Source organism: Sander lucioperca, chromosome 2 (genome assembly GCF_008315115.2).
Source record: "Sander lucioperca isolate FBNREF2018 chromosome 2, SLUC_FBN_1.2, whole genome shotgun sequence".
Lineage (NCBI taxonomy): Eukaryota > Metazoa > Chordata > Actinopteri > Perciformes > Percidae > Sander > Sander lucioperca.
In genome coordinates, this window is record NC_050174.1 from 5,262,885 (window position 1) to 5,334,973 (window position 72,089).

General features: G+C 41.4%; 1 protein-coding gene and 1 long non-coding RNA gene across 2 annotated transcripts; one reads left to right on the forward strand and one right to left on the reverse strand.

The window, feature by feature from the left end:
* Positions 1 to 15,938: 15,938 nt before the first annotated feature.
* tars1 (threonyl-tRNA synthetase 1) lies at positions 15,939 to 37,084 on the reverse strand. Its single transcript, XM_031305491.2, has 19 exons — positions 36,899 to 37,084; positions 36,295 to 36,372; positions 34,540 to 34,730; positions 30,005 to 30,128; positions 28,243 to 28,367; positions 27,417 to 27,534; positions 27,271 to 27,335; positions 26,670 to 26,748; positions 26,329 to 26,475; positions 25,641 to 25,739; positions 23,635 to 23,801; positions 22,684 to 22,846; positions 21,208 to 21,345; positions 19,268 to 19,345; positions 19,066 to 19,166; positions 18,509 to 18,613; positions 17,463 to 17,535; positions 16,673 to 16,787; positions 15,939 to 16,541 (listed from the first exon to the last, which is right to left on the reverse strand). Exons 1-19 carry the CDS (start codon positions 36,956 to 36,958, stop codon positions 16,393 to 16,395), a joined length of 2,175 nt encoding a protein of 724 aa, XP_031161351.1. The 5' UTR covers positions 36,959 to 37,084; the 3' UTR covers positions 15,939 to 16,392.
* Positions 35,074 to 35,883, forward strand: LOC116054136. Its single transcript, XR_004106006.2, has 2 exons — positions 35,074 to 35,184; positions 35,794 to 35,883. It is a non-coding gene; the product is annotated as an uncharacterized LOC116054136 (long non-coding RNA).
* Positions 37,085 to 72,089: the final 35,005 nt, after the last annotated feature.

The window sequence follows — 72,089 nt, forward strand, 5'->3', positions numbered from 1 at the left end:
AAGCAGCAGGCTTCAACTTGTGCAGGGGTCTTAAATCTCTGGTCGAACCATAAAAAAGGGCGTTTCTTTAAGACATAAAGTTTCAAACTCTCCACCCCTTATGTTAATCCTTCACTGTGCTCAGCTTATAGTCAAGATAGTATAGGTGGTACATGAGTTTGTTTTTGAAAGTGTTTGTAGCTATAACTACTTTTACAGTAACTGAGCAGTAAGATTGATTACATTCACATACCGTTTCTCAATAGTAGATCCCCTAACTGTCCCTACAAGCAGACAGAGAGAATAGTAAAGAGAGAACAAAGAACAAAAGACAAAAAAGAGAAAGTATATATGTAGGTATTCATTTCCCTTCAACATGTACCTCCCTCTTTCTTGCTCCATCTGTCTCTATCTTTTTCCCTGTCCGCCCAGACAGTTTTCTTCTGTACTTGTACTTACTGCAGGGAAAGTATCGAATGGCGTGGACAGATTTGTCTTTCCTAAAAGACTGCTGACACCTGTCTAGTGCTCATTTAAAATCTTTTACTGGCCCATTTCTCCAGGGCACACACATGCAGACAGGCCTGTCAGGACGTCCAGAGAGGGCTTTCGACTTTACCCTATGATGAAAACAGGGGAGACCGTCTCAGTCTTTCAATTTGTATGATTGCCACTGATCCGATTTGTTAGAAACTAAGAACCTCTTGTCACTGTTTTTATTCTGCCATTTTCAAAACAACCTTTCAGGCTTTATGGTTTTAGATGTTCAGAAATTACACACTTACTGTTATTTATTTTCATTCATATCTATCATATATATAAAAAGATAATACAGTGAAAGTATAAGTGGTTTTAGCAGTAAGAAGGGACAATAAAATGACAACACAAAGGCACATTCATGTATGAAAGCAGCCATGCACAAGTGTTTAAAAAGGATAAAATACAGGAGCAAATCTGGAGAATCAAACCAATAAATACCACAACATGACTTGACAAGTGAGACATAAGGGCAGGAGGCTGTTTTGCCAGAGGATGTTGGAAGCTCACATTCCAAAGTGTGTCAATTAGGTTTTGTCTTCTTGTCAATTTACGTTTGTGTATAAACACAACACTTACAAGTTTACACTCATTATTTACTGGTTTTTCAATAAAATCACATTTGCATTTCCGTTACATCTATAAAACATTTGCTGAAATATGACAACAGTTGTTTTTTTGACAAATCGACTTGTTACGGTATGTAAGTATGCTGCTATGCTGCAGTGAACTGTGTTCATGCAAGTGGTGTGTGTTTTGCATTGGAGCAAACTATAAATGAAGTATTTCGTGTGAGTATGGGGACCTCTGTGGCACATTAATAGCCCCTTCAATCCTTTTTTTGTAATCTAATCAAAGTTCCCAACTCACCAGGGTTCAGGGGGGAAGGGGGGGGGGTCTCTTGTGTTAGGCAGCTTGCTGCAATTAAAATTTATTTAAGGCTTACAAGGAATCCTTTCACTCTTGAATAAATCAGAGTGAATTCCTGTGACTCTGACGAGGTTGACCCTCCCTATAATTATCCTCTGCTCAACAAGCGCTGAGAGAGCAGCTCTCCTTTAACCCCCTGCAATACCTCAGAGTTTTACACTTGTAATTAAATCATAAAATAACAACAACTACAAATTCAGTTTTTCAAAACGAGCACTATAAGACTGTGATTTGAGGAAACGGGTGCATGCCAGATGACTTCATTGATGTCTTTTTGTTTTTGTTTTTTTTTTAACTTGTGCCGTATACCATGTTTATATTGCCGAGTTGTTGGGGCCTGACACTGAGGCACAGACTGACATCCCGAGGAGTGTCACTGTGTAATGTGACACACTTAAGAAGATTACAAGTTCCAACAGGTTACCAGGTACAGACGGATTCACCCAGAGTGCAGCTTGCATCCCACTGACTCAGGCTTCTATTTGATATTTTTGATGTTGTGGCCTGCTTTGTTGTTCTACCTTGTGGTTGTAATTGCACAGTCAGCATTCATACAGCACTGGAAATACATTTGTGTGTATGGCCCAGTGGGCAATAGGAGTAAAGACCTAAATCTAAAATCCTGCCTCATTCTCTTATGTGCTGAGAGAAAAATGTTAAGCCTGAGATCCGTGACAAATTCAGTTCGCCTTCTCCTAATAGCTGTGTTTTTAGTTTGGAGTTTAGACCAGCTTTGGTGGTTGGGGTATTTAGTTCCACTGTTGCACAATATTATCTTTTTCTTATCAAGCTCCAAATATAGTTTCATCATTCAATGTTTTTTTTCTCTCTGTAGTTTGTGTTCAGTATTTCTTCACCTAAGTCATTTCTGTGGGCTCATCTGACACTCTGTCTCTCCTTGTCCTTTTAATACCTTTTTACGATTTCCCTCTGATTACTTTGCCCTTATGACCGAGTGTTGAATTAAATGCCTAATTTAACATGGGCCTTTTTTTGGCCGCCTCTTTGTTGGAAAGCTCTTTCTAATCGTCCAGCGGGGGCTGTGGTGTTGTTGACGGCCGGGAACCACTCAGTCCGCTCTTATTATGCCTCAGTGACAGCGTGTCCTTGGGCAAGGCAGCAGAGCTGTCAGGTCTCTCTGTCACACTTCTCTACAGGCAGGACATGGCCAGCCCATGGCACAGCTAGGGGTCTTAAAGACCTAGGGCAGTGCTGCTAATCTCCAAAGATGCCTACCTTGGTTGTTTAGCAACCGACTCGCAGCCTGACAGCGTTTGTTCGTTTGTGTTTGGCTGCTGTGTGATGGAGCGGTGGATGTGGGGGTTACAGCGAAACTAACCAAACAACACGATGGGCACTTTTGTTGCCTCACTAAAGAGGAGGAGCTATCAGGAGAGCCCACTACGTGTCCTTTCATGCCTCAGAGTCATGGGAAGTGCAAGAACACACACACACACACACACACACACACACACACACACATTTGTCATTAATCACAGGTTTCATTGTTAAATAAAAACAAAAAGCTTCTCTGTCTATTTGAATGTTACGATTAGTTTGTTCACTTTTGTTTATAGCTGTACCTATTATTGTTATTTATAAATTTTATAACTATGTTCTTGATTGGTCAATGAAATGTCAGAAAACAGTAAAAGATTGCCAATCACAATTTCCCCAACCGAAGATGGCATCTTCAAATTGCTTGTTTTGTAGCTACAAGCAATAACTCCGTATTTGCTTATTGTTGGGAACGTGACAGAGAGTGATGAGGAAAAATGCTGCACTAACTGTTTTGCCAAATCCTATTGTGTCCTCGCGGCCCAGTAAGATCTGTCCTGGCTGAGGCCCGGTATTGGTCGAGCCTAATGATTGGGAACCACCTTTATAGATGACTAAGAAAATGAGCAAACATTCAAGAACTCACAAACAATTTGTTTTATTTAAAACAATTGATCGATTTTCAAAATAGTAGCAGATAGATTTCCTGATGTCTATTATAATAATAATATTTTTTTATTTGTAACGCACTTTATATTTAAACAAATCTCAAAGTGCTACATTTTAATGTAATTTTTAATCTTGACGAAGACCAAGCATAACCCTGCCACTCCTACCAAAAAAGGCAAATTGATAACAAACTGATGAACTATCAACAGCAAATTGATGACAAACTGAGTTCTGTACTTATACTATTCTTAACATTGCCTACATAAAAACTACACAAACCGGGGGAAAAAAGAAAGAAAAAAAAACTAAATGTAGTCCTTTGGTTATAAATTGCTGTATGTTTATTGATCTTAGGAAATAAGGCATTTGATTAAATTCAGATTTTGGGGGGTGCCTGGATAGCTCACCTGGTAGAGCGTGCGCCCCACGTACAAACCGCAGTCCTTGTTGCAGCGGCGGCAGGTTCAACTCCAACCTGCAGCCCTTTGCTGTACATCATTCCCCCTCTCTCTCCCCTTTCACATCTTCAGCTGTCCTATTTAATAAAGGCCTAAAATAGCCAAAAAATTATCTTAAAAAAAAAATCAGATTTTGGATTCCTATAAGTTCAGGTTTCAAAACACTCCATTGGATACAGTAGCAAAAAACCACACTCTGCTGGCAACAACTGACTAAACCGGCTTCCTCTTTCTTTCATCTCCCCTCTAATCTTCTGTTTGCACAGCTCTCCATCTTGTCAGCGTAGTTTGTTTAGGTCTTATGCCCGTCAAACCAGCTGTAGTCCTCCATTTCAAGGTACATCTGAAAAGATCATCTGTGATAGTTTTGCAGGCAGAGCATTTCCTCAGACGCAATACCAGGCTTTGTCTGGAAAATGATTAAGGAGTGTTTCATCATAAACAGCAGCACAGAAAATATCTTTCTGCTACTGAAAGTCTGCAAGTTCACTTTCTTTTCAACACAGAATCCAAGAGGAACATCATCTAAAAGGTGACTACAGCAAACATAGATTTTCTTTTTCTTTTTTCCCATTCTCAAAATTCACATGCACCTCATGGTGCAATATGCTAATATCTCACTCTCACTATTCCTTTAGTATGCTGTTCTGTTAATAGGATTTGAACAGATCAGGAACACACACTAGGATTAAAAAAAGGATTCAAATTTATTTTGGCCTGGGTGGTGTAAAAACCACTAATGGTGTGTGGTTCTAGCTGTGCCGGATGAAATAATGGCAAAGAAAAATGCACATATAATATAAAAATGTAGACAGGTGTAACAGATGAGTACTTTAACAGGCACAGGGAGGAATGAATGTTAAGGTGCTCACTGACCAGCCCTGCAGCTCAGCAAAGAGAAAGAGAGTGTTGTTTTCCTTCGGCCTCCGCAGTCAATGACTCATACTGGAAGGTGCTGCCAACAGACAGAGTTTGACAGTTTAATATTTATGCTGTCAATTCCAAAAACTAACCTTGGTAATTAGGTGAGGTGATTCCGGACAGATGTGGACAGAGGGACAAAAGAGCCTTTTGTTTGGCTCTCGTGAATGCAGCCACCTCTGCCAATACAACATTAAAAAACAGGCCCACAGTCATTGGCAGCCTGATAGGCTTGCTGCTCAGCATGCTGGATGAAGTCACATTTCTCCATGGCATGATGTCACTCTTGGGTGGGACGTCATGTCAAACAGCATCAGAGTGAGACGTCCTGTTGACTGCAGAGCAATTAGCAGCATTACATCCATTTAGAAGCTGAAGATGACTCAAACTAAACAGAGTTATTTAAATGCGGCAACTCAATATTTTGCCAACAGTGGAAATGTAAATACAAGCAGGTGTGCGTTATGGATACAGAGAAGAGTTTGTAAGCAAAGAGTTACAGGTGTAATTCTGTCAGCAGCATTATACCTGAGTCCAGACAGGACACTGAACTACTGTAACTGCTGTACTGGCTGACCTCAAATTCCCATTATTACAGTCATAAAACGTTTTAGCTTCAGTGATGCCATCCAATTCATTTTATGCTAAAACAGCAGCTTACATCATAGATCACATTATTTTATAATACTAATAATGAGCCAACCGAAGTGCAAAATATTGCAACGACAACTTTGCAGGCAATTAAACAAGTGGTTTAATCAGACATGCAGGACTCAATCAGAGTGCACCATTTTGCCAACAGTTCTGTGTTTAAAATCCAACTTTGGGGGGTTTCCAGGAAGAGAGTTATATACTTAATCCCTGGAAGTAAACTTTTTAAAACCAACCCTAATTTTGTCACCTTTTCAGTCAGTTTTAGGTTTTTCTTATCTGCACCATACTTAAACCAATAGGTGAACACAGACTAATCTTCCTACAGTATAAGTGATTATTACTTCTGTGTGTCCTAGCTGGATCCATTAGAAAACAAACATTATGAGATGAAGAAATATAAAAATACAAATATAAAAGTCGAGTCAACTTTGTATAACTATGTGCATAACGTATGAATATATAGATCAATAGGCCTACTGGTAGATAGCCCACACTAACCACTTTCCACCATTTACAGTAATCTGTGGTCATTGGTCAGCCTAACGGCCCTGGCACGGCCTCTCCTCTGTAAGAACTGTCTGACCACTGACTGTAACTCTGTTTTCCCTCCTAACAGATCACATACCACAAACTGCTGCGTGTCCACAGTAACACATCAGGTAATTCATATGTCCAACATCAATCATACTTGATCCATGATGACTGCAATTAGGAAATGACAAAGACAAATACCACTGTAAGGCTTTCACATAAATACTAATATAGTCCCTTAAACCTTTAAAAACATCTGCACATTGAGCTACTGTATTAGCTGAAGTTTAAGACCAAGGTTTAAATTTGACCATTACCATTAAAGCTTTTTAAGGTTACATATTTTTTTATAACGAAACAAAGAACCCACTAATGCTTATTCAACCACACATTATTAATAAAATCCGCCCACACTGCCCACAAGTCTCCATAAAAAAGAGAACTTCACACTAATTATTCAAGCAAAGCACCTTTTTTTTTTTACAGCAGCTGGTACTTTGTCAAATTCATCAACTTCTATGCTGACAATAACCAATACCATAAACCACAGACCAGGCTTAACCTCCTGCAATGTTACAAACATCGGAATCATTTATTGACTTTTCCCCAAGTCAGCCCACCTGGGCAGAGAGTGAGAGTGGAGTACAGGTAGTTGCCATAAACACTCTTTACTCTTTATCGTTTGGGGCAAACACAGCCAGGAGTCATTTTGTTGCACACTCTAGTTTAATGAGAGATGACCTCAAGCCATTTATAGGCAGTAAAGGACACCCTGTAGCAGCTTAAGTGCATCAGAGCCAGAGGTTTCAGGCAGAGGTTGAAGTGTACGGTCAGTCAAGATAGAAAACATGTCAACGGGTGGAAGGGGGTGCTTTTCAGACGAAGACTCTGAAGTATGTTGCTGTGGTTCAATGAATTCCAGTTGTGATAAGTGTGTCCTTCCCTTCATTCAAATTCTCACATTTAATTCTGCTGTGTGGTTTGGCAGGCTTGATCTTACTCAAACCTAAATTAACTGAGGAAAATCCCTTAATGAGTTGAATAGAATGTGGGCCAAGTGTGGTGTTAGAGCATGAGGCTGGAATTATTTTCTTTTATCACCAATTCATTGTCGATTATGGCCTCTGCAGGGGATTTGTTAATGGTAATACAAGATAAAAAAAAATGCTAGTACTCTTTTAAACAAAGACAAATCATGTTTCTAGAGCTGTAACTAAAGATAATTATCATTATCGATTAATCTGCCAATTCTTTCCTTGAATAAACGGTTATGTTTGGTCTATAAAGGGTAAGAAAATGCCAGTCACATTGGTAGAGCCCAAGGTGATGTCTTGTCAAAATCAAAATCAAACAAATTAGTTTGCAATGATATAAAACAGAAAATGAGAAAATGCTCACATTAACAGGAGCAGTAACAAGCAAATTATTAATCATTTTGGCATTTTTGCTCGAAAAATTACTCAAACTATAAATTGATTATCAAAATAGTAGCCGATTTATATTCTGCCGATTGACCAACCGATTAATCGACTCTCGTTTCAGCTCTTCATGTATCTGTTGAAGACATGCAACATTTAAAATGTCTTAAAGCTGCTATTTCTATAATAACAATGGATCACATTACTACATTTATGTGAGATGTGTTACTCGTAGTGAGTAACCCACAGTGAATCTCTGACTGAATCTCTCCTCAGCTCTGCGCAGCATTTCACACCTTTCAGCTCATTGGTTTTTGTTTTCCGGCCTGCAACTTTACTGTTTTGGTTCTCTCCCAATGCTTTCATCAGCTTTATTACTCCGCAGCAGCAGCAGTAGTCAGCTGTTTTTTACGAAAAAGCTCTTAACCCTCCTGGTTGTCCTCAGGTCAAATTCGCCTCTTTTTTAAAATCTCTATATCAGAAATGGGTTTCCTTTTAACCAAATTACCCAAAATTAACATGGATGGTTCCCTACAACGCTCTTCGCAAGTACTATTAATGATCACTCTTTTCATTGAATTTTGAGGGTTTTATTCAATTTTATAGCATTTGAAAAAAAAATTAAATAGTTTAAACAGTATCCTCACTAAACTTTGACATACACCGGTCTCTGATTATCCATCAACATACATTCCTCTTATATTAGTCAAAATAATTCATAATTTCAGCTTTTTTAACTCAGAAATTATGTATCATTTTATATAAACGAAGTTTATTGACCATGAATTCCAAAACAAAGTGTTAAAGCTTTAGTGCATAACTTTTTTATATTAATGAACATCCGATACATTTAAGCCATTTCCAAAGCTAATTAAGCCTATCGGCTCCACAAAACTCTCTCTGTATTTCTCAGTATGGCTATGTTCAGAAGATTGTGGCGTCTGGCGACTTTCACGCACAAACATTTGAGTGAAGATAATTACCTCTTCTGAAGAGTCCATCATGTTATTTTAATCCTCCATGTCCTCCTTGGCTACCAGCAACTACACAACTAGTGTGGAGGAGCGGTGGGGGCGCGTGCGCGATTACGCAAGGCTTGTGTCATGGTGGATGCAACAGCAGTGGTGTTGTCATGACTTAGAATTCCTCATTGGGGCGACAGAAACTATGCACTATAGCTTTAAACTATAGTGGTAAGAAGTTGGTGGTAGTGAAAAAATGTTGTCAAATGTTGAAAAAACATTGAAAAAAGTCTCATAAAAAGGGACAAAAACCCGTGTCAAAGTCATCAAAGAAAGCGTCAAAAAGGTGTTAGTTTTCTATTTTGACCCAAGAGGACATGGTCGGCGGGAGGACAACACAAGGGTTTCAAAATAATAAACCCACCGTAGACTACCTACCTAACACCAAAAAGCAGACAGATACAGTTAGCAACTAGCTAGTGGAGCATTTAGCAGCTAGATAGCCAGAATAGTTTAAAGAAAATAAGAAAGATATAGCCTACTAGTTGTATGGATGTGTTTATTATTATACCATTGCACTCCTGGGAAACTTGGAGCACACTTATCATATGTAATAGTAACACACAACAGTAGCTCAGACGTGCTAGAAAACATGGAGAAAAACGTTGGTGGGGGGAGATCTTTATTCAGTCTACACATGCATGGCCAAACCCGATGGCATGGGGCCCTTCACCCAAGGTAGAGTTTTGTTTTGTTGTGCTAGACCCAGGGATCCAAGTCTTGTTATTGAGCAATATGCACAGCTTTGTGCGATAGGGGCCGGCCCCTCATGCCCTGCTTGTGTTTTATCTCCTCTTTTACAAAGGAAGAGGCCCTGAAAACAGCCACCTTCACACCTCTCTTAGCAGCTCTACTGAATGCGCTCAAGCACCTCTCCATTCATACATGGTAATAAACTACACAGAAAAAAAATGAAAATGAGGGTAATGGTGAGTGTGCGGCCCTTTCTCCTCGCTGTGAAGAGGAAAAAGAAAGCATGCATTCTACGACTTATTGAGCTCTTTAAGTGAAAGACGAAAAAGCATAGGCTCCTGTTCGGTTAATGGCATTGAAATGTTTATAGGTTTTTCCGAAAGGGCGATTGAGGAGTGAAACGTTCGACAATTGTCCCAAAAAAACTCCAGCAGCTTGGAACCTTTATGAAAGTGCCTAATATGAACCACTGCATTGCGGTTGCCAGACGGGCCTTTCCTGTGTTGCTAAGAGAGCCCCTTGGACTGGAATAGGCTGGGCGGCCAGAGGGGGGTTAAGTGTTTCGGATGGCTGTACAGTGCTGCGCGGTAGATATGACTTGATGCTCCTATTTCTTCCCCGCAGCATGGGTGGTCTGCACTTGATTTTATACTGCCACCTATTAGCACCATCAGCCATTGATTTATGCAGCTGTCAAATTCAACTTCATCAGCTCCGTCAGCCACTGGTGAATTGTGGGTATGCTGGCAAAGCCTTTCCTCTCTGCACCTCCTACTTTGGGGCTAAAGTAAACCACCCCTGAGAGCAGAAAGCAAGAAAAAAATGCTGTTAAAGAGAAAAATACAATTTAGATAAATAACAACCATGCATACCACTGAGGCCTCTTCTGTGGAGAACTTCCAGTCTAAACATCTAGCTGGCTGCATGTAAGGAAAAGACTGTTTGAGTTAAAGCAAGGTGAGAAAGGAGGAATTCATGGCTGAAACAGCCAACTAACAGTTGAACTGCTTGGGGATCAGTCAGAGGTTGCACAGAATTATTAAGACCAAGTGTTGTTGAAAAAAAGCAGCATAAAAGATGGGGGAAAAAATAGCTGTATTCATGGCAGTAAATTTTCTGAAAGTACATAAGTATCTTGCTTAATGCTAGGGTATTGTGCTTGAGGACAGGATGTGTTAAACTCCTCTTGAAAACGAGTCGATTGAGTGAGCGGTGAGTTATTTTGCATCAGGTCGTACAGTATAAAGTAATGGAAACTGTGGGTAACAGCTCTTATTCGCTGGTTAATGAAGAAAAAGGTGTTATTCCCTGTGGGCAGAGCAGAGTAATGGGCTTAAGCTTGGTTGTAATGAGGCCGCTAGATTCATGCTGGACTAGTGCTGCGGGCCAATCTCAACAAATGCAGGCAGGAAAGAAAAGGAAGGAAAGGAAGGTGGACTGTGCATTGGGGTGATTTGCAGTATGACATTCTTTACCATAAGGATCACATTAGCAACCAAAAAGCAGTTTGGCTGCTACTGTGATGCTGAGGGAGCTGCATTTGAGATTACAATGCTGTGGGAAAGACATTGGGGTTTAAAGTGTCAAGGCTAATTCTTTTTACTGCAGTTGCAACCCAAGAACATTAAACTTTATTAAACACCTGTTAACATAATGCTTGCCACAATGGGTTTGTGGGAAACGTCCTGTTGGATTGATCTGAAAGGAAAATCATAAGCTGTAGTCTCGATTAGTGATTCCCAAACCTGTACCCGAGGGGATACTTCTGTAGCGGATTGAAATTATGATTAGATTTTTTTTTTTAAATATATCCACATGGCACCTTCCACCAACCCGAGTCAGTTATAACACCTTAAAAGCCATGTGTTACCATAGAGATAGCAGGAAATCTAGTTAGCCAGCAGAGAAATCCAAATGTTAACAAAAAAATTATGGATAGATTGTTTAAATACCGTAGGTAGCCCTAAGTAATGGATAAACAGTTAAAATAATAAACATAAACCATTGAAATAATTGGATAAATAGTTAAAGTTACTGAAAATGTGTGGATAAACAGCTGAAAGTAATTTTAAAACCATTTAAATGATAAGCTTAAAGGTATAAATAGTGAAATAGTTAGCTAAAAGTAATATATTAACGTTACATCAAATGAATGGATAAAAAGCTGAAACAATTGAAAGTAATTGATAAATGATAGAAGCATCCAGCTTCTGCAACTCGTACGAATGCAAACTTGACCAAACTGTGCTAACATTTACAATTATGTAAAAAACATTTTACTATCCACTTCAAAGTGAATTCAAACAAACTAATTTGGAAAGCGACAGGTGTTGTCGATGAATAGGTACTTGAACTCATCCGATGGGGATGTCAGGGTATGTCTGATAAAATGGTTGGGAACCGCTGCTCTAAGATGATTTATTATTCATATAGCATGTTATCAGTTCAGACCAGAGTCCTGCTACACAAACTGTGCAGAAGAGAAACCTGCCAACTGCTGCTACAAATCTATTTTCTGTTCTTTTGTTTTTCATCCTCACTCTTTACTGTACTGCTGTAGTGCTGCTCGGTTTGCCTTGACATGCAGATGTCTTGTGCGCAGATGCTTCAGACCTACATCACAGATATTCACAGTGAGCTGTTGGTGTGGGCTACATGCAGGGTGTGACTGGTGGAGTAAGCCTATCCTTGGTGTAAAGTGGTTTACTTCATTTATGCTGGGTCAGAAGCAAAGGTCATACTTTTGAGATAAAAAAAAAATCCTGTTAAAGTCACACGCAATCTTTCCAGATGCCAGAAAGTGTGATCAAACAGTTCCCAATTAGAACCATATCATTTGGTAACATTATGATATTAAAGATGGCAGCTTGGTTTTCCCAAGCAAAACTAACTTCACAAGCGGCTGACCATAATTTGGGGTTGTGTGTTGCATTTATGCAGAGGGGTAATGGTGCAGAAGGCGGTTGTGTGCATGTGTGTGGTAGGGGTGGTAGTTGCTGCAGAGACAGAGAAATATTCTGGTTGGTAAGCATTCAAATATGCATTTCTTTAGTCCAGAAGCAACATGACTCGAGGATGAAAGAGCTGAGAGTATCATGAGTGTGTCACAGGGGAGGCTTTTTAGCTTTTGGCTGTCAGTGCCAGAAAAAAAGTAGTGGGAAAAACCTTTTACATACATCATACACGCTGAATATACAATACAGCAGCAGTGACTGTCGTCAGTCGTCATGGAGACAAAGGAAAATAAACAAAAAAACAACAACTTGTTACTGCTGGGAAAAAAGGCAGATGGGAGGAGAAATCTCAGCATAAGTGATGCATTTTAAAGGTATAGTTCAACATTTTGGGAAGTCCACTTTACTTTAGATTGACTGACCATAAAAAATAATAATAAAAGTCATATAGTATGTAATAGAACATTCTTTAAAAAATATCCTAGTATAGTATGCCATTAAAATAAATTATTTAAAAATGTCATAGTAAAGCATGTCATAAAGTAATCATTAAAAATGTCATAGTAGAGTATGTCATTAAAAACTATATACTGTCATGGTATAATATTGTTTTTATTTTGACATACTATACTGTGACATATTTATGACATTTTATGATATTTTATGACATGCTATACTATGACTTTTTATATTTTTATGACATACTATACTATGACTTTTTTATGTGATTTTCATATTTTTTATTGCATATACCATGACTTTTTATAAAAAAAAAATTGACATACTATACTATGACTTTGACAAAAGTTTCATTAAATTGTCATAGTATAGCATATCACATAAAAATGTCTCAATCCCACAGTGCACCTATGCAATGATTAAATTCACTAAAACTTTAACATACAACCTCTTTGGACAAATATCCATATTGAAAACAAGCTATGAAATGTAATATATTGATGAATAGGGGACTTTTTAATACTTTTTAAGGGCCTTAATTGTCACTAAATTTATCGACTTTTATTTCTTAAAGGAGAATTCCGGTCAATTTCAACACGTAGCTTGCACGTAACATGTGCAGTGATTCCTTCCGAGGGAACACAGCGAATCTGACTGCAGTAGATGTGACAGAAAGGCAAACAAGTTGTGTTAATCCAGCCAGTGCACATACCTCTGTTTATTTCCTGTTTTCCGGTCAAGTCCACACTAGTCGATTGTCAAACTCATACAATCCAATATTCCAGTAAAATTTGCTGTGTTCCCTTGGAAGGAATCACTGCACATGGGTAGGCACTTGTAATGATATTTTGAGCATGTTTAGAGGCTAAAAACACGTTTAAAACTTGCCCTGTTTAAGCCTGTTGGGTGCTAACGCTAGCAGGGGGATAACACGGTGTAGGCAGCACCGATTGTTTTAGTTTTTCTTGCTACTGACGGCACTCCAAATTTACAAACAACAGAGCTACGTGTTGAAATCGACCGGAATTCTCCTTTAAGACCCTGCAGACACCCTGTTAGCGTACAGACACAAGATTGGCATCATTCTTCTCGTTTTACTCTTGGAAAGAAAGCAAATAAGCGTGTTTTCCAAAATGTCAAACTATTCCTTTAAGGTGGATCATACCATGACACTTCCCAGCATCATAACCGCAGCAATGGGACCTTTTTTTTTTAACATGTGAATCGATACCTGCAAATGCATGTGTGATGAGAGAAAGAAAAGTTTGCTCAGTTCACTGAAGCGTTGTGACTCTTCATGGCCAGGTTGTCAGTGAAGCATAAAGGAAGGATCCAACGGTGGAAGAGGGAGTGAGGATTCACAGGGCGGCTGAGAGTCAACAGCCGAGCTGATTCCCCAGAGATTTTTGTCTGTCTCGCTCTGTCTGTTGACACTCTTCTACTCCATTTACTTTTTCATTAACCCCTTATCAAAATGTTTTTTTTCTCTCCCACACTCCACTGACATCCCCCCCCCACACTCACACTCACTCACTCTCTCTCTCACACACACACACACACACCTCCACAGGATCCTGGTTCAGCTGTTCCACCTTGTGGTCAGAATTGATATGAGGGTGTCCTTACACCAACAGAGATACATTAGTTTTTGTCTTCTGATTTTTTTGTTCTGACAGTTTAATTTGCTCTCCTATTTCCTTAGAGAAGTGAACCTAAAGATTGAACATGTATGATTGTTAAGACAGTGTATAAGTAAGAAGTACGAATGCCAGGTTGGTGTTCACATAGCAGTATAAAGACACTTTTTGTTATAGTTTTTTACTTATTGTTTGCATAATAAGTGCATTTGCAACCAGAGACTTTACCTTTAAACATTTTTACAAAACCAAAACCCCGACATCCAATTGAATAATAACAAAAAAACTCTAAAAGTCTCTTTAACTATGTCACAGACGTGTCATAAAAATAAAATATAGAGCGACACAAGAAACCCAACCTGTGAACATATTTTATTTGGTGCTGAAAAGTTCAAATTGGCCAAAATAACTGATGGCCTCTCACTTATTTTAATTACTTGCAATTACTTGTAGAGCAGCCAAAATCAATGTTTTCATTGGCCTGGATTCAGAGTTGGGCCCCCACGACCTCTTCCGCAAGTGTGAGTACATCTCTTCCTCCAAGTTTAACCTTAGTGCTAATGTTCCTACTTAAATTAGGTTTGCATGGTTTAAATAGGTCATATTCAAATAAAACAGTTAGCAGTGTCTCATATAGCCAGTGTCAGGGCAGGAGTTTCCTGTTGCCTGTTAAGTACTTCATGAATGCTGTACCTCAGTAAGCAAAGAGTCACTAAAAAAATGTTAAATGGTTGTTTTTTTTCTCCCTAAAATAAAGTCCTTTGGCATCAATCTGTGCTGAGACATTTTCCAGTTGTTTAACTGCTGAATTACATGGCTTCCCACTATTTGTCTGTTCCAGCTGTGCAGCTTGATTACACAGATATAGCATCCACTAGTGGTGTGAATAATAATCTGAGACTGAGAGTTGGGGTTCGGCAAAGGTTATCATCAAAATTGTAAAGCAAACTAATCAAAGTGGGCTGAGTATGTTTCCACGTTTGGAGCAGAAATTATGAGATCAGATGGAGAGAAAGTGAAAAAAAGGAAGTGAAAGTGCATAACTGGAGCATGTATAATAATGTGCACTTATCTGTGTGATTTCTTCTGCATGCTTTATCCAGCTAGTTAAGTGCAATTGGAAACATTTATTTTTATGAAAGCAGTTTTAATTATATAAAGCAGAGTGACTGAAAAATATTGTATATCTCGTGTAATGGTGCGGACAGCAAAAGTAAATGGTCCCTGAGTTCAGTAAGCATGTAATAATGAGAAGCATCAGGTGTTTACCCTCCAGCACATCACCAATTTCCATCCTAAGTGATGATGCACTAGTGGAGGATATGGTGATAAGGATCCACTTTTACTGTAGCGGAACAACTTTCTGACACTCCAACTCCCATCCAAACCTCCACTCTCTTGTGGAAAATTAGATGTTTACTCTCTCAACAATCTTAATTTCAACTTTGGCCCTACATAGGCAGGATCTTGAACTTGTGAATTGAGTTGTGACTTGAAAAAGACCACATTTCATAAATGGTGTAGACTGTTAGTAGAACCTAGAACCATATATTGTACTTGTTGGTTGTCTAGTCAGGATTTCAGTACATGTTGACTTTGTCAGCTGCACAATTACTTTTATTGCTGTAATTATGTTATGCTTTTAATGCTAATTTCTCTTTTTCTTCACACCCTGACAGAGTTGACTGGCTTGTTTGCAGCTGCTTAATTAAGAAGACAGTTCTGAAGAAAAAAAACTGCTGCTGAAATTTCACCATGGAAAAGTAAAGATAAACTTTATAAAAAAGCACAACACAGATTAAGAATAGATAATTTAATTATCAAAATTGTAACTAATTTACAATTCCCTGAAGAAAGAATGACTGACACAAACCATTTCCCCTCATTTGTTTTCATCAGTTCATCAATCAGCTGTTTAAAGACCTAATCATATTGGAGTCTCACTAGTTGTATTTCCATATAAGCAGAAGGCATAAGGACAAATATACTTCATTCCATGGTGTACAAAAACCATAAGACTTTATAACCAAAAACTAGTGATACAGTAAAGAGGCAATGGAAGACACCAGATGAAAAGACACCTGTTTAATCTGAAAAAAATTGACTTCTAGAGGACAAAAAGCAGAGACTAGGCACCAACGTAAAAGTAGTTTTATCCCTCAAAAACTGATTTCAACTAAATGGCCCTTTAAAGTTTCAAGAACCGAGGTACTGTTGAGAGAAGGACGAGCTGATAGCGAGTTTGAGAAAGCTCAGAAGTCCTCTTCAGCATTTCGACTCCTGCAGGTCTTGAGTTGTTTCAGACGCTCGATGCACTCCTCCACAGTGCGCTCGCCATGGACTTTGTTATCTCGGGTGCGTACATTCACAGTGTTACTCGTCTTCTCCTTCTCTCCCACCACTTTTCCAAGCAGGGAAACATGCAAAGAGGAAAGAAAAAAAAAAATCAATATCTAGATGGACAGTGTGAAAGAGATAAAGATAAAGAGAGGAAACAGAGAGAAGAGTGAAAGAGAGTGTGTTGCCACTGACCCAGGATAAAGTTGTACTGCGCCAGCTGTGCATTTCTGATCTTTTTGTTCAGAGTGCAGCCAGGGTCGAGATCCACATCAGTCATGAAGCCGTTGTTGTGGAAGTCCTGTTTGACCTGCCACATTATCAGAGAGACAACAGTTGAATCCATGCCAGCATGTTATTACATTTCATTCATTTCCTTTTATCATTTTTAATAGACTTCTACAGATTCTGTTTTTCAAATATCACATTTTGGACTGTAATGATAATACTTCCGCGCCCTTTGTGGACCAGCTGTTTTGTTTCAATAACGAAGATATTAATATCTTGACTGTGCAGCTGTTCATTTTATAAATAGGCTTTTTGTGCAAGTAACAATGCGTTTAATACAAAACATTATCAAAAGGTCCAGGTTTCACACATTTGAAAGGTAAACTACTTGGGTTTTATTTTTTTTGTTGCTCTAGCCATCAGTTGTAATAACATTGTACTTGTTAAAAAATTAGGTCCAAAGGGGCAACAAACACAAGCAGTCAGACAATCAGAAAGGTTGTAAACAAGCCAACAGATTAGTCAAATGTGTCTGAAAGATCATTTTAAACTGTATTGCTGTAGTTGTGTGCATAGTTTTATGATTGTCTGACCACCTTAGCACTATACATATGTACATTACTGCTTTTTGTACTTCTGGTTTGATGCTAAGCTGCATTTCGTTGTCTTAGTGACTGTACTCTGTGCAATGACACTAAAGTTAAACCTAATTCTTGGAGTGAGACTATGGACTAGAGTAGCTGTGGTCAGCGGTTACCTTCTGAGCGTAGTCCTCACAGGTCGGTCCGACAGGTACAACCATCACTTGATGAGGAGAGAGCCACAGTGGCCTGAAACACAACACAACACATTACATTTAACTGGTTAGCAGAAAAGCAGGCCCGGTACCTGTGCAATTATTTACACCCCCAAAAGAAGTGATTTTTTTTTTTTCTGTTCAGTAAATCTGAAAGTCATTAACAGTAGAGCTTAGATCGGCCCAAAAAATCAAGCCCGAACCTGCCCGAGCCCGAGCACGTTGCGTCCGAGACCGGCCCGGCCCGACACATTAACTGTAATTATGAGCCCGATTTAAACCCGACAATTTTTGAATACGTGGGCCGTTATAACTGACGTTATCAACTACAATTCAGAGTTGTTTGAACTGCAGAAATCTCTTTAGAATAATACAACAAGGACGAAGCATGTAAACTGCGCTGTTTGTTTAGAATGGAACGGATCGCAAGTGGATCCGAATGAAGAAACGTAAAAAAAAAAAAAAGAAACAATGATGAACAACATATTGTTGTCACTGCCCACGACTTGTTTAAACTGCTTCCATACCTCTGACTTTCCTCCACACTTGCTCAAAGTTAATTCTCCTGTTTTTCTTTTTTTCTTTACATCTTCAAGCTCCCGGTGTGATGCGTGCGAGAGGAGGAGACTCCACGCATGAAGTGCTGCATTTTGTAACTGCAGCCTAACTTTTGTACACATTTGTTACTTTTATATAGCCTATATATATATTTATAATATTTCTGATTATGGCATAGCTATCTCCCCACCCAAATAGGATAATAAGGTAATGGATAAAAAAAAAAAATCAAGGGTCCGGCCCGGGCCCGATCCAGCCCGAGGATGTGGCGGAAAATAACGGCCCGAGCCCGACCCGAGGTCCGCTCGGGCTCGGGTCGGGCAGGGGCCGAGAATCTAAACTCTAATTAACAGTGCTCAGGAGGAAATGCAATGAAACAAAAACGTCTATGTCTGGAGTCGGCGCCTACTTGACAAATCAACCTTTTTTTAAATTGATTCTTTACAAACCATTTGCCTCCGTAGCTTTCAGTCAGAATAGCGATCATCCTCTCTACTGATCCCAGGATAGCTCTGTGGATGATCACTGGTCTCTTCTTGTCTTCGCCATCATGACTACAAAATCATTTAATGGGGGGTTAGGGGGTGGGGAGGTAGGAGGAGAATTAGGAACTCACACAAAAAGAGACATCCAAAAGGAAAACAACAGTGATCATCTGGAGAAATAAGTACATTCTCGGCGTTTGGGATACGGTAAAAACCGTTTAACAGCAAAATTTAAAAAATCTATAGCCTCTGGCGCAGCTACTAAAATCTTGGTACTTCTCCATAAATGCACATTACATAGTTTCATTCAAGCCAACCCTATTTTTTGCTTTCACATCAGCACTGTTATCCCATATGCCATACCATTTACTGATTTCTCCAATATTTGAGAAATGAAATGTATATCTTTGATTTTGTTAACTGTATGTTTAATTCTATGATGCACATGTGCATTTGCAACAACAAAAAAATATTATATGCCATTTTACTTAAAAATGTGTCTAAAGCAGTAGAAGAGTTACCTGACAAAGGTGAGATTGAAGCGGATCGGAAGCTGGAAATCAAGCTGAATTGTGGCACACTGATGGTACCGACCGATGGCATCCTTGATCTGAATGTCAATCTGCAAAGAAATGACGCAAGTGATCAGCAGTTAACCCTCCTGCTGTTTCACAGTTAAAAGTGCATCATTACTGCAGCTCATTACTGCAGCGCAAGGCTCACCTTTGGTCCATAAAAAGCTCCATCACCAGGATTGAGAATCCATTTCTCCCCAAAGTCATTCAAGCTGTTCTCCAGTTGCTGTAAAAACAAACAATTACTGTTTTGTTACAATATCAATGGCTGACCAACACCCAAGTAAACAGGGGTGCAAAGCTGTATGTTTAGACCTTACATTTCCTTCATCTGGAACTAATCACTGAACTGAGAAATGTTAACGTCTCAATAATATTTTATGGTTGCTCGAGGGAGTTAATGAGGTGAGGGAAACATGCAGCAAGTTCTGTTCCAGTCACTATGCCAAGTTTTTCAGTCAGTTTCTTGTGTATACAATTTTCCACCTTTGTGCATGCAAACATTAATCATAAAAAGTCAGTGCTGAATTTAGGAAATGTTTTCCTCAGAGAAAAATGTCCTGATAGGTCAACTAAACAGCTGTAGAACTTAAAGACTATTCTAATTCTCTTCTTTTTTTTCCTTCACAGCTCCAGATATTAAACTGGTCATACTCATAGCATCCCTAATTTGAGAAGTGTGACTTACTGAGAGAGGTATACTATTATTATCACCCACGCAGTGAGAAAGAAACAGCACAATCTCTATGCTGTAGTCTTTAAGTTCTCTGGTCTATTCTGTCCATCAGGAGACTACAGTGTTGAATATTTAAAAAGTTACTGTGGCCACTGGATTGATTATTAATAAAATAACATGTTAAAAATAACTTCCACTATCATGAGTAATGTTCTGCTGCCAGCGGGCAAAAGACACACTTGGAAATTAAGTTAAAATGAAGCACTACGGACACAACGATGACACCACTGACTTAACCAGAGATGGAAATTCAAAAGGAGCTCTTTAACGTTCATAAAGTATCCGTATCTGCATTATATCTGGCTCACATTTTACCATACTTATTGAGTTGTCATCTGTTCAAGTGTGAATGTGGATACAGTCCCCTGTGGGCTTTGATTTGTTGCACCCTAACCCAAGTAAAATCATTCTAATTCTACCAAGAAAAGTCAATCAATATGATAAAAATATAACAATCAATGAAGGGGGAGATGACACATGGTTTGGCATACAAAGCATCATCTTATTCTGTAACAAGTTTCTAACTGTAAAAAACAAAACAATAACCAAAACATCTTTGAGGCAGTGTTGCAATGTGCACTGCAGATGTAATAATTCACTGGTGAAATAAAACGCTCCTCTAAACAATCAGATCAAGAGGAAAACAAATGTCATGTGAAAGAACATCTCACCCTGCTTTAAAATTCAACGCATGGTGTGTCTTTGTCACCAGACACCTTTTCATTCATTCAGAGCCTGCCAGTAAAGGCTTGTCAGACCAATAAACAATATACCTGTGCTACTGATAAAACAACACAGTATACGTGTGGCACCTTTATCCAACAACTGTCATTTAGTGATTTTACAGGTTCATCTGTTTGACTAGAAGTTGCCCCAAGAGAGACACTAACTGGGTTTCATCTGATGCTGAAAGCACCGAGCAATACACTCATTATCACTCAGTTTAACTCACTCACTCTTATTTTGTTCAAGATAGTTTTAAACACTACCTGTTCTCTCCCAGAGAGACTTTGAGCTGAACCCAAGATGTAAAATATAGCTCTGGTCCACAGAGAGTGAATTTGATTTGACAGCAAAGGCAGACAGTGACTGCACTGTACTAGATTCTCGGGAGATGAACGAGCATTTTCTGCTTCGGAACAGATAGCAGCTCTACAGAATAAAACGGATTCATTAAAATATAAATGTTCTCCAGGTCTACAAATTAAACTTCCATTTGCTGTCTTTGAAGTGGTTCCAACATTTCCATCTTGATAATATCACAGATCAGCATCTTAATTCTCCAGTGAGACTTTGTGAGAGTGCGGTTCTCAATTTAACCATACGAGAGAAACAAGAGGCCTTCTGATTACCTTTTCTGCTTGGTCCCAGACGTCCGGGTCCCCCAGGAACTTCTCTGGTCTCGTGGAGAGGTTGAGTTTGAAAGTGAAGCCAAACACCTCATACACAGTCCGAAGGAAATCCAGGCAGCCCTTGATCTCCTCCTCAATCTAGGGTAAAACAAAAAACGTGAGAGAATTAGCATAATCCATTGTGGAAGAGCTGTGTGTTCAATTTCTCATGAACCATCATAAGATGTAATCACAAGAATATGAGGATAAATTGTTCATCTTATTGGATGTACATGATACATGTGACTGTTTCTCAAGCAAGCAGCTTGGATGTCAAAAAACATGTGATCTAAAACACAGAGAAGAAAAATTAAAAACAAGCGCCTCTGTTCAAGAGGGATAACTCTCTCTCCCATGTCCTAACTGTAAGCTACCATCTGCAGACAATGATTATAAACTACATGCCAAGTATAACATAAGAACATATACTCTCCCTTGTAGTTTGCTCTACATTTGAATTTGGTAAGTCACAAAAGACACTAACAGCTGCTGCAGTCAAAGTGAAAAATTAAAAAGGGAAACAATTTGTGTACCAAGTGCAGTCAAATGATTACCCATCCAATCCACTACCATTACTGATAAAAGAGAAAACAAAAGTTGTACGCTGCTGTGTTTCTCCATTAGAACAGACCAATTATGAAATCGCTTCTGTCTTCCAAAATTGTGTTTGTGCGCATTGATATTGGCAGCGCTCCTCTTTGGTGAAATAACAACATGCAAATTGCTACACCAGGCTGCAGCAGCTTGTGGAGTCCTCTCTTAACCTGAGAATGTGACCGACTGTTCGCTGACAACATTACCTGAATTTATTCAATAAACTGTCCCAGCAAGACACTAATTTACTGAGAGCCTTCAAAACTGGGCTTCTTCAAACAAGTATAAATTCTTCTCCACAGAAAGCCACTTCTCAGTAAACTGTGATAGCTTCCCACCGTTTACTGCTGTGCGTTTGCCTTAGCATTAGCATATATTGTATTAGTATTGATCTAAATAGCAAGTGTAAACATTTATCAAAAGGTATTGCCAGGAAAATGCGACATTTTGTGTGTGTGTTACGCCAGTAGTGGCTAATGTAGCCTCGAGCAGAGATGAAGAGCAGGCTACAGACGTCTGGTAAGATCCCTTCTTTCTCCACACCCTCAGATTTATTTTCACTTTGAAACTTGTAGTCTTCAGCTGCAACTGACGCTGTCTGAGTAACGCCACTTTAGATAATGAATCAAGACTTCAAGCAGCTCTCTCTGGAGACGCAAAAAGGCTTTATACAACTCTTTCACATATACAATAGTACTCCACAAGTTTTTTTTTTTTTTTTTAAGTTTTTTAAACCCTTTAAAGCCAAATTTATTGGTGCCATCAGGCAACCTTTTCATCACATTTGAATCCAAAATGCGTGAACTTGGCAGAGTATTGTCAATGCACCAGTCCAAGCCTCACCTGCTCCATGGTGCAGAAGATATGAGCATCATCCTGCTGGAAGCGGCGGACACGGGTGAGGCCTGTCAGGGCTCCTGACAGCTCGTTTCTGTGCAGAACGCCAAAGTCGGCCATGCGAAGGGGCAACTCTCTCCAGGAGCGTGGACGGTGATCAAACATCAGACTGCAGCCAAACAGAGACAGGTATCACATAAAAACGACACAAATTACAACTGCCTACTTCAACCTTAAGTTATCACAAAAACTAAAAATTGCTCTACTGCTTCAAAACTACTATGAAAGACTGCATTCAATGTTTGATTTAACTGACATTTAACACAAATGTGTTTGAAATTTCCATTTCAGTATGATCTCCAGAGGGTTTGCCAATGTGGATAGCACAAAGATTGGAACAGTAAAAACAAGATAAAAGATTTTAATACAAAGAGCTGCAGTCTGGCTCTTCACACTGCAATGCAGCATTCAGCAGTAAATTGAACTGGGTCATTCAACAACCCAATGGTCCATTACGAGTTGAGCGGAACTGGATGACAAATCTATTGTAGCAGTAAAATATAAAGCTATTTCACAATGACTGTGCCAACTCCTGATAACAAAACCACTCTGCAAACTCTTATGAAGCTATTTAAGTGTGGTAAAACATTGCTTAATGGTTGTCCCTGTTTTGCCAACATACTAAATATTGTACCAAGATTAAACAATACTCTGAGCTCATTAAAGGCTACCAACACATTTTGTGCTGGAGAAGAACAAACAACCTTGACTCCAACAAAGTCGTTTCTCTGATTAGAGACAGAAACCAACAAAAAATATCTATTTCACACTGGAGCAACTGGAGCGATTCACAGTGTAGGTGTGTTGTTCTTTACATGTTCATTCTTTTCCAGTTCTTTGCTGAAATTAAAGCCATATTTTCAAACAACTCTGAATGTGAGGAAAAGGAGGCCTCACCAGTGTCCCGGGCAATTCATGGGTTTAAGGGCGAAGGTCTCCTTCTCTGCCTCAAAGGAGAACATGTTGTCGCTGTAGTGCTGCCAATGGCCGGAGGTCTGCCACAGCTTACTATTGTAGATGTTGGGTGTCACCACCTCCTGGAAACCTCTCTTCCTGTACTCACTCTGCCAAAGACAGACATAAGACAGACAGTCTTAATAGTGAAATCATCTTTGTGAGAATTCTGAGTTACCATAATGCTCTGTACACATCACAACTACAAACTGGTAAAAAATGTGTCGACACCTGGGGACTTGCTGATAAATAGTGCTTTTCATCTAAAACATTCATTTCGAAAAAGTAAACTACCTCAGAAAACGTTTAAACAGCTGCATATTCACATCCCAGTTGGTTTACACATGATGAAGGGGATTTGGGCTAAACTGAAAGGAAATGGTAGGCATTTCTATCCCGACAGTCAAATACCCTACAAACAGTTGGATGCGCGAGGTATTTTGTTGCATGTCTGTTAAAGCAGCCATATTATGCTCATTTTCAGGTTCATAATTGTATTTTAAAGGTTGTACCAGAATAGGTTTACATGGTTTAATTTTCAAAAAACACCATATTTTTGTTGTACTGCACCGCTCTCTCTCACTGCTGCAGATCCTCTTTTCAGCTGGTCTCTGTTTTAGCTACAGAGTGAGACCTCTTTTCTTCTTCTTCTTTTGTACTATCTTTGATTGCACTTGCACATGCCCAGTAGCTCAGATGTAGATCATGTCAGCTAGCTAGCTCCATAGACAGTAAAAGAAAGGCTGTTTCTACAACTTCGGTCAGTTACAAGGCAGGATTAGCTGGGAGACTTCTAAATGAGGGTGCACATGCAAGTAGTTCTTTTGTAGATTATGGTGAACTTGTGTGTGTTGTAGCAGTGCTTTGCTATTGAGAACGAGGTAGCATGCAAGCGTTAGCATGCTAGCGTTAGCATGCTAGCGTTAGCATGCTAACGCTACGAGCTAATGTTGTGGTTAGCCTGCTCGTTTCGGCTTGTGACGTCACAAGCCGTGCCGATTTTGAACAGCTCACCTAGAGACTGAAGGCAGGACACATTCAGAAACTGTATCTCACTCTAAACAGCATGGGTGGATTTTTTTCAAAGTTTGTATGAGTGTGGAAGCACCAGAGACACAACATAACACCCCAAATCCCAGAAAAAGTGTTTTTTTTCATAATATGGGCACTTTAAGTAAACACATCCCACTACTCCCCAGTCAGAAATCTATTTTACCACATCAAAGTGAAAAATGTGATGTGTCATTGATGATGATGTGTCTATTTACAGCATTATTGTTAGAGCATTATTGTTCTGTATTGGGCGGTGGTGCAGTGGATATGACACATGCCTTTGGTGTGGGAGACCCGGGTTCAATTCCCACTGCGATACATCAACCAATTTGTCCCTGAGCAAGACACTTAATCCCTAGTTGCTCCAGAGGCATGTTACCTCTGACATATATAGCAATTGGAAGTCGCTTTGGATAAAAGTGTCAGCTAAATGACATATAATGTAATGTTGTGGGAAGAGAGGGTACACATATTAATTAGCATTTTATTGTATGTTTATGCACATGTTTATGTTAAAAAAAATCAATTTGTTTTAGCTGTGAAACATTTGATATGCGCAGCTCCTGGTTTCAAAAAATGTATTCATTAGCCTTTCATTGGTTTCAAGACCATGACAAAGTTGTATTATGAACATATAACTAATCCTTTCCTACCCCCCTCTATAAAAGAATATGACGCTAAAGTGATTTAAAACTGCAGCAATACATCTTGTGAATATATAAAGCCATTATTATTGCACAGGCCAACTAAAGGTCCAAATCTCTTCTCCCCTTCTCCCCAAGCTTCCCTGCCAATTTAAACTTCCTCAATTATACCCTCAGTCTTTTTTATGTCTTAAAAGGTTAGAGTGAGGTCACAGCAATTGTCCACTGTGTGTTAGACAGCTTTTGACTTACTCTGATGAACTCAATCAGGGTGTTGTAGATGAAGGCTCCCTTAGGCATGAAGAAGCAGCTTCCTGGACTCAGGTCATGGAAGAAGAACAGGTCCTGCTCCTTAAAACAAATAAAAGAATATATAAAGGGTTTGTTATTGTGATGGAAAACTGAAAAGAGCCACCACCCAGGCCAAACTGGTTTCACTTTGAAATAATGCAACGGCTCATAACATATTTAAAGTAACTAGGGTTTGTCCGTCTTCTGCTCAGATCGCTTTTTACACACCCGTTATTATACCACACACACACACACACACACACACACACACACACACACACGACTGAAAATAGGTCATGGATACATTTTTATAATGCCTGATTGACATGTATATGAACAATATATGTAAATGACCAACTTTCTAACAATTCACAAAGTAAGTGATACTTTCTGAAGCATTATTCTGACATTTAAAAACATTAAGTAAAGGCTTTTTACTGCTACAAATGCACCCGGAGTATACTATATAACATCAGACACACATCAAACCCAATTCTGGCTCTTATACTTTAGAAGTATACTACCGGTATTTCATAAAATACAGCGAAAAACTTTCGTTTGTAAGAATAAAACCTGTAGGAGACTATTTCAAAATTACTATGGAAACCAACTCCTTCTACTGGCAGTTTCTTCGCATCTCAATTCTTACCCGGCCCAGTTTGCGGTGATCTCTGTTCTTGGCTTCCTCCTGAAACTTCTCCCACTCTTTGAGCATTTTGGGGTCAGGGAAGGAGATTCCGTAGATCCTCTGGAGGGTTTCCATGTCCGCCTTTCCCTCCCAGTATGTAGACGAATTCTAGCACACGACAAAAGGAATGTGTTAACTTTAATCAGTCTTTTGGGTCCATCAAATCCCTTGAGAGGCAACTCTGCTCTGAAATGGGGACATATGTGCTTACTCGACATTCAGGGCACAGAATGCAGTACATGAAATACTACTTGTTTTATTCAACAATATTCCCACAAATACACTAAAAATACATGGCTCACCTTGTGGATCTTAAGTGCCTTGATTTTCCCTGTATGTCTCACATGGGGCCCGCGACACAAGTCAATTAAGGGACCACACCTAAAATGCAGAATGTTTAGTGTTTTTACAAGTGTGTTTACAAGAATAGGATAAGTGTTGTGTTTAGGATAAGGCTAGCAATACTCTATATATACTATATTTCTGTCATTGTTATCAAATCCCATAAAAAGACCAAAACCAAGGATGCGTTAATCTCGCAGTACGCTCCGACATCCCGACCGATCTGTGACACTGCTGAAGACGTAAATATTTTAAAACAAGTCACATTAAAAGCTTTAAAAGGCTAGATGATTTTCTTAGTACAGCTGGGCACCAGTTTTTTTTAGCAAACATTACCCTAATAATACAGTGCCCATATTCATTGTAATAAAGAAAGCATATGACACAGAGGAATATGCTATATCAGGCTTTGGCAACAGAGACAATACTTGTCAGTAGGATCAATGTATTCATGGTTTTGGTATTTTAATGGGTTCTGTTGACGTTACAAAAAATGTAGTTTATCGCCAGAATTCTAATTTAAAAGATAAAAACTTTCACATGCACAGGGCCAGGACTCACCTGTAAACTGTGGTGGTGGGAGTGGTAACCTTCTCATTCAGAATGCGGCACTTAAACTTGTTGTACTGTCAAGGAGCAGAAGTAGTTTTAGAGTTCTGTTACTTATTAAATGTTCCTTTTTTTACTTTTTGTGTGTATTCAAATACCTTAAACATCTCCAACAGAGTTTCCTTCTTTATCTCGAGCCTCTCAAATGGCTGCTTCTCCTTGATAATTTTCTTGCACAAGGTCTCCAGACATGGAAAGTCATTGCTCGATACGCCCCTGTCCAAAACATCAAAAGAGAAACAGCATTACATTCAATGGCAATAACTGTCTTACTCGGTCTGCCACTGTTTCTAGAGGGCATCATGGATGTGACCAATAAACCATGTGGCCAGACCTTTTGTTCACCAATGTAATTCTTTGACATCCAGAAACTGATAATCTCAGCCGAGCATGGGCAAGTACTTAAAAGTCCTTGGCTCTAGGGCTTGAGCAATGTCAAAATATGCTTGCAAACAACATTCTCCAAGAATGCCATTTGCATAAAATGACTTCATTAAGGAGGTTGCAGAATTAATTAGACAGCACTCCTCATGCTCTCCTGCCGCCTGCAGCAGGGAGGAATGCATATCTGTTTCAGGGAAAGGTCAAGTGAAAATGTTGTTCAAATTTCTGAGGGGGTCTCAATACATTTTCAAAGCTTCTCAGAAGCAATCTCTAGTTCTGTGTTTTGAATAGATATGCTTTTAGGCTTCCAATCCTGTGAGCAGTTATAAAAAGATGTCATTTAAAATCCACACCCAGGAAAAATACAGCTTGACAGCATTAGTGTCATTCCAATCAACCTGTTTTGTGTTTGCCACCAGTCTCAAACAGTGAACCAGACTGATAGTTGCCAAGCCTTGAAGTACACACCAAAATAACACAGAGCTGACTAACACAAATAATTATACAGACAAATCTGAATCCAACGCCTGTGTGACTCACTCATTGTTCTCCAGGAACATGTCGTAGTAGAAGCCGTTCTCAATGGGGGGACCGTAGCAGAGGCAGCCTCCATACACCCTCTCCATGGCTTCACCCAAGATATGGGCGCTGGAGTGCCAGTAAACCTAAACAATATACAACAAAAATATTGCTTTATTAGCAGAAATTGCAATGCAATCCATCCTTTTGTGTTTATTAAAAGGAACACGCCGACTTACTGGGACTTATTCACCGTAACCCCCAGAGTTAGACAAGTCGATACATACCCTTCTCATCTCCGTGCGTGCTGTAACGCTGTCTGACACCCCCAGCATTAGCTTAGCCTAGCACAGATCATGCAGGTAACTGGTTCTAACTAGCCGACTGCTCCGAATAAGTGACAAAATAACACAAACATGTTCCTATTTACATGTTGTGATTTGTATAGTCACAGGGTGTACAAATAATGCCATGATCACCAGTCACGTTCGCTACTAACTAGCTATTCACATTGGTTTTGTTGACGGAAGTAACTGTGCTTTTCGGTGTTGCGCTAATCACTCCGCCCAAGTAGCAGTGCTTCCACTTTCTGAGAATATAGTTCCCACTTAGTATACGGTTAGAATATGGCTGTGTCTCATGTGACCTTATTATTTGTACACCCTGTGACTATATGATGTCTATATATCACTATATGACTCAGAACACACCGAAGCGACGCCGACTTGAGAGTACGTTCTGCGCGTACGCGAGACGTAATACGTCTCCATAACAACAGGCAGCCCTAATCTGTATTGTCAACCGGGCAGAATGGCGGCTTCGTTCGGTATACAATCTCATATTTCACTAAAATAGTTCACCGAAACGTGTTTCTGAAAACATTTTAAGCGAGAAATAGGCTGTGCAGTTGCTGAATCTGTCTTCATTTCAGATCGACAAAGGTCAGTTTAAAAGATTTCTGTCAGATTTTGAGAGGCTTAGTCACGCTCATCCCGCTCGTCATTTCCGGGTTAGCACTCCACCAATCAGATTGGTCATTGAGTCCGACTGTCCGCCCTCCGACCCAGCAAGTCAGGTCGGCCAAAATGAAGGCCGACAGCTCCTCCAACGGACGACGGCACGGAACACACCGAACAGACTCGAGTCGCTGACCTCGCCAGACTGTCTGACGCCCGATTATCAGGTTGGTGTGTCAGGGCCATTAGAGACCATTTGCTGCCACTGTTATGACAGTACACGATTGCAGCAGTGTTTTACATTCTCATGTCTCCTCTTAATGTCTCTGTGGCTCAGACAGTTGGTAAATCACAGAGCTTTGGCATTTATTATTGATTGTAAACCTCTCATTCATCAATTTAACCTTGCCTGCCCTGACTACATATCAATAAGGTTGAACGAACTCTGCGAGATGTTGTGTACTCATAAGTAATTACCGGATTTGGTAAAATCACAGTACACTGACAAAATAAAAAAAAAACAAAATACAAAATATAATTTATAACCTTAGCACATCATTTCTCAAATGTATAAAAACAAACTGTATTATTCTGAATACTCAACTGAGATTTAATGGGGGAAAATCTGAAGAATTGTTGAAATTTGTACTTATACTTTTCATAGGCAGGTGAGTATAGTTTTGGTGGTCAAGAAGAAGCTAACTGTGCATCCAAAAAAAAGGTGTTTAAGATGAATTTACTACACTACACTCTTCTCTCCTATATTTAGAGGGGAAAAAATAAAAGCAAGCCTTGTCTGCATCAGACAAGGGATGAGGTTGACTTACAGCTTGGGCCTCCTCATCATCAAACTTGAGCAACTGAAGGCTGCAGTCATCCTCCAGTGGCCTGTCCAGGTCCCAAACACCGTTGTTCACTTTAGCAATCACTGTGTTGTCGGCGAGGCCTTGACTGGACATAAAACAGGAAAATATTCCATGTCAAATGAATGTGCAAATGTACAAAAACATGATATTCTGACAGTATACTGGAACAGATAAGCTTGGTCAAAAGAGGTCAAAATATAACATCTTGTTTTCCATCCCGTATAGCTAAAATATTAAAACACACCATTAAATTGTGTCGCACATTTTAACAAATAAATATCATAATAACCATCCTTCCAATCCAGACCTTGGAATACTGATTATCTAATTGTTGTTTGCCTCTCCTGGAACCATCACCTTATCGTGGTGGAGAGGTTTGTGTGTCCCTATGAACCTGAGGGCTGTGTTGTCTGGAGCTTTGTGCTCCTGGTAGGGTCTCCCAAGGCAAAGTGGTCTCAGGGGAGGGGCCAGACAAAGAATGGTTCAAAAACCCTATGAAAAAACGAGGTAGAGATGGAGTGACCCTGCCCGGAGGAAGCCCGGGGCCCCCGTCTGGAGCCAGGCCCAGATGGAGGGCCCGTCAGCGAGCGCCTGGTGGCCGGGTTTGCCACGGAGCCCGGCCGGGCACAGCCCGAAAAAGCTACGTGGCACCTCTCTCTCCAACCCATGGGCCCACCACCTGTGGGAGGAACCGCTGGGGTCGGGTGTGCTGCCACATGGGTGGCGGTGAAGGTCAGGGGCCTCGACGGACCAGACCCGGGCAGCAGACGCTGGCTCTGGGGACGTGGAACGTCACCTCTCTGTGGGGGAAGGAGCCGGAACTTGTGCGGGAGGTGTAGCGCTACCAGTTGGATCTGGTGGGGCTTACCTCTACGCACAGTCTCGGTTCTGGAACCATACTCCTGGATAGGGGTTGGACTCTTTTCTTCTCCGGAGTTGCCCAGGGTGTGAGGCGCCGGGCGGGTGTGGGGATACTCACAAGCCCCCGGCTGAGCGCCGCTACGTTGGAGTTTACCCCGGTGGACGAGAGGGTCGCCTCCCTACGCCTGCGGATTGTGGGGGGGAAAACTCTGACTGTTGTTTGTGCGTATGCACCAAACAAGAGCTCGGAGTATTCGGCCTTCTTGGAGACCTTGAATGGAGTCCTGTATGGGGCTCCAGTGGGGGACTCCATAGTTCTGCTGGGGGACTTCAACGCGCACGTGGGAAATGATGGAGACACATGGAGAGGCGTGATTGGGAGGAACGGCCTCCCTGATCTAAACCAGAGTGGTTGTTTGTTGTTGGACTTCTGTGCTAGTCATGGATTGTCTATAACGAACACCATGTTCGAACATATGGATGCTCATAAGTGTACTTGGTACCAGAGCACCCTAGGCCAAAGGTCAATGATCGATTTTATAATCGTTTCATCTGATCTGAGGCCGTATGTTTTGGACACTCGGGTGAAGAGAGGGGCAGAGCTGTCAACTGATCACCATCTGGTGGTGAGTTGGGTCAGAGGGTGTGGGAAGACTCAGGACAGACCTGGTAAGCCCAAACGGGTAGTGCGGGTAAATTGGGAACGTCTGGAGGAGGCCCCTGTCCGACAGACTTTCAACTCACACCTCAGGCGGAGCTTTTCGTGCATCCCTGTGGAGGCTGGGGGCATTGAACCCGAGTGGACAATGTTCAAAGTTTCCATTGCTGAAGCTGCGGCGGGGAGCTGTGGTCTTAGGGTCTTAGGTGCCTCAAGGGGCGGTAACCCACGAACACCGTGGTGGACACCGGTGGTCAGGGAAGCCGTCCGACTGAAGAAGGAGTCTTTCCGGGATATGTTATCCCGGAGGACTCCGGAGGCAGTTGCAAGGTACCGGAGGGCCCAAAGGGCTGCAGCCTCTGCCGTGAAAGAGGCAAAGCAGCGGGTGTGGGAGAAGTTCGGAGAAGACATGGAGAAGGACTTTCGGTCGGCACCAAGGTGCTTCTGGAAAACCGTTCGCCACCTCAGGAGGGGGAAGCGGGGAACCATCCAAGCTGAGTACAGTAAGGATGGTCCTCACCCGAGGTGGTAATAGGGCGGTGGAAGGAGCACTTTGAGGAACTCCTAAATCCGACTAATACGCCCTCTATGGTAGAGGCAGAGCTGGAGGATGATGGGGGATTGTCGTCAATTTCCCTGGTGGAAGTTGCTGAGGTAGTTAAACAACTCCACAGTGGCAAAGCCCCAGGGATTGATGAGATCTGTCCAGAAATGCTTAAAGCTCTGGGTGTGGAGGGGTTGTCTTGGTTGACACGCCTCTTCAACATTGCGTGGAAATCGGGGACGGTGCCTAAGGAGTGGCAGACCGGGGTGCTGGTTCCCCTTTTCAAAAAGGGGGACCAGAGGGTGTGTGCCAATTACAGGGGTATAACACTTCTCAGCCTCCCCGGTAAAGTCTACTCCAAGGTGCTGGAAAGGAGGGTTCGGTCGATAGTCGAACCTCAGGTTGAAGAGGAACAATGCGGATTCCGTCCTGGTCGTGGAACAACGGACCAGATCTTTACTCTCGCAAGGATCCTGGAGGGAGCCTGGGAGTATGCCCAACCGGTCTACATGTGCTTTGTGGATCTGGAGAAGGCGTATGGCCGGATCCCCCGGGAGATACTGTGGGAGGTGCTGCGGGAGTATGGGGTGAGGGGGTCCCTTCTCAGGGCCATCCAATCTAGGTACGACCAAAGCGAGAGCTGTGTCCGGGTTCTCGGCAGTAAGTCGGACTCGTTTCAGGTGAGAGTTGGCCTCCGCCAGGGCTGCGCTTTGTCACCAATCCTGTTTGTAGTATTTATGGACAGGATATCGAGGCGTAGTCGGGGTGGAGAGGGGTTGCAGTTTGGTGAGCTGGGGATCTCATCGCTGCTTTTTGCGGATGATGTGGTCCTGATGGCATCGTCGGCCTGTGACCTTCAGCACTCACTGGATCGGTTCGCAGCCGAGTGTGAAGCGGCTGGGATGAGGATCAGCACCTCTAAATCTGAGGCCATGGTTCTCAGCAGGAAACCGATGGAGTGCCTTCTCCAGGTAGGGAATGAGTCTTTACCCCAAGTGAAGGAGTTCAAGTACCTTGGGGTATTGTTCGCGAGTGAGGGGACAATGGAGCGGGAGATTGGTCGGAGAATCGGCGCAGCGGGTGCGGTATTACACTCAATTTATCGCACCGTTATGACGAAAAGAGAGCTGAGCCAGAAGGCAAAGCTCTCAATCTACCGGTCAGTTTTCGTTCCTACCCTCACCTATGGTCATGAAGGCTGGGTCATGACCGAAAGAACGAGATCCAGGGTACAAGCGGCCGAAATGGGTTTCCTCAGGAGGGTGGCTGGCGTCTCCCTTAGAGATAGGGTGAGAAGCTCAGTCATCCGTGAGGAGCTCGGAGTAGAGCCGCTGCTCCTTCACGTCGAAAGGAGCCAGTTGAGGTGGTTCGGGCATCTGGTAAGGATGCCCCCTGGGCGCCTCCCTAGGGAGGTGTTCCAGGCACGTCCAGCTGGGAGGAGGCCTCGGGGAAGACCCAGGACTAGGTGGAGGGATAATATCTCCAACCTGGCCTGGGAACGCCTCGGGATCCCCCAGTCGGAGCTGGTTAATGTGGCTCGGGAAAGGGAAGTTTGGGGTCCCCTGCTGGAGCTGCTACCCCCGCGACCCGTTACCGGATAAGTGGAAGAAGATGGATGGATAATTGTTGTTTTACATGCTTACAAGATGTGTGCATGATTATATGATAATGGCGAGTCAAACTGAATCTTCCAATTTCAATTATTTTCAGAAAAGATCGGGAGGAATCTGAGATGCAGTAGTAATTATTTAAACTTAGTTTAAAGCTTTGAAGCCCCCATGCTTCTGAAATTACAACACACATACAAAACTATCCAATTGCCTTGGTCATGAGAATTGGAGGACCTAAAAACTCATGGGCCACAGAAGGTTAGAATGACACGCCATATGCACCAATGTGCTCATTGCGTCATAAAGAAATAACAGAGGTGAAGCTGAAGTTGGTGCTTTCAAGTCGTGGAGCAATGCAGCATCCACTCATACAACGATGGTCATAGAGATGCTTACATTTCCCTGTGTTTTGTGCAATCTGGTCACGTGAACTTTAGTTATGAACATTAAATCATCATCATCATTATATAAATATCAACAGTCTTGAGCACCTTTTGTATATTGGACCATGCTGGTAGGGAGATCATTCTCAGGCTATGCCACAAGAACGTTTCCACTCCTTTTTTTTTAACACTAATGAGTATTTACTTGTCTTCGCTGGACGGTCTTAGGTTGGCGGGTGTCATTTCCAATTACTGTGTATATAATGTGGGTGTTGTGAAGACTTTTGAAACTGTAACAATGAGTACAGTCTGTACAAATAAACTTGACAGCTAATCTTTGGAAAATAAATTCCTGAAACACCCTTGAGGTTTTCCTTCTTTTTTTGTACTACATGAAAACGAGGTGTCACATTTAAAAGTTACATCATCATCACACTGACCTGATTCCACAGGCCACTTGGTACGGTGTAGTCTTCCAGGACTCGGCATCCACCACCTTTCCATCGGGCAGAGTCACCTTGATGGCACGGCTGTTCTTCGCAGCCCTCTCTGCCATCAGAGCTTCATGCTCAGCTTTCAGCTTAGCGTACAAAGTAAGACGCTCATCAATGTACTGGGGTGCTGGTGTCAGCTAGATGGAAGCAAAGTGTAAGTAAATGGAGGATAGTGAAAAATGCTGTCACTTTAATATAACTTTGATTGGGTTAATCTGCACAAATAGTTTATGTCCCTCTTAAGGAAAAACGCTAATTGCCGAGTCTCAGTCAACTGCACATCGAACCATTATTATCCAGGCATGATAGGAGGTTGAGATGAACATTTTTAAAAATATTGAATTGCAATATTTTCTTTGTCTACCCACTATTTTCTTATCTTCTCAGTTTGCCGAATCTTCTACTTTACAGTATGTACTGTAGATTATTATGGAACAAACAGGACAAAACAGTGAGAGCACGAAGACACACCAGCACTTTACTGTATTAAAGGAATACGCCACCGTTTGTTGAAATAGGGTTATTCACCGTCTCCTCTGTATTTATATAGGTGGGCAAACGCATTTTGTCTCAGTGCATGCATTGTCTTATGTTGCGTTCTATTTACCTCAGAACTCGGAAGCCGCAACTGGGAATGACGTCATACCCGAGTTGAACGCGTTCTATTTAAAAGTCGGATTTTCATTGTTTTCATTAGCTCTAGCCCGGTTAGCTATTGTTAGCAACCAGTTGATGACGCATTACGCCGTTTTTTGCGCGTTCTATTTACCTCGCAACTCGTTTTTTACGAGGTCAAAGTCGTAAACACGCCCCCTGATCTCGTATTTACGAGCTCGGAACTTGTACAACCTCGCAGTAGCGCAAGTTCAAAATCCAACATGGCTGCCCCCTGTATCAACAGTTGTGAAAGCTGCAGTAACATAAAGTTATAAGCACTTATGTCTTATTTGTGTCTCACTAAATCAGTCGTTCACACAGGCATGTCCAACTTCTATCTGTGGACATGTTGTTACGTTGTTTGCATGCACAAAAAAACGGCGTAATGCATTGTTATCAACTGGTTGCTAACAATAGCTAACCGGGCTAGAGCTAATGAATACAATGAAAATCCGACTTTTAAATAGAACGCATTCAACTCGGGTATGACGTCATTCCCAGTTGCGGCTTCCGAGTTCCGAGGTAAATAGAACGCGGCATTAGTCCGGCAGCGCCGCCGCAAGCTTAGCTTAGCGTATTGAATGGAATCCTATGTTGCCGGTTAGCATGTCGTGAGTAAAAGTGACCCAACAACAACAAAACCAAAACCTAATTACTTCTTGTGGCCTGCGTATTCACAACGAGTACAAATAGCAATGCAGATTAAGACTAGACGATTTCCTAGGCAGATATTGAGTTGGGACTATATTGGGTGGAAGTAGGCTATCATCTCTTCATCTCAATGTGATGTCATTGTTGACCTTTTTTTTTTTCCATTGCACTTCAAAATATGTGCAATGTTTTACCAAATTAAAATATTTCTTTTAATCTATATTAGTATCTAATCAAAATGGGTGTGAATGCTTTGAGATGTGTGGGCATGCAATTACAAAGACCTACACAAATATGTACACCATGATTTGAGTTCTTGTCAAACAATACATTATTATGATGTCTAATAATAGCATCTATATAGTTGACACTTTATTTAGCAACTTAGCCTACCTCTGCCCTGCTTCCAGAGTCCCCAGCAGCACTTTTAGCCTTCTTTTTTCCTCCATCTTTACCACTTTCAGTTCCCCCCTGTCCAAAAATCACGCTATGACGTTAGTGAACTTTTATCAAGAAGAAAGCGGATAAAAGACAAGTTTAGTATGAAGCTGGTTCAGACACACCTGGATACGAACTACGCACTATTTGCATACCAGGTGTGTCTGAACCAGCTTCATACTAAACTTGTATACACATTCAGTGACAGTGAAACATTCAAATCACAGAATTTTGAATTGAGTTTGGCGTAAAAGTGTATTCTCTCTCCCGAACACGTTAGCTACGTTAGCCAAACCAAACTCGCTGACTGGTCTCGCTTAATGGCAATGTAACACCATTTTAATGCCTACACAGACTGAAACAAAATGAAACTAACGCTTAAGTTATCTTGAGAGTTACCTTTTGGGTAAAGCAAACCTAACGTTACTCATAAAAGCTAGCTAGCCACAAGGTAGCACCGCATTGCTGGATGACAGCATGAATCTGACTAACGTTACAGGCTAACGTTACACTAGCTGCTAGCTGGCTAATATAACGTAAATGTAGCCGGTTACGTCACCTTTTTTTTCTCGTCCACTTGCAATTCGCTCATTTTCTCCACGACAGTTTGGTCAGCCATAACAAGTGAAAAGCTACCTCACTTTAAGAGATAACTTTTGCAAGTCTGTGCTGTGCTGTACTGTACTGGTGCCGGGTAAGGGCTGATGACGTTGCCCGGATATTGCGATTCTGATGCAACATTGCCGTAGTAGGCGGTGCTTTGCTATGACAAAAAAAACTCAGGGAAAAGTCAAAAAGTCAAAAAGATGTTATGTCATTTCAAATAACATCATCAGGGCAGTAGCCAGCAGGGGAGTTTTGATTATATCTAAATTGTGGTTTATTTCTTGTTTTGTAGTGCTCCTGCACAACATGGTTATCATCTAAAATTGCAGGAACGTCTGTCTGTCTGTGTGTGTGTGTGTGTTATGCACATATCTCTCGAACCGTTGTTAAACGGTTCGAGCATAGACTGTACAGTCTATGGGTTCGAGTCAAACTTGACATGTGTCTTGCTACGGGTACGAGTAAGTGCAGTGCCAAGTTTTACACACATTGGCTTTTGCCTGCTCTAGCCGCTGACCACTCCCCCTCTCACTGAGGACCAGAGACAGAGAGAACAGCAGAGCTTTGGCAGCTAAAATGTGACATACACCTCGTGTATATATCTATGCATACACCTCAGACCCACAAAGATGTGCAAAGTTGCACTACTTTGGCCTGTCTTTGACTTTGAATTCAAATAACAATTCCCGAATTTAAGGACGTTTCAGAATTCCACACATGCAAAGCACAACCAGATACAGACAGCAAGTGCAGACAGAGCGTGATGCCACAGCATGGCAGACTATATCTTATAAAGCAAGACATCTGTGTCCGTGTTTGGGGGGAAGGTAACCTGCACATCACACGCAGACGCCACATGCAGAACGCTTTAGAACAGCGGGGGAACTCTTTTCCTGCTATTGTAGGCCTATTAAATTGCTGTGAGCTGGCAGAACATAACGTAATCTCTGAGATTATTCCTTCAGAGCGCTGTGCAATGCGAGAAAATCTCAGAGTTGAACCGGGCAGACACATCAGTTTTCATCAGACTCAACCTGGGTCGAGTTAATTAAGTCTACTGCTAACTTACAACACTAGCCTAATAACATTACCGTCGCCAAAATACCCCGATAATCAAATCCCCTACTTCACCATTACCTGTCATGCCACTAAACCTGTAGGAAATGAACACTGCTGCTGAAGTGTTAAATTCGTTAACGATCACATGGCACGTCTCTCTCTCTCTCTCTCTCTCTCTCTCTCTCTCTCTCTCTCTCTCTCTGCGTACAAACGGTCAGGTTCTGGTGGTTGATGAACGCAGATATCCTAGGGGATCCTTCTGTAAGTAATTTTGGGGTACAATTTGGTTTTGAAGAATTCTACAAGCAGCAATACCACAGGCCATGCAATCGCCCGTTCCAAACAGGCACATTTTCAACGGGCACTGCACTAGGCCTACTCTGAATTGGTGGAGCCAGTTTTATTAGCCTACAAGTAAACACTTGAGCATCTAATTTCACTGTTTAACACATCCTCAACCAGAGAGCTATCTTAAATCAGTGAAATAACCTGCTGTTATGTTTGGCTTGAACAAAACCTAAAACACAGAGTGCTCAGTCTCACATTTCAGGAGACCACAGTATGTTTGGATAAATAATGTTTTGCATTATATTTTTAAGGTGCTCAGAAAACAAGGTCAGCTTATGTTTATGTATTTTCTGTAGATTATCGGTTTAGCTAATTTTGGATTGGAAATGAAAATGCAGTTAGGGCCTGTTGTTGACAATGTGGCTTGATGGTTCAGAGTCATTTGGTCAAGGTCTAGGCTTCAATTTTGCTTTTCCTCTCATCAAAATATTTTTCTGTATCTTGTTTTGACTGTTATAGATGATAAAAGATTGGGTTTGGGAAATTGTCATGAAGGAATACTAAAATATTATACATACATGTGGTGGAGATTTCAACATGTCTGTTTGACATTTGCCTATATTCCCTTTTTATTTTTTATAGCCTACATCTTTCTCTTTTAGGCAAATGTTACAAAATGTCAGCTCCTTATATATGGATCTTAATTATTTTTTGTTTTAAACTGTAACCTAATTATGAAAACCTTATACTTGTTGTGTTGTTATTTACATGTCCAATATAGAATACTGGTATGTCTTTTAATCTAATCAGATGAACCAACTAATCTACACACATAATTCCTACTCAAAATGTATGCATAATCAATAATAAGAAAGAGCAGATTAGTCCTGTCGCTGATTAGAACCATATTGCTGATTAGAACCATATCGCTGATTGCTCTGCTAACAGAGAAAGTATCTGAGGTTATGTTGTACTACATTTTCTTTCTGCCTTGCTTTAAGGCGTCAGACTTCAGACAACGTGTGCATTTCAATTGAGTCGAACAGTGGTTTTAAACTCCTGTCACTCTCCAAGGGAATAAGGAAGAAGCGGTGCTGTTCTTGGCTTCTTGTGAGAAGAGGGAATTCTTGAATAATTAACCTTTAAGAACTTCAAACTTTATTTTGTTTGGCTCTGTAATGGGCCTGTTAGTGTGGTTGATGTATATATACAACAAAGTAGTTTTCAGTACATGCAATAGAACTACAGAAATATGTTTAATAATATATTTTGAATGTTTCATTATGGGCACAGTAATCAATACATTTTCTAATGCTATTTTAGTATTTCATTTCTTTTAAGATTTTTTTTTGGGGCTTCTCCCTTTATTATAGAGAGATGGGGGATGACACGCAGCAAAGGGCCACAGGTCAGCTTCGAACCCGGGCCGCTGCAGGTCTCAGCCAACATGGGGCACACGTTCTTACTGGGTGAGCTAGAGGCCGCCCCTTAGTGTTTAATTTCACATTCTAAAAGTAGGTTGAGGGTGTAAAACAAATAGATGTTGCTGGGTTACTGATTTAAGAATGTATTATCACGTGGCCAGGTTGCTCGGTGGGTGCAGTGGGCGCACATGTACTGAGATGTTTATGCCTCGACGCAGCGGTCCGGGGTTTGAATCCGACCTGTGACGATTTCCTGCATATCTTCTCCCTCTCTCTCCCCTTTCTTACCTAACTGTCCTATCAATTAAAGGCGGAAAAGCCCAAAAAATAATCTTTAGAATGTATTATGAGAACTAGTCATTGGTGGTAAAATACCCTCTGCTCCATTTTTCTATAAATAACATGGTGCATAAAAGGTGTGTGGGGAAAAAAAGAGGAGAAAAGAGGATGCTCATAATTTATAGCGAGAAAGTGAAAAATAAATGTGGCAGAGGCAAAAATAAAAGTGGATTTATTCAGGGAGCCCCTGGTGTTGTGAGGATAAGATGTATGTATCATTTCAATATTTATTCTCTAATTGTTTTCGAGATTTTTTGAATATTTTATATCACTATAACCATTAGGTGTCAGTACAGAAACCTTGCAAAGGACAAACCTAAGCCAGAAGCCAATACCAGCCAGTCTCAAACACTGTTTTCTGCCTGCAGTTTGCACTCCCCCACAGTTCAGCAGCTGACATTGTCACCTCCCTCACTGAAGTTTTGATATAGCCTACATTTTGTCTACAGGCATCTATGGAAAGAGCACCGCAGAGCTCCTGCCTCTGCCTCTTTTACTCTGCTCCACATTCAAAGGAAATTGCAGAGGCGAATACATGATGGGATTTGTTCCAAATGGATCATAAATATTTTATCCCTCCATGGTAATTTTTTTTCAGTGCAGAGTGTATGAGATCATCATTCAATGCTATTGTCTGTGTCCCATGAAACACTTCTCTAAACAATATTGAGGAATTACCTCTTGATTAGACAATTTATAAATCTTATGGCTTAGTGTGGCCCAAATGAAAACAGCCTCACTAAAGCCTCCCGTAGCCAACACCCACAAAACAAAGTGTTGAAACTGTGAGGCAACAAAGTAAAATCTGGAGTTGTAAAGAATGGATGAAGACAGATGATGAGAGTAGCAAGCATGTTTTTCAAGATCAGAGCTAATAATAGATCTCTAGAGCACTTAATGAGACTCATCAACACCTCACAATCTTCAAGATAATTATTTAGGCCTTTATTTATATAGGACAGCAGAAGACATGAGAGGGGAAATGACATGCAGCAAAGGGCCACAGGGCGGAGTCAAACCTGCAGCCACTGCATCAAGGAGTAAACCTTTATATATGGGCAGCTGCTCTACCAGGTGAGCTACCCAGGCGCCCACAATCCCCCTTTGATGAAACAGGATTGTAAGGGGAAGCATTCTTACATGTCTGAGTAAGCCTGCTGGTTTCCTACTCCAAGCATAAGCTCCAATATGAAAAATCACTGGCCTTCAGCTCCCCTCCGTACTGGAAAAGGATGACACCAGGTCAGAGACAAGGGCAGGAGAATCACCCCGACCAGGCAGACAACCATCTGCTGCAAAATCCTTTATGAGATGGTCCTGAGCATGGGGTGTAAATCCTGCTACTAGTTCTAGTCTTTCATTATTATGTATTATTGCCCAAAGCATTTTCTCATAATGTATACATTATCATAATGAAAATGTAAACTTTTTTTTTCTTTCTAATTAGGACTTTTTTTTGGCTGCACATTATGTCAAAGGTTTTTATTTATTTATTTCCTTTGTCTCATGCAACTTTGCTAATTGTAAGGCACCTGTGTATGTCTCTTTGTCCTAGGGACTTCAGAGTCAGCAATATGTGACTGTGTTTCTTAAATGGAAGTTAACAAAATTTGAATTTTATACAATTTTCCAAACATTTTGAGTGTTATTTCTATTCAGATGCCAATAAGGATAGCACAGAGAAAAATCAATATTTGCATTAGTAGCCTGACAAAACACATATCCTTTATATTATTGGAACATTTTCCAAAGCAAACAATGATATCAGTAAATGTGTTTTTTCTGTGTTTTCAGGTACCAGTTCTCCCATGCTTTCAGTTTATTTCAGTGGACTTAGAACTTGTATGATTATGGTAATCCATGTAAAAAATAATACATGTAAAAAGTTATCATATCATGGTAATACAGTTGTGTAGCCCTCTTTCCTGAGGAATAATCCTCAAAGCTCTTCATACTGCATGAATACAAATAACATACTTGGAGATGGCTTTCCTGATCTACATTAACCCATTGTTACCCACTCCTCTCCACAACACACGCAAACACACGGATGCAGATCTGTTTCTGGGTCGCTTGCCTTCCTCTGCTGATCTCCTGCAGAGTTTCTGGTTCACACAGAGGTGCTCCCTTTGAGTGAAAATTCAAATGCTGATGCACATGAAACAGCTCTGACAGCATCTCAAATGAAGTACAATAAACAGGGAAATAAAAAAAAACTTTTTCAAAGGAGAAACAAGAAATATGTTTTGACTTGGCTTGTTTTTATCTAAGGTGAATCACTAAAATATGTTTCCTTGCTTAACAGTGAAGTGGCATGAAGTTATGAAGTGCACTGCTATATTAAAGTAAAGCTTACCCATTTACATGCATTTAAGAGTAGATGCACCCACAACATATAAGAAATCAGGTATGCCAGTCTGACCCAAAACTTATAAATAAATCATATGCTATAGCATTGAAATTGTAGTCACATTTCTGTTTCTTTAAAGCATTAGCATGGGTCACATCCCAGGCGGATGGTAGGGCATCCAGATTATGCTGCTTAGACTGCCATCTCTGCATTGCCATATGTCGAATACACCAAGGAAGGCTTTAGAAAGATAGCCTTTCCTAACCTTCTGTGCTGCCAAGGGAGAAGGTAGAAGGCAGAAGTAGAATGGGAAAAAATGAAGATAGATGTCCCCCGTGCTTTCATCTTCTTCATCGTTTTTCTTGCAGTAGCCTTTCTACAATAAGCCGTGCTAAAAGTTACTATAATCCGTTCAAGGAGTTGATAAGCAGACAGATTAGCTAGCTAGTTGATAAGTTGTCTACTTCCACTTTATAAACAGATAACCATAGCAGCTAACGTTAACGTAACATAGCTGCTTTAGCGATGTTTAACATAACGCTATGCTCTATGCACATGCTACATAACGTTAGCAATATATCTTGTGTAGAATCCAGGATCGGCAGAGCAGAGGGAAGTGTCAGGGAGCAGAGACATTTATTTAGACAAGTATTTAGATGAAGTGAGCTTGTTTGACCATGGAGATGGGATATGCTCGCTTATAGCTTCACCGCAGTCGTGTGTGTCAGTGGCCGCGGGTAAGAGGTTGAGGGGTGTGGCGATGACATCATCGATACGATAAGTATGCGGCTTCGCCGTCCAAACGAAGCCAAAAGGGAGCCGTTTTCGAATTTTTTCACCCTGGGACCAAGTTTCAAAGAAGTGCGTTTTCTGGCAGTGCGTTTACTGGATTTGTGTGGACGACGGGCCCAAACGATGCTAAACGTGCGTCTCCGTGTGGATGGCCCCTTAGTAAGAAATAAGAATCATTTGATGTGTGGAAGACAATAAAATTTACATCACATCACACTTAGAGGAACATTTATTGGCTTCTTCCCACTGCCAGGGGTGATGGCAGATCAGCTGGATGTGGTTAGTTTGAAAAAGAGAGACATAAAGAAGACATAGAGGAAGGGAGATAGAAGGATTAGGCTTGATTCTGGTCCCTTATCATACAGTTCAGTCTGCTGGCTCAGCAGCAGTAAGAAAAGCTAACTAACAGGATCTGCTGTAGCTAGAACCTCTTCACAGTACTGTGAGCCAAGCCGGGCCTGACTGTCATTAGAGGATTACACTTTATGTCCTCTGCTACTGCCAAAAGAATCCTGGTGTACTTAAAGTGCCTCCACCCTGAAAACAAAAATCACATTAAACATTTGTTAATCTGAGGATGCCTCCTCTGAAAGAAGCCAAGAATCTCGATTGTGATCTTTTTTCAGAAGAAGGGCAATGTTTTTGTTTTGAACTTTAGCAATTATTTATTATAGTAGTGGAGTTTGGAACTTGAAAAGACATCCATTAGGAAATGGGTACTGTACTAATGTCTTTAAAATTCATTTTGACATGCATTCAGTTGATAGCATCACTGTGCACGCATACGTTTAGACTCACTGACCTGTCCATTTTTACAACCATTGCATGTCAAAGGCTGTTTTGTATGTAGTGCCTCTTAATGTAAGAGCTGATAGAATCAGGGGCACTTCACCCTTATTCTACTAAATACTTTGTCACCTTTGCAGCACAATTCTACAAAAAAAGCTACTGTGTTACACAATAGGAAAAGAAAATTAAACTCATTTTGAATTCCAAACATACATTACACTAGGTTTATTCACTTCAGTAGCAGGATAAGCCCCTTGAGATAAAACAGCTCATTAGGAGCACAAAAAACGAGAAAAAAGAAAAGTTAATCGACCCCGACTTCAGCACGACTTTCTCTGAGTCATTCCCACATCTTTGGTGAGTGCTGTACAAGAAAGTATTAGTGATCTACACAGGTAAGCTGCATTAATCTCACAAATTCTCATTTCATTTTACAAATTGAAAAGCATCCAACAAGATCCAGAAAGCTCATACAGTCTTACAGCGAGCATAACATTGAATATCTGATTTTCTATCTTATAAAAGCAGCAAAACTAAACAAAATGTTAAGCAACCCTTCACTTTATGGATGGTATGGTATTTGTTCAAAGCAACAAAGATTACATCTAGCTTTTAGAGCAACACATAGTACAGAAGCAGTGCCAGTGATTTCATTTTTGCAGCCGATTGGGATTGAAAGTTTAATTTTAATTCTATTAGACCTTATTGCACCCATTGACAACACATACTTTCATGGGCTGACGTAGATCTGTGGGTTGAAATCAAAGGGCAACTCTAAACTGCCTCAGCTCATATCACTACAACCTTCATCCTCGCTACAGAAATTTTCCTCAAGTTCCTCAAGGTTCAGTCTTAGGCCCAGTCCTGTTACTCGTTCCCATTTGGCCTTACAACATGAAAGGCAACAAAACATACCATTGTGTCACAGAGATATGAATTCGACATAAAGGTATAATATGTAAAGTAATCCTTCCCAAAAAAAAGAAGTTAATAACTGGTTTTCTAAATTAAACCTAGACTGCACTACTGTAGCTCTCTATTTTGCAATCAAGTCACACACCTCTCACATGCACACTTTGCTCTGAATGCAGCACCTCAGATCCTAATTGGTGAAAGCAAACAAAATCACACCATTTCAATTCAGGCATCTCCTCACGTATTAACCGTTTAGAATTGATCTTTACATTTTTACTGATTACTTTTAAAGCACGGTTAAATCTAGTCCAGGGACGCATAGTAAACATTGTAATTCTTTAACCCTCTATTCAATCTGTTCTTTGTCCTCAGAAACCACACATGATGATTTTGAATCAGTTTCGCTTAAAACTGAAGATCATAGAGATTTTCCACATTTTTTCTGTAATACTTGTGTGTGTTTCGTTAATAATACAACTACTACTGATAATAATAACAATAATATTAATACACTTTATTCAGATTGCACTTTTCAAAACAAAGTTACAAAGTGCTTTACTTAGAAAAAACAAAATTCAAAAAACATTCAAACACTACAGTTAATTAAAATCAGGCAATTAGAGTCAGTGGTGGAAAACCACTAATTTTGAGGTACTTGTACTTTACTTGTGTATTTCTACTTTCTGCTACTAAATTTCTATTACATTACAATTCAGAGGCAAATATTGTACTTTTTACTCAACTACACTATTTTGATAACTTAAGTAGTTATTTTGCAAATTCAGATCAAGAAAAGAATATAATTAATTAATTAATAAAGTATGTAATATTATAGGTTGAGATAAGATAAGACTTCATATTATTGATCCCGGGGGGGAAATTAACAAACTACCCAGCAGCATATACTGTAAAGCAGAGATCTTCAACAGGGGGTCCGGGACCCGTAGGGGGTCCTCAGCAATTAGTGCAGGGGGGCCGCCAAATTGTGTAAAAAATATATATTTTTGAAAGTTTCTTGTTTTAAAAAATTAAAATGAGTCTGAAAATATACATTAATATGAATGGAAACTTTTAATAGCAAAGATAAATTGGCCTGTTTGTGAAAAAAATGATTCACACATTGAAGATAAGCTCACTATAGGTAGCCACTATGGTAGCCACACAGTTACATGGAAGCTGAAGGAGTCACTGTGCCTTTCGGATCATATGTTTAACATTAAAACATGATGCATAAATAATATCCATTTCTTTTCATACATTCTTCCCAGTTTAATATGCAACTCAATATATACGGTAGGGGGCCCCTACTCCGTCTCTCTTTCAGCTAAGGGGTCATTGGCCTAAAAGAAGTTGAAGACCCCTGCTGTAAAGTATAAATTAGCGCAACCTTTACCAGCTCCAACATTAAAGTAATGTACACAATAACGCAATAATAATTATAATCTCATTACAAAATATAAATTATTCTGAAATGGGCCATTCTGCATAATGAGTACTTTTACCTTTGGTACTTTAAATATATTTTAATGCTGATTATTTTGTAATTTTGAGTAATATTTTGAATGCAGGATGTACAGTAACAGTGTATTTCCACACTGTAGTATTGCTATTATAATCTTCTGAGTGTTTCTTCCACCACTGATTTGATTATACAAATTGAAATTAAATAAAATAAACCACAATAAAAGGAGCTAAAGAAAGATTGAAATAAGCAAACAGGTAAGGTGTTGTATGTTTATTAATTTTAACCTTTTAGAATTTTAATATGCCGTCTTATTATCTGAAAAGGTATATTTTTTGAGAATAGATGGTTGGCAATAATCTTTCCAGGCACAATCATCCACACACAAAAAAGCAGTTACAGGAAGGCACTGTGGAACATATAATGACACATGCACAATTCACCGGCACCTGCTGTAGAATTCAAGTAATGGAGAGGGAACACGAAGCAAAAGCCAGTGAACCAGATAGCACATGAATAAAGCAGTAGGGAGATGGATGGAGCAGGGGCTCAGGTCCTCCCTCCCCTCCCATTTCTTTTGGAGCAGGTTGGGAGGCATCCTTGGCTTTAATCAGGCTCACCTAAGCATACCTCAGCGCAGCCATACCACGATGATGGATGGCCTGGAGAAATACCTGTAATGGCAAGCTCTCTGCAATGCTTTGTGTCTGGCAAAGCAGCTGCTGGCTCTCAAAAAGTATGGTAGTGAACCAAGCGACTGATAGCGACAACAGAGGCATGTACTTTTTAATTGTTTCACCATGTAAATAACTGAATTCCCACCCACTGTGCCTTATTTGTATTTAAAGATGATCAACTTTAATGCTCAAACCTAGCGCCTTGAAGTACGGACACAGCTGACTAGTGCAGGCTCCCAGGGCACTTCTGACATTTTGTGTGAAACACCACACAGCAGTAATGTGTGTGTCATTCCTTTTTGCCTCTGGACTAACATCATGTAGGGCTGATAGAAAGATGTCTCTTCACTCGGTCCTGAACGATACGTTTTGTTCTTTGAGAAGTGCCAAAGGCTCAGTTTAATCTATTCACACACTCTTTTTCATGCTGTTGCCTTCGAGGGCTGAGGCTACTGCTGCACACAGAGCAGCTCTTGTAATTGTAATAAATAATGTATGATTAATATGGCTGATTAAACAGTCTGGGAATCCTCTCCCTGTGGGCAACATTACTTCTAGCAGAATAACAAAGATTACCTCAGAGCTTTTCCGCTCTTGTCACACCATTGTCTGATAAGGAGTTCGACAGCCGCTCCAGATCAAAGAACACCTTCATGCAACGTAGCTCTGCAAGTTCAGTTTTAGTCAGTTGGAAAGTCTTGGTAGGATTACAAGGTGTGCAGGTATTGCACATTGCATTTATTTGGTCGCCGCTTTTGTCCAAAGTGGCTTAAGCTTTCAAACCCATACACACCACCCCTATCTCCTTTATAAGGTAAGATAAACGTTATGGTCTCGAAGGAAATTTGTCTTGGGCAAGAAGTGCTGACAACAGCTGCATACAAACACATGCATTAATTATCAATCATACAGTTTGTCACAGACAGTAGTACATGACAATATATAACAAGACTAACAAGACAACAATGTACTTTAGGACAAGAAAAAAAATAGAGATTATCCACTAGTTGAAAGGATATTGCACAGGCCCTGATATAGTAGTATTGCATGAGCCCCATTACAAAATAAACTACGCATAGTAAGGGAATTTATGAGGCACACTGTTGGCTTATGGGTTAAAACACTGACCTTGAATACAAATAAAGATGATATTTCTGGTTCTACTGCATTGATTGTTACTTTTCTTTTTTTAAACTGTCCATCGATGTTGAAATGATGATGAAAAATTGGGATTAGATTTAGGCTAAAACTTCTTGCTACATCATTTTTATGTAACAGATAATGTAGGGTACTCACTGTCTGACTCCTTTTATACACTTTGCAAGTACTCACCACCATTTGTAGTGCAGAAACAGTGCTAGAAATCCTTTTAATTCTCTCCATGTTAAAATCACCTGTTGAATTGCATTTAGCCACAGCATTCTACAACCTCCTGCCTCCAAACCACCCTTGAGTCTCACCTTCTCTTCTACCCTTAGCCTTCTCCTGGAGCTGGTAACTCATCATCATTACTTGCCTAGATAGAAAATGTGGGCTTTCATTTCTAATTTAAAGTTTTTTTCTATTTCTTTTTTAGGACCTGTGGAGTGCACTGCCCTAAGGACCATGACATTCTCCGTTCAATATCAGACACAAAGTATGACAAATTACATTTCCTCCCTGTTCTACCTGATGGAGACAACACTAAAACTTTCTACCTATAAATTCTCTTTAACTGTCAAGTTTACACAGATATGAGACAAGGTCAGAATCTTTGTCCACGAATAAGCCCCTGATGTATGAAGAGAAAATGCTATTACAAACTCAAACTATTTTGAGGAACAAGCTCTGTACCTGCACTTTGGCTAATATACCTGATGGGACTGCCACCACAAGCAGTCCAGCGAGAGTAAGACTGGCGTATTTCTAATTTAACTGCCAATGTCTTTGACAGATACTGACCTTTGGCGAATAGAGGTCCTTAAACACTATCACAGTGTTTTGGGGGAAATAAAAGTCATTTAACCAAATGCCTGGAACAGGCAGTCGCAGAATCCAATGAAGCACAAGGTTACAGGCTGTTCATTCAAGTCTATAGCTGGGATTTTTGCAGTTCCTAGAACATAACGTTCCTAGAACTCTTTTTTTCTCGTGTTCCAACTGGACCAATTTGGGGATTTTTAAGTTCCTCTGGCCACAGTTCCTGTAACTCTTTCTGCTCCTACTTCAGGGCAGGGTCTTTTCCCTTTTCCTTTTTCCGCATAGTGGTGGTTAGATGGCTGTGTTATATTAGGTGCTTTCCGACTGGATAGTACTTGTACTTTTTAGAGGAAAAGTACACTTCTAAGCAGTTCTAAGAACTACTCTCCCCCAAAATCTTTTTTTCCGTTTGCATTCCCACTGGCCAAGTGGCCATAGGGACTGGTAGGAGGGGTAAGGGAGTGACGCAAGCATGGCAACGGTCTTTATAGCATCGTCACTAGACCTTAGCGCCACATACAACGACAACAAATGATGCTAATACTTGTGCACCCCCATATTAAATGCACGTCCATTCTCGTAGTAATTCACGTAATGTTTTGCTCAACACAGACGGGGCTTTATTATACTCTGAACAGACCCCGCCTCTGCCTGCTGCGCTGTGGACGTGTGTGTGTGTGTGTGTGTGTGTGTGTGTGTGTGTGTGTGTGTGTGTGTGAGTGACTGTGTGTGTGTGTGTGACGGCCGGCGAGCCGCAGGACACGCTTGTGGAGTTTAACTCCGAAAAGACAGTTAACCACAGGTTTCTTATGATGGACATGTGTTGTGATATTTAAACAAACGAACCGTCAACGGCGAAATAAAAGCCTCTTATTTACGAGAGCGGTCTGAGAGACCTCCAGCTTACAGCGATGTGTCTGAGCATGACTGGCCGAGCAACGAGCTAGAGGCCGGGGCAGGCGCTTGCTGGCTGTCGCCTCACTTCATGGAGCTTCTCAACTCCGAAAACTTTGAAGCAAATTGTCAATTTTCGCAAGAGTGCCTATATTCGAAATCTAAACAGTTAATTTCTCGCCTAAAACGTTGTCAGAAGTGAATTTAATGATGAATAAGATGGTGAAAATTGTTAAAAATGTCCCGTTGTTGGTTGTTGCTCTGTCTGCAAGTTCCGAGTTGGCAGTGGGCGTGACTTATAAGTTTGACCAATCAAGTACACCTAGGAAAAGGGAAAAGGGAAAAGACCCTGCTCTGAAGTAGGAGCTAAAAAAGTACGCTACTGGGCCAGAGGAACTTAAAAATCCCCAATTTTTTCCAACAAAAAAAGTGTTCTAGGAACGTTTAGTTCTAATCCCTCCGGTCGCAAAGCCCCTATTGACAAAAGGTCAGTTCCTATAGCCACTTGGCCAGTGTGAATGCAAATGGCAAAACCGGTTTTGAGGGAGAGTAGTTAGTAGAACTGTTTAGAAGTGGACTGTTCCTATAACTACGTTCCTGTAACTACTTGGTCGGAAAGAGGCTTATAACAGAGCATTCAAAGAGTACTTGTTAAAGCTATAGTGCGTAGTTTCTGTCTCCCCCATGAGGAATTCTAAATAATGACAACAATTCTGTCGGTGTATCCACATGACACAAGCCTTCCCTGATTGCGCTTCACCCCCACCCCTCCTCCACACAGTTGCTAGAAGCCAAGGAGGACACAGAGGATTAAAAAAACACGTTGAACTCTTCAGAAGAGGTAATTATCTTTAATCGAGTTTCTGCGCGCAAAAGTCGCCGGACGACAGCTTTGTATCAACAAATTTGGCAATGGCTTGAATGTAACGTTCTTTACGGACGTTCTTTATTATAAAAAAAACCACACCAAAGCTTTAAGTGCAGACGTAGTCGTCACAAAAAAAGTGGAAGGTGATGGACATCCGGCTGAAAATGAGGGACGTCTGGCGGAATTTCCGGCAGCACTTAAACAATCCTGGAAATTAAACGTTGGTGGTATAGACTAAGTGCTATGTGAAATCTTGTTGAGACCCCAGAAAACTCCAACTGATCTGACAGTCCTAAAATATGAGAACAGCTGTTTGTTTTACTGTAATAGAGCCTAAAAGCTCCACAAAATTAGCTCAGAAAAATGCCTTATTACATTTTTAAATTATGCTAAATTTATGATGTGTTTTTGAGGAACTCCACCCCAGGTTCACTGCCGGAAATTAGGCTCTGCATGTCTGAAGCAGCCAGTTAGCTTAAGATATTACAATATTATTCAACCTGGCTCTTATTCTCTTGTGGCCATGTTTTATGGGTCACCACAATAACATATGCTTGTGCTGCTTGCCTTGATATAAGTTTTTTTGCTGGGGTCGCAGCAAAATCTCTACAATTAAGGTGATGAGTGCAAAGGAATAATAAGACCCATGTTATGAAATACCATATGACTCATATCATCTTGGTATCTATTGTTGAGATGTACAGTTGTATATACAGTACTGCACTTCGACAGCATATACAATAGATGCTGCAATACGAGTGCAATTATTTGCCACAGACTAGTTGACCAGGAGTCTCAAAACAAAACACACTGAAGTGGAACATGTGCATGCTGTCTACTAATAAAAGAGGGCTTAGGAGGTGTAATTTAATTAATAATTTTAAGACTAAGAGAATGTATGAGTGAGTAAATGCAAACATCCTGCAGAAATTTTGTATTTCTGCAGGATTTTTGCATTTTTGTCTGACAAGTATATCAGACAGAGAAAATGAAAATGAAGAATGGCCGTGATGGTATTCAGCTAATACGAGTGTCATGACTGGTACAACTTTTCATGTGGTAAATCATTCATTGTCTTGTTTGTCTGCAGGGCCTGAAGTATTTCCCAACATGCACCAGGCAGGAGTTAATAACAGGGTTGACACAGATTGACAGTCACTCACACTCTCATTTATGGACGAAATAGTGTTTCCAATCCAAACAGCCTGCATGTATTTGGACAACATCCAAAAGAAAACCACACAAATGTGGTAAAAATATGCAAATGCACTAACAACTGAGCCACTATGTTACCTATTTCCATATAGGCCACTCAAAATGTTGAGATCTGTGATTGTTTTTAAAAACAAATCCAGCAGTCAAAATTATGTTAAAAATCCCCCAAAACATAAGCTGTCTTCAAAGGACAGCAACAAGGTTAATGGCCTGTTAGCTTTCTGACTTTGGAGAAGGATTACTTTTCGTGGTAATTTGCTGTTTATATAAATAGGAAAGCCTATAAATAGTGCAGCCCTGCAGAGTGACAATGTGATTATGGCTTTGGCAAGTCAAGATAAGCAAATCGTGTTGTGTTGCTCTAAGTAAAAGCTTTCCTGGGATTCACTTTCCTTGACCTAGAAAGTCCCATCACTCCCACTCGTACACGCACTTATTTCCCTATGAGATGGTTTAGTAACACGTTAGTTATGCTCCGAGGAAGCAGGTCCTATACTGTCCACAAGGAACCCAACTCTTAAGAGGTTTTTTATTACTGTACAGTATGTAGCTACTTTTATCCCATCAAGAATTTCACAAGGGTTATAAATAGCAGAACTGTTGTATATTACTGGGACGGCTCAGTTCAGGCTGGAGGTAATTAGTGTTTTAAGGCAGTGACACACCAACCCGATAATCGGCTGTCAGACAGTCTGGCGAGGTCAGTGACTCGATTCTGTTCTGTGTGTTCCGTGCCGTCGTCCGTCCGAGGAGCTGTCGGCCTTCATTTTGGCCGACCTGACATATTGCGTCGGACTCAATGACCATTCTAATTGGTGGAGTGCTAACCCGGAAATGACGAGCGGGATGAGCGTAACTAAGCCTCTCAAAATCTGACGAAAATCTTTTAAACTGACCTTTGTCGATCTGAAATGAAGACAGATTCAGCAACTGCATGGCCTATTTCTCGCTTAAAATGTTTTCAGAAACACGTTTCGGTGAACTGTCTTCGTAAAATATGAGATCGTATTCTGAACGAGCCGCCATTATGCCCAGTTGAAAAATCCGGGCATAACTATTCTCAGAAAGGCGAAGCACTGCTGGGTACCTCCAGGATCTGTGCTAACTAGGCTAGCGGTGGGGGCGTCAGACAGAGTTACAACACGCACGGAGATGAGAAGGGTATGTATGGACTTATCTAACTCTGGGAGTTACGGTGAATAAGCTAAAGTCCCAATAAGTCTGCATGTTCCTTTAAGTTAGTTAAGTTAATGTAAATGATAAATGATAAGTCCAGTATTACTTGCTGCAATATATCACTCCCAACGCAAAAAAACAGATTTACCATTATGCTTCAAATGGCAGTGGATGCTTTAGGAATTGGATAAACTGCCATATTGGATGGAAATGTACTGTATGTAATTATGCTGCCATTATGAAAACGGTGTGTTCTTTTCCTGTCTGCTCCTGTTGAAAATGCTAGTTCAGTCTGTGAGTTTGGGGAAAGCAATTTAAAAGACTCTTTCCTGTGAAGAAGATTGTTGGCTTTTACCTATTTGATTGTGACAGGCTGTAGAGTTACAATAGCTTGATTTGACTCAATCACCCTTATGTAATGCAGTCCCCAGTGAAGCATGCAAGGTTTCTCTTTTCAGAACAGCAACATACACTTGCTTCCAAAGTTAAAGTCCTCTGGGACACAGAAAGAAAATCCAGTTTGATCAGGTTATATAACAAATAAAGATAGGAGATAAAAATGCTGCATAAATTTACCGCACTGTGGAGCTGCTGTTTTGTGAGTGGTCACTTCAATGTAATGCTTCTCGGCACAAGCACAGGCTTTCACATTACTGATCATGTTTCCTAATTGTAGATATGTGCTGTGAACTGGTTCTTCATTTTAGGATTTGTTCATTATCTCTAGCTGCTTATTTTGTGCAGGGTTGCAGGGTCAGTGGAGACTGTCTGAGCTCAGTACAAGAACTGACAACACCGAGTATTACAAGAAAGAGGCTGACCGGTTTTACAATCAACCTGGCACCTTAGGCAAGAAACACATTAAAAATCTGCTCAAACAGCGATGAGGATCCATTCACTCAGCAAAAGTGATCCCTAATGAGCTGAGTGATGACTTTTACTCTTTTTTGAAAATGTATAGATGAATGTTCCTTTCCCATTATATTGTCATTTTCCAAAACGTTATCCAAAAGATAAGTATCAACAAAATTTACATAACTTATTATGCATAAATACATGCAACACATCTAATCATTGTATATTTACATCATACTTGTACAAGTTATACTTACTGTATTATTCATTTCTTATTCATATCGAATTGTTTTATGGGTCCTATTATAGACAATGTATCAATTGATTGTAGTGACATATGAGTACTGGAAATATAGATAAAATATCTGCATCTACTTGATGTATTATACATCATATACATTTGGTAATTTGCCAAAACTGCAACAGATTTTCATCACCCATTTTTGTTTTGATGAATTGATCAACTAGAACTAGAACTCTATGAAATCTCAAAATACAAGTTACAAATGCCCAACACAAGCTTTTTTGTTTTTCGGGGTCAAAATTAAAACTTTTTTTTCAACGTTTAGGATGACTTTTGTTGCTTTTCCACCGATGTTTTTGTCACTTTTTCCCAATGTTTTTTCTGCACCTTTTGACGTTTTTGTGTGGGTTTTTTCCCCACGGTTTTGAAGCTTTTCCCGACATTTTTTTAAACGTTCTTTTATAAAAAAAAGGAAATGCTATGAAATTGGATAACACTTGTGAAGAGCGTTGTAGGGAGCCATCCACGTTATTTATTTTTTTGAAAATTTGGTTAAAAGAAAGCCAAATTTCTGATATAGAAACTTTTTGAAAATGGGTCAAATTTGACCCGAGGACAACAGGAGGGTTAACAAAAAAAAACCACACTGAAAAAAAGCAAATCTTCACATTTCAGAAGGTATATCACAAAATACTTGCCATTGTTGCATTTTTAAACAACTGAATTGATTCATTGATCATCACTCAAGACATGACAAGAAAATAAGGATACAGGACACATACCAGGAAAGATACATTGAATAGGAAGAAAACGCATAAGAGAATAAATAGCGCTTGATGAAGCAAATGTAATAAATAATAATATGAGTTCAAGAGCTTGTTGTGTGTTCTTGTTGTGGTGCAACAAATTCAAAACCAAGTACTTTGCATTTCCAGTGATAGCATCTATCTGATGTCGCCCTGTTGATTTTGCATCTGTGGCTATCTCCCCATCACAGCACCTAAATGACACCCACAGATGGCAACTGTGTTCCAGAGATGTTTAATGTGCTGTTTTTATGGCCTTGTCTGTAAGCCTCCCCCTCATCAGTGCAGTTTTTTTACTAGATTATAATATGGAAATTTCTTGTTACATAGTGCATTTCTATAAATGGTAGTTGCTGAGCCTATTTTCCAATGGCTGTACAGTGGAGACATTCAATGTCCTTGGACATTTGAACATCTGATAATGTGAAAAAAGGACTTTCTTTAAACCAGCACCATTCACACTAATAGGAGTGGGCTTTCTGCTGTTTGCCTTTAAGTCAGGAATGATTTCCTTCATCTTGGTGGCATTTAAATCAACTTTACTTTCACTTCACCACCCTGTGAGTCAGACAAACTCCTCTCTGTAAAAAAAGGCCTCATCATTATTCTTAATTCCCTCTATCAGTTTTGCTGCTCGCTAATTTAATGATGCGGTTCCTATCATATTTTGCCATGCAGTCATGAGTGAAATGTGAATACAGAAGTGAACTAAGGCTGCGCCTCTGGTGTGCACCTACGTTCATTACCTCTGCAGATGAAGTGAAATTATCTATTCTTACTGCTTTTTCTCTCCCACTAAAAGAGAATGAAATCCAGGCTATGAGAATGTCTGCATGCTGGGATGTACTGGTTGGTTTTTAATGTACATGTCGGTTAATGGTAGTGGTTAATTAAGGGAGTCTATGTTGTGTTTGTATGACCTTTTATATAGTTTTACTATGTGATTGGGAGGAAGATGCTCTGAAGAAGGCAGTTTAAATATAATGCTGATGCGTGCTTCTGCACAAAGTAAATCAAAGTGGAACACTGCAATGTTACCTATACCTGCTGACTTTCTATTTCTGTTTATCTAGACAGTATATTTTTGGTTGAAGCGCTCCACACTGGAAAACACATTTTCTAACACATCCCAAGTTTTGAACAGATCGTGTTGAAGCACATTCTTTCAACCCTCAAGTAAAATATATTTTTAACGTAACATTTCTTTTCATTGCTTTGACAATGGTTGAACATGATGCAGAACGGTCTAAAAAACTGGATCAAACAAGACTTTTAACAGCTTGACAACAAGACAAAGATTAGATTAGTCTTGTGAGAATTACTTGTGATTTTATATTCTATAACTCCAGTACACCTTCTGTCTTGACTTTACCGTCTCTCCCTATTGTACATATTCATTCAAACAATCTTTTAGCAGATGTTCAAGTCCTCAATGTGATGTTCCAATGTCCTCCAATGTGATGTTCCATGAAGTAAAATAATGATAAGATAAATCTAAAGGGTTACAAGTTTATTATAGGCATAAGACTAAAGGAACCCCTTCCCTGCTACATAAAATTATTTTTTTTGTCAATTTGTTCTCTAATTGTTGCTTTTTACCATGACTGTGATCATTCCCTTATCTTTAACAAAGTAGTTATTATTGTAGCCATGGTGACAAAGGTTCCCTTACCTTAACATAATTGTTTTCTAACCCAAACCATGATGTTTCAAAATTGTGTTTGTGCCGGAATCTAACCAAAGTGAAACAATTTTTCAACAGTGACTTTTTAACAGTTTTGAAGACACTGACAAATGATGTTGTCCTGCCAATTAGGGGCATCAGAAATTACTTCTGTTTGCCGTTCTGGAGGAGAGTTACAAAAGGAGGACTTGATGGAATTCGTGGATGGTGTTTTACATCTTCAGAACTCTAAAATGTATTCAAATGAGTCGCTCTAAGAATGGTCACTCATAGATGATCACTCTTAAACTGCCTTCAATGCCAAACCTGTTTGTGTGAAGCAGTAAACTCTGTTGGACACTACTTTATTATAAGGGTTGGAAACCTTTGGCTCACAGTACATGATCTCCAAAAGAGAGATCGGAGTATTCACACAAGCAAATGACAGGTTAGTAACAAAAAAAGAAGCAGAGTGTACAGGCTGGCTAACCAAAGCTATAAAAACTTGACGTGTGTCACCTGCAGCTTATAAAGAGTGTCATGTGAGTGAAAACATCATCTCGATAAGCTGTTAATGAACATGTTTTGTCTCCATTTTTATCTTTGCCACCCACTTCTTCTTCTTCTTCTTCTTCTTCTTTTTTCTGGCTGCCTTCCGAAAATCATTTCCACCTGCTCATTCTCACCAAATGTCAGCCCCTCAGGAAATGTCTCTGCCACAAAACATCACTAAGAGCCAATTCCAGGTGAACAAGAAGATCAAGACCTGCATGGGGTGATAATGTGGAATTGACTCAATTTTTTAATATGTTGCTATTTTAATACCAAAAAGCTATATACTGCAGCTTAAGCAAATGTTGCTACTGGCTCAGCATTGGCACATTTGCACTTTTCTTGAGTATCAGCTCAATGATTTCCAGGATAGCAGCACAACGCTAACTGTAAAAACTAAGAAGAAATTTGCTTTACAAAACACTGTACATTTCCCGAGTTACAACGACCCACCATCTTCTCCACTGAGAAACCCAAGAAGCTGTTCAGGGATGGCCAGACTCGACCCAGTGATTGACCCAACTTGCTGGGCTCCCTGTCCTTCACCTCCCAAAGCAATACTCTGAGTCCTTAATTGGGAAGACTGTGGGCTTATAGCAAAACATAAGCCAACCAGGATGTCTCCCTCTCCACAGGAGTGGAACTGCATGCTGACTGTGGAGCTTGTTAAGGCATAGTTACTTGTAGCATCATGGGAGCAGCAGCACACAGCAGACATACAGTATAGTTACTCCAATCACCACCTCGCTCTACACCTCGGAAAACGGCAAGTAGAAAATGTATGTGGTACATTTGAGGAAGGTACATAACATCATAGTCAAACATTTTGTAGTTAATCATATTACCTTCCAAACCTTCCAAATTACTGGCATTTGGCTGAGTCAAGCAAACATGTATTGGGGTGACAAGAAGACAATAAGACACAACGAAGGAAAGAAAGTAAAATAGCTGGCATCTAACGGCACAATTAATCAAATTGTGCAGTTAGATTCCAATCAAATCAGTATGAGATGTTGTCTGTTGTTATTTTACCACCACCATCAGTTCATGTGAGAAATGGATATGGCTTACGGCAGGGTGTGATTTGCCAGGGGGGATGCGTGGGATTCCCCCCTTTTTGGTCTTCATATCCCTGCCTCTGCTGAATTATTTGTATTCCAAAATGTATCCCCCCTCAAAGTGATCAATGGCAATTTTACGATATATTATATATCTAAAATAGAAGTATTTAAAACTAAGTAAAGCGCTGTAATGTGAACACAGTGCCATAGAACGATAAAATCCGAGCAGCAGTTGCTGGTTGTATTTAGCCACTACAGAGCTCTGGCACACAGGCTACCAGCGGCAGTTGTTTAGCTGCCAATAGGTGACTGCGAGACAGGTAAAGGCACCGCCAGATGACGGTCCTTTCAGGGGCCATGGTAGTGGAGTTTAGCCAGAAAAAGGGGGGGGGCATGCCTGTCTGTAACAAAATTCATGGCAATCCATCAAATGATTTTTAAGACACTTATGTCAACCTTATGGTGGCACTAGAGGACAGTCAGGGAATCACCAAAGTCATTAAGATACATATCTGGGGACCATAAATGTCTGTACAAAATGTGTCAATCCATCCACTAGTTTCTGAGATAGTTCACTGGATTAGTGAATACTTTGACCTGCTGCATGGTGGCACTATAGAAAAAGGCAAGGGATCACTAAAATACTTAGGATTCATCCTCTGGGGGATATGAATGTGTGTCCAAACGTTGATGGCAATCCACCCAAAGGCTGTTAAAGTATTTCAGCCTCACCCACATTCATCCAAAGAAAAAAAATATATATTTGGGATGTGCAGAAGTTTGAAGGCCTGCAGCATGAGTGCACCGTCAGTGACCGCGATCTTGAGATATGAGCCTGACATGAGTGACAGACACCCTCTGAAAAGATCACAGCACAGGTCACATCTGACCTTGCTGTCCAAAAGAAGGCAGTGAATGATGAGCACCAGAAAAAAAACTTCTGTCATATCAACTTTAATCTACTGGAGTGCTTGTTTTTATGGCTCATGTAACAGTCACTGCATCCACCAGGCAAAATAATAAAAACAATGGCGGCTACACAATAACTCCACAGGATTTGGCTACAGCTTCTTATAGGAGAAATGACAGGCAGATGAAAAATGTAATGCTTTAATTATATCTGCAAACATTCACAGACTATGTAAGATACAAACTGATCACTATTAAATGACCTCAGCAGGTACAAAGTTTGTTAACAAAGTTTGTTAACAAAGTTTGTTGAAATTAATCACATCATTTAAAGTGATTTCCATAATTTCATAACACTCAGCAGCTGGCAGAAGCCTACATGTGGTGTGCTGATAGGTTTGAATGTTTAGCATAATTCATAAGCCCCTGGAGGCAACAGGGGGGCCAGATGTGTCTCATGATATGAAATAACTATCACCAACCGGGGAAAATGCTTTCAGCTCTCCAACAATGATAAAGTGGGAGAACTTTTGGGAAAGCTATACGGTTTAACAGCAACAAAGCTTTGAAAAAAAATGGAAAGTGGAGATGTAGTGGAGTAAATTATATCTTACTGTACAACAGCATGTTGCAGCACAGGTAAGAGCTGCTTCGCACGTTTTGGCCATGGAAGTTTATTGTTGGAAACAAGTGTAACAAAGGATTCTCAGCTCAGAGGTTCACTTAGTAGTTTTGGAGCTTCAACCGTATCTCATGGTCTTGTCAACAAATCTTTAGACTTTATGTGTTTTCCAAAACCGAGAGCAAATGAGAGGTATCAGAAGATTTCAAATAAGTCTGCAAATATTGTGGCCATTTTTACTTGTTTGAAAATCTTTTGAAAAACTGTTTGGTGATGTTGCTCTGAGTCTAAACATATAACCCTCCACAAGTCAAAGGAGAAGATATTGTAAAGATTGGGAAATTTGAAAAACTTTTAGTCTTTTACTTTAACCTGCATTAACTGATTTTTTGGCCACTTGGGGGCAGTGAAACAAATTGTGAACACAACATTGACATATATTTTTAGGTTTGCAAACTTGTTAGCAAACAATAGCTTTTTTACACATCCTGCTGTTATTGTGCAGCATTTTTATTTAGCGCCGTGTTTCTGTCCACATAAGGAATGTAGTCCAACATTCACTCTCTTTTAACTCTGTTTTTGGTCTCTACCAACTACTGAGGGAAATATGTGGCACTTCAGCTGAAATGCTTTCCTATAATTGACAGCTAATTGGTAAGGCTTTTTTAACACTCTGCTTCAGCTGAAAACAACTGAAGTGGTGATAGTGAACCAAAATAGTAAAATTGTAGGCCAGAAAACTAAACAGGTTCATCACTATATGCTTCATCACCATGAACCTATACGTTTTGTTCTCACATTGACGTTTGATACATTGTTATTATAAAGATATCAATTATAGCTGCATCAAGTTAAAGATCTAAGTATTTTTTCCACCACTGCAAATCATTAAAGTTTGCCAGTTTTACAGGACATGAGCTTTTATGCAAACATAATTCCTGTTAAAAAATCATGGATAGTGATTTTATGAAGGCTCTTACTGCATTTTTAGTTTCAGTTTCCTTGCATAAAACTGTGACAGGCTTTATAAGACACTAAAAAGATTTGGCATCTCAACACTCACAACAGAGTGTTGACATTGAGGAGTTCTAATTAAAGCCCCCGTCCCTCTGACCAGGAGCAGTCAAATCTGAGACTAAACTACAAGGACAAGGCCCCTTCTTGAAGTCGCAACACTATAACATTTTAAACTGCGAGCATCATTAGCAGTCTACAAACCCCAAGGCTTTTCAGTTTTGAAAGCCAGCCAACATTTAGTCCTGTATGACAGATGTCTGTGCGGGGCTACACACGGTATATACCCATGACCAAGCTCAAACATTCGGCCGATCCCTCTCTACACAGCATCTGAAATGTAGCATGACCTCTCTGGTCCCATCAGACTGATAGGCTGTCTGTTTGATGTGTTTGGGTCCAGTATGTGGTGACAGGAAACCGGAAGAGGAGCAGAGCGCAGACAAATCCGGGATGTGAAGCTTATTCAGATCTGCCCTATTATGACAGTTTTTACACCCTACCATACCTTTCTTTTTAGGACTCATTTAAAACCCTCCTGAGCTTAAATTTCATGTTACGATGAATGAGCAGTATGTAAAAGATTCAGACTAGACAGAACCGTACTGTTTTATAAAGAATTTATAATAAATATTCATAGATGATGATCTATAAGTTGCCAGCAATACTCTGGTATAACACTTTAATTTCTATTTCAGGACACAGGACCAAACTGCTCATTAGACAAGGAAGTTCAATAATCTGCATGCAGCATGCACACATGTCAAACAAGACTACGTAATTAAACCCCTGCTTCCTTTTTATGTATGAATGTAATGGATGACCGCACAAACTCTGATGTGTGTTTAATTTATCTAATTTCAGTTTTTAGTACTGGGCTGATAGCTCACATGCTATTTCCAAATTCCATATACCAACCTAATCATGGATTATGTAGGAAAAAAAATCACGGAAATGCCAACACAATGCAGGTCACAAAATGAATTTGTGCTCTGTAGTTTTTTGCAAAACTTTCTCATCACATATGATTTCCTGTGTAACCTGATGATAATTGTGTCCTGGTCTTATTTGAGAAGTCAGTCTGCTTCCGGTTCTTATAAACAAAATCCTCAGGCTGTGTGAATTATTAATATCAGCATCCAAGATGTAATTTGGGAAATAATTCCAGCTGAAAAAGATGGTTCCCTCTGTTTTTAGTCACATAGTAGTTCAATTTCAATAAAAACAAGCTTTATATGCTTTGGTGGCCCTTTATCTCTTTTTGACAATCAAGATTAATATATTTATTGTGTTAAAAGTTACATTTAATTAATTTTTACCTGCACATACGGTCTACAAACAAGACTGAGAGTCTACAGTCGTGGTTGCAGCTGTAGGCACAGTGGTGGTTTGAGCTAAATGCTAATGTCCGCATGCTTTCATGCTCACAATGACAATACTATGCTGATGTAAATCAGGTATAATGGTAACCATGTTCACCATCTTAGTTTAGCATGTTAGCATGCTAACATCTGCTAAAAACACTAAATACAAGATAGCTGAGGCTTATGGGAATGTCTTTAGTTTGGCAGGTATTTCACCAAAGTGTTGGAATTTCAACCTGATGATGGCACTAGATGAAAAGTCAGAGGATCATCAAAGTCAATGCAGTTCATCCTGAGAGGGATATGAATGTGTGTACCACATTTATGGTAATCCAATCAATAATTATTGAAAGATTTCACTCAAAATAACAAATGTCAACCTCATGGAGGAAATGTCAGGGGAGCACCAAGGGTCAATAGGATTCATCCTCTGGGTACCAGGAATGTCTGAACCAAATTGAATACCAATCCATCTAAAGCTGCTGATATATTTAGAACTAAAGTGATGGACCAACTGGCCGACCGAAATGCCATCCTTAGAGCCATTGCTGCCATCGTGGCAAAAAACTAAGTAAATCAAAAAAGGCAACAAGCAAATAACTTCAATAAAAAGTTTAAAAAAAAAGAAAAAAGAAAAAAAAGAGAGACAACAGTAACAATTGGATTTTGGGTTAGGGTTAGATTTTGATTTTGATATGTGATATTAATTGGCTGCATACTGTGTGATCAGGCCAGCAGCCAGTGGCTGCATACAGAGTGAACTGGCTGCCATTAGGGATAACTAGACAGGACAGTGTCTTGGTAAACAATGATCCGTAAAGATGTAAAGATGTGCATTTCCTGTACTTTGACGTTACACCCCTACTAAATCAAAAGCAGTAATAGCATGCATAAGACCATTGGCAAAATGCTATTCCATGTTTGTAACTTAGTTGACTACCTCCTTCTCTTCCTGTTACCTGCCTAGCAGAGAATCTCAGCACACCATGTCACCCAAGAAGGACCAAAGCAGCAACCAAAGTAATGGAGAGGAGTTGGTGTCGCTTTCACAGGTACAAGATCTAATGAGTCAACAAAGGGATTTGTTTATGCAACTTCTGCAGCAGCAAGAAAGCAACTTCAAGACTGTTGTGGAATTACTTGTGAACAATGTGAACACTCGGATTGACAAATTGACCAGGGAGACACAGGAGCTGAGAAGCAGCATACAATTCTCCCAGAAGGACATTGATGATCTAACAAAGAAAAATTTTAAAATTGAGTCAGAGAGAACAATTGCTTGTGCTGAAACTAAAACAATGCAGGGGAAATTGGCAGAGATGACTGAGAAAGCAGACTATTTGGAGGATTAACAAGAAAACAAGAAGGAATAACCTTGTTGTGGATGGCATTCCTGAGGCCCAGAATGAAAGCTGGAAGGAGACTGAGTACAAAGTCAGGTGTGTGATCAATGAGAAACTTCACCTGGACAGTAGTCAGTTGGTGATTGAACATGCACATAGGACTGGCAATCTATCTGGAAAGAGACCTAGGCCTATCATGATCAAATTCCTCAGATGCAAAGATAAAATGGCTGATCTGGGAAAGGCTAAGGATCTGAAAGGCTCCAACATATATGTAAATGAGGACTATACTGAAGCTGTCAGGCAAAGCGTAAGGAACTCATTCCAGCCATGAAAGCTGCCAGAGAACGAGGTGACACAGCCTACATCCGACATGACAAGCTTATTGTCCATCCCCCTGCCAAAAAGCATAAGGATTAGAAAAGCACCAACGGCCAGGAGCTGGAGCTGGAGCCAGGAGCTGGAGCGAGAGACTAGTTCTCTGGTTTCCTTAAAGGGGTGATAGAATGCAAAACCGATTTTACTTTGTCATAGTTGAATAACGACAGTTCGGTGGGTAAATAAGGCATACATAGAAGCTCAAAATCCCATTGATACGCCCATCCTCTGCAAATCTCACATTTTGAAACTGCCGCTGAAAATGGGCGAATCTCAACAAAGCTAGATGTTGACGTCATGATCTCAAGTCACGCCCCAACATTTGCATAGGCTACACCACTGACCTGAGGTCAGCTTAGTCTTCTGAATCTAGCTAGGTCATGCAGATCTCCAGAGGTACGCTATTTAATTACTAAATTCACTTCACTTCTTTTTTTTTATGCGAGAAATCAACTATGTAGAGGTCAAATATGGGCCGTTTTACGAAAATTGATGGCTAATTGCAAATTTTGTCCGTCGCAGTTCAGCAGGCTATGTGACAGCGGCCGGTGCTGCCTCGCCACCCGGCGTGTCCTACTTCATAGACTCGCTGTGAGCTAGCTGGATCTCTGTCACGAAGGGAAGCCCGCGGCGCTCCATGCCTGCGCAAAGTCACTGGTTCTGGGTTACTGGACTACAAAATGCCGAGGTCCTGATGGAGTTCCAGGGCCTGCAGCTAGTCGCGATCTTTAGCTACCCATAGGATGAAGGGACAGTAGCAGCTGACAAAATCCCTAATGTTCACAAAAATGCATTAAATTGAAATCGGACACCATAGTTAGCTTTATAAGACCTTGGGGTATATGTTCTATAAGTGGCGTGACGAAATTCAAACTGTAAATAGACTTTAATTATGCCGAAAGTGAAGCTAACTAGCTAGCCGCGATCTGTACACATAGCTAGGATTGAAGGCACAGTAGCAGCTAACGAAATCCCTAATGTTCACAAAAATGCATTAAATTGAAATCGGACACCATAGTTAGCTTTATAAGACCTTGGGGTATATGTTCTATAAGTGGCGTGACGAAATTCAAACTGTAAATAGACTTTAATTATGCCGAAAGTGAAGCTAACTAGCTAGCCGCGATCTGTACACATAGCTAGGATTGAAGGGACAGTAGCAGCTAACGAAATCCCTAATGTTCACAAAAATGAATTAAATTGAAATCGGACGCCATAGTTAGCTTCATAAGACTTTGGGGTATATGTTATATAAGTGGCGTGACGAAATGCAAACTAAATATACTCTAGTTATGCCGGCAGCTGGCAGCCAGCCAGCTCCGCAGAGCTCCACGGAGCTCCAGTAGTCCAGTAGCCGAGAAACGGTGACTTTCACTAGGTGAGGTTGCCGTTTTCTCGTCAGACTGTGTGGAGCTCCTAAAGTCCGACACCTCTTACCAAATTTGCAATTAGCCATCAATTTTCGTAAAACGGCCCATATTTGAGCTTTATATAGTTGATTTCTCGCATACAAACGTATCAGAAGTGAATTTAATAACGAAATAGCCCGACAAACAACGTATAACTTTGCAGTGTCTGAAATATGAGACCTGCTGTCTTGTCTCCAATGTGTTTCTATGGGGTTCGCTCAAACCATTCAGCGCACAGCTCATCTAAATATTCATGAGCATACCATATTTGGAAGAAAAGCTCTTGTTCCAAATAGAGCCATATTCACAGGGTAGTTAAGGGCCTAATAAAATAGCATTCGGGCAATTTTCAGCCCAACCAATGTTACATACCCTATTAGGAAACCTTAAGGAACAGTGTGAAATACCCTATATAATCATTCTATCACCCCTTTAACTTGAGCTCATATAGACTGAACTGAACTATATTTTTTATGGATAGTAGGCCCATTGATAATCAGCATCTCTTTCCTGTTTCAAAGGGTCTTGTTATGGCCCATTTGAATGTCAGCAGCATCAGAAATAAGGTACATGAATTTAACTATCTGATTACAGAAAACACCATTCATATCTTGGCCGTATTGGAGACCCATCTGGATGCCACTGTTCTTGACACAGAGATTTCCATTGATGGCTATAATATTTTCAGAAGAGACAGGAATAAGCATGAGGGCGGCATAGCATTATATATCAGAAATAACTTTCTGGCAACACTGTGCTCTGAGTTTATCTCTGATAGTTTAGAATCTCTATGGGTTAAAGTGCATCTTCCTCACTTTAAGCCGGTGCTGATCGGCTGCTGCTATAGACCTCCCAGGACTGATGTGCAATATCTGAATGATTTATGTATGTTAATTGACAGAGTAACAGACGTGAATGGTGATATTTTTTTACTTGGGGATATGGAAATAGACTGGTTTGCGAATCAATGTCCAATGAAACAAAAGATAGTTCCATTGATCGATGCTTGTAATCTGTCTCAGATGATCTCTCAACCAACCAAAGTCTTTACTAACAGTGCTGGCCATATTTCTGCCACTTGCATAGACCATATTTACACAAATATTCCTGAATGCTGCATTAAACCAGTTTCTCGATCTGTGGGTTTTAGTGACCATAATATTATAGCAATTACCAGGAAAACAAAAATTCCTAAATGTAAGGTCAATATAGTACATAAAAGGATGTTCAAGAAATTCATTCCGGAAAGTTTTTTGGCAGATGTTGGTGATATTGACTGGACTGATGTGTATGCTGCTGAGGAGCCTGAGGCCTCCTTAAATATCTTTATGGAAAGCTTCATGAAGATTGTTGATAGGCATGCCCCTATGAGAAAGTGTATTGTAAAAGTGAGACCAGCTCCATGGCTGAATGAGACTATAAAGAGACTCATGAAGGAAGGAGATGAAGCCAAATCTACATTAGTAAAGTCTGGATTAGTGGAGGACAGATTCAAGTACTGTCAACTGAGAAATCGGGTTACAGGAATATTATATACAAAGAATAAATGCTGTAAAACAAGATGGTAAAGAGCTCTGGAAAACCCTTAATGAAATAAAGATGGACAACTTTGGGCTTCCTTTGTGGAATCAGAAGGTATGTTTCTGACCAAACCATCTGATATAGGGGAATTATTTTAATGATTTCTTCATAAATAAGGTCCATGCACTAAGGCAGAATATGGACAATACTGATTCTAATTATCTAAAGCTCATAAAAAATAATGTGATGTTAGACAAGAGGTGCACTTTCCAGTTTAATAGTGTGGAGGAGCGGGAAGTAAGGAAGTTGTTGAAGTCCCTGCCTGAACACAGCTCAGTGGGTACTGACATGCTGGACGGTAAAGTATTTGGCCTGGCAGCTGACTATGTTTGCGGTCCGTTATGTCAAATATTAAATGCATGCTTAATGAAAGGTGTTTTTCCCACTATCTGGAAAGAAGGTAAAATTATTCCCTTACTTAAAGATGGCAGATTAGTATTCACTATCACTATTCTCCCAGTTCTATTTCGTATAGGCTTCGCCCTCTAAGCCACGCTATTGGGTTTATCCCTTCGCGCATGCACAGATTTTCTTTCCCGCCCTAGCGTGCTCCTCGGGCTTCAACTACGTCCGCAAATACTGTATATAAACAGAGCGGACCCGTAGCTCTGCTCCCACTTTTTCTTCAAGCTAGCAGTATGAAGACAAGCTCGACTTGCCGCCGGACCTCCATCCCCGCTGTGAGACCTGCCTTGGCGCCGCTTACGCCTCTTGCCAGTTCTGCATCCGCCTGCCATCTAAAGAGCTTAACCGGCGGGCGGAAGCTTTCTGGAGTGTCAGGCTCTCACCCCCGACGCCTCCTGCCAGTTCTGCATCCGCCTGCCATCTAAAGAGCTTATCGGCGGGCGGAAGCTTTTCTGGAGTGTCAGGCTAGCGGGGAAGGGGATGGCAGCTGGGCAGACAGACGGCAATCCGTCAACACCCTGGATCCGCCGAAGGAAGGCTTTATCGACGAGCACGAGTCTGATGGCTCGATTCTCTTGGATAACGCCTCCGTCACCGGCTGTCCCTCCTCCCCCCTGGGAAAACTGGACTTCGAAACGGGGATCGATGCCCTCCCATTGCGGCTCGCCCCATCTCCGGAATGGCCAAGGGCACCGCTCCGGCGGTCTTCCCCTCTGCCTCAGGCGGCTCCACCCTCTCTTTTGGATCTGCCGGAGATCATCAAAAGGCGGCAGACCAGAGAGGCCTAGCGCTCCTGGCTGAGCTTCCAGCCCCCCGCCGGCCTCTTGAGTGGGGATGTTTACGCTCAGGAGCCGCCCTCCTCACGGGCCCCACTCTGGCCGTGCTTCACGGAGCTTTGGCCGTTTGTGGAAGAGGCGCTCTCCCAGCCCGGGAAACTGAAGGCTTCCGTCTTTCGCTACGCCCCATTTACCCGGGTTCAAGGCGACACAGAAGCGGGCTTCCCTTCGGTCCCCCCTCTAGAGCAGAGCCTGGTGTCCATCCTGCTTCCGAAGTCCACTTTTTTCGGCCACCGGAAGCCTACGCCTTCTTCGCCCCATGGATCAGGTATGTGCTCAGGTCACTGACCGGTCACACCAGTGTGCGGCCCAGGATCTCGCGGCACAGAACAATATAGCTTTGCTAGCCTCCGCCGTCTCCGCCATGGCCATTAGCCTACTCCGGGAGCTCTTCCTCCGGAGCTAGTCACGGAGATTGGCAAAGCTATGACCGCGATCCTCACCCTGACCACGGCGTCCACGGTGGCGTTGTCCAGAGTCATGGCGTGGCAGACTGTGGAGCCAGCGAAACATCTGGCTCCACATGACACAGCTACCCACTGACATCAGACGCAAGCTTCTGTACGGCCCCATAGCTCCTGCTGGACTATTTGGGCCCCGCCTACAGACAGCCACGTCCCATTTGCACCAAGCGGAACGATTTCGAATGCTCGGCTCTTGGAAGGCGGCTCCACATGACCTGCAGGCCTCTCGGAGCCGGAGGACCATGAAGGCGGCCCCCACCTGGTCTAAACCACCCCCGAGCCCCCCAACAAACAGCGGCGTCGGGGCGCGGGAAACATCTGTCCACATACAGTTGAGAGCTGGAAACACAACGGCCCTTTTAAGGGCCACCCCCACCCATCTAAAGAGCAGTTTCCCCTCAGCCAAGCAGCCCCTGTTCCCATTGAACAGTGCGCTGACAACATGACAGTCGTTCCCCACACAAGCGCACACCAGCCCACCGCTGCACGCGGAGCTCCACCGCTCTCTCACTATGCAGACAGCGGGAGCGAACTCATTCACTATGAACGGTGCCGCTCAGTCATCCCTCTCCCCCCGGCCATGCCAGCGGGACGAGGAAGACAATGACCCGGTGACCGCTCCCGCCTCTCAGCCCATGGGCTGGGCGTCACAATCTCACGTCTCGCCCATCGGTGGAATGGGCTCTGCGCTCCTTGCTGACCATGTCCGTGAACAAACACACAGACATGTGCACCCTGCTCTCAGAGCACAGCGCAGCATGGATCAGGCTGACACACATGGACTCATGGATGTCAAAGCTGATAACACGGGGCTATACACTTCAGCTCGCCTCCCCCCCGCCTCGCTTCGCGGGCGTATTGGAGACAATCGTGTCATCCCAGGCAGAATGTCAAAGCTGATAACACGGGGCTATACACTTCAGCTCGCCTCCCCCACGCCTCGCTTCGCGGGCGTATTGGAGACAACCGTGTCATCCCAGGCAGAGCCAGATGCCATGACAGAGCTAGGGGAGCTACTGTCATGGAGCGCCCATTCCACATGCTGACCATTAGACATGTGTTGGAATGTGTGCGCCACCAAGAATGATTTACATCTGTGGATCTGAAAGACGCATACTTTCACATCCAAATCATTCCCAGACACAGGAGATTCCTGCGCTTCTTTTCCAAGGGGCCCATTTTCAGTACAACCGACTACCGTTCGGTTACTCACTGGCCCCCCGCACTTCAAGTGTATGGAGACGGCGCTTCAGCCGTTACGGGAAAAAAAAGGCGTCAGAGTCCTGTTTTATCTGGACGATTTGCTCATCCTGGCTCCCTCTTGGGAAACGGCGGTGCTGCACACTGTGGCAGTTCTGCAGCACCTGCAGACACTGGGTTTCGCCATAAACTGGCAGAAAAGCTCATTGGTTCCCACACAATCGATAGTTTATCTGGGCGTAGTGCTAAACTCGATTGTTATGAGGGCCAGGCTGTCAACACCAAGGCAAGACGCGCTGCTCTCTCTCCTGTCGCGCACCACGCCACGCGCAAAAGTGTCAGCGTTGTCCGTCATGCGCCTTCTGGGCATGATGTCCGTGGGCTACATGGTGGTCCCCCTGGGGCTTCTCCACATGAGAAAAATCCAGAGGTGGCTCCTCCGTCAGCGTCTCGACCCCATACGTCACAAGTGGCGAATACTGATCATTCCTCCTTCCCCACAGTCGGACCTGTCATATTGGGGGAACCCCCGGACCTTGTCAGCTGGGGTTCCCCTGGGCAAGGTGACACGGACGCGTCCCTCACTGGCTGGGGGGGAATGTGCGAATCACAGGTGGTGGGAGGAGAATGGCCACCCGCCCCTCTCCCACACATATATTGCCTGGAGCTGTCCACGGTGCTGAAGGTTTTGAAACACTTTGCCCCGGTGGTAGCAGGGAGACATGTTGTCGTACAGACAGACAATGTTACTGCAGCAGCGTTCATAAATGGCCAGGGCGGCGTACGTTCGGTCCGGCTATTGGAAATAGCCAGGAGCCTTCTGCTGTGGGCACACAGTCACCTGCTGTCCCTCAAGGCTGTCTACATCCCCGGGATACTAAACCGGCAGACCTAATGTCGAGGGGAGGGCCCTCTCACAACGAGTGGAAATTGAATCCCACTATTGTTCAGAAGCTGTGGAGCAGGTTCAGGAAAGCGGAGGTGGATCTGTTCGCCTCACGAGAAAACACACAGTGCGCTCTGTGGTTTTCCTTGAGCGCACGGGACAATCCACCCCTCGGCGTGGATGCTTTCTCCCACCACCCCTGGCCCAGAACTCTCCTATATGCTTTTCCCCCGGTCCCTCTGATTCCTCGTCTCCTGGAACGCATCCAGGAGGAGAATCTGTCGGTCATCTTGGTGGCGCCGGAGCGCATCCTGGTTCCCGACACTGGTCCAGCTGCTGGCGGGTCCCCCCTGGCAATTGCCGTGGCACGAGGACGCCCGTCACAGCTGGACAGCGCGATATCCCACCCCCCGGTGATAACCCAGCGACTGTGGGGCTGGCTGCTGAGCGGGAATGCTTGCAGAGGTTAGGCTTGCCTCCTGCCGTGGTGCGCACTATTCAGAGCGCGAGAGCCCCCTCCACAACAGCGTGTTACGCGGCGCGTTGGTCCGCTTTCCAGCGCTGGTGCACGGAGAGGGAAACAGACCCCATATCGTGTCCCCTGCCTCTCGTGTTGACTTATCTCCAAACATTGGTAGATAACGACCTGGCTCCGTCCACAGTCAAAGCCTACACAGCGGCCATTTCATCCTGCCACGAAGGCTATGGAGAGAGAACGGTTTTTGCGCACCCCCTAGTAAAGCGTTTTTTGAAAGGGGTCAGACGACAAAAACCCGCCGTGCGCTCTCTCACTCCCCAATGGGATCTGGCCCTGGTGCTTCGAGCTCTGGGAAAGCCTCCTTTCAAGCCCTTGGCACAAGCCTCTCTCAGGTTGCTGTCCCTAAAAACGGCGCTTCTCCTTGCCCTGACGTCAGCCAAGCGAGTGAGCGACTTATGTGCGCTGTCGGTTTCACCGTCCTGTCTCTCCATTAGAGGGGACGGGAGCGCAGCCACCCTACAGCCTAACCCTTCTTTCACACTGAAAATGTGAACAAATTCCTTTCGGTCGAGGGTTTTTTCCCTCCAGGGTTTTTTTCCCCCGCTTCATAACAACGACGTGGAGGAGGTTTCCCATCGATTGTGTCCGGTGCGTGCGTTATCACAGTACGTTTTACGCACGGCGGACATAAGGCGGACACAACAGCTGTTTGTACACTATAGGGAACACTCCTAAGGAGCGGCCCTGTCAAAACAGCGTCTGTCTCACTGGCTGTGTGAAGCTATCACCCAGGCCTATAACACGGAGGGGGCGGAGCCCCCCCAGGGCATCCGGGCACATTCTACAAGGGCACTATCGGCATCAACA

What these genes read in the sequence shown, in the direction of transcription:
- tars1 (XM_031305491.2), bottom strand. Translation starts at nt 36,958, where the DNA reads ATGGCTGACCAAACTGTCGTGGAGAAAATGAGCGAATTGCAAGTGGAC. An exon ending in CCCTGATTGAGTTCATCAGA is followed by an intron (nt 23,802 to 25,640) that starts GTAAGTCAAAAG and finishes TGTCTTTGGCAG; the next exon opens with AGTGAGTACAGGAAGAGAGG. An exon ending in TTCAATCTCACCTTTGTCAG is followed by an intron (nt 18,614 to 19,065) that starts GTAACTCTTCTA and finishes ATGATTTTGTAG; the next exon opens with TCATGATGGCGAAGACAAGA.